Source organism: Rhamphochromis sp. 'chilingali' (assembly GCF_963969265.1).
Source record: "Rhamphochromis sp. 'chilingali' genome assembly, chromosome: 10".
In the NCBI taxonomy this organism is placed as follows: Eukaryota; Metazoa; Chordata; class Actinopteri; order Cichliformes; family Cichlidae; genus Rhamphochromis; species Rhamphochromis sp. 'chilingali'.
The window spans coordinates 13,394,784-13,461,404 of record NC_137937.1 but is presented as its reverse complement, the minus strand read 5'-3'; the positions used below and the strand labels follow the sequence as shown (position 1 = coordinate 13,461,404).

Below are 66,621 nucleotides of genomic sequence, written 5' to 3'. Positions count from 1 at the left end.
GTACTGATGTGGGGTAGAGGGTGAATGACATCCATATTTAGAAGGTCCTCATTGATTCTTCCTAACAGAGGCACAAAAGATTTGTTGTCTGTCCTGTCTTGAATAGCTGGACCTTAATGACAGTTCTGCATCATAAAACCGCCTGCTGACCTTAATCACCATTTGGAAATCTCTTGAAACTCTGAGCTAACAGTTTGCATTCGGTTTCTGCAGGTTGCATGAAAATCTCTGAGTCAGGTTATCAGGCGCTTTTGCATGGAAACACGCTGTTTCTATGCAAGGCCTGAATGTGTTTTCCCTTAAAAAAACACACACACACATGACTTGGATGATTTCTTAGCCAAAATGGCAGATGATGAAGGATGAGTGAGGAGTGTGCTATGAAGATTTAATTAAGTCTCACCATGGGATGTCTTAGTGTGACTCCAGAGGCAAGGACAGAGGAGTTTGTGTTTGCTCAGTGCAACTGTGAATAACATCTACACTATTCTTACTTTGACCTACATGTACTGAGAGGAGGATCTGAGAATATGCCCACATGAGTGCAGGTCTTTCATCACGTCTTATTTTTACCAGGAGGCTGCCAGAGGGGTCTCCTTATAGCGAACCTTATTTTAACTTTAAGCTGTCAATCTCTGCTGGAGATAATCTGGGATGTAAGAGGCATCCGCGTCGCATCTCTCTACCAAATGTACAGTCGACATAAAGCTGCGCTGCCAAATCCCGGCTGTGGTGCATTTGCAGATTGTTGCAGGGTTACAAGCACATTTTCACCTCAGTTTATCTTAAAATTATGACATAGATTTTGATCGTCTCTGTGGAAGACTCCCAACAGCACTTTTCTTCATTCCCTTTGAAATGAATTCAGTCTCTTTTGCTCCTACTCAGTGTGCGTTACCATGGATACTGCTCCCAAATGGTTTGGCTTGTACATGAATTTGTTTATAAGTGTTACTTGGAGTGGATTGTTCTTTTTCTGTGCAGCCAGGGTAAACATAGTTTCCTAATTAAGCACAGGACAAGTGCACGTAATTCCATTGTTATTACTGTATTCTCTTCTGTGGGACTAAACTAATAATTTGCTGTTTGCTTCAGGGAGTGATCAGGAAATTACTTAATTTTTGCAACTTCTGTAACGTGAAGCATGAGCTACCCGCCGACACCAAGTGCCTGCGGCAGTTCTTCTCTCTGCGATCTTCTGCATATGATTTAATCTGATTCACTTTGAATCAAAACTCTGTGGATTGTACAGCATCCTACTGATGCAAAGGAGCATCCAAACACCTCACATAGCTGCTTCTAAATCCTAATGGAGCATGCTGCCTGAGAGGCGAACACCCTGTATGGATTTGCACAACTGTAAATGATGTCTGGGGTAAGAAGGCTGAAGAGAGAGGGCTGAGTGGTTTAATTTCTTGAGGACATAATCTGGGTTTTGGAATTAAGGGAAGACTGGAAGCATCTCCCAGTGAAGCTTCAGATTTATCACTGCCACACTTCACTCTCTGAATATAAGTCCACTGAATTAAAATCAGCTAGGGATGCCCCTACAGAAGTAAACAATAAATGTGAGGTTTAAAAATAAAATATCAAGTAAATAATGCATATATGAAAATATTGTAAGTAACTGAGGGATTATTCTTTTTATGTTCTTTTGTACATATATGGTTACAGACGCTTGTTGCCTTCATGCACTTTTATTTGGAGTTTCATTTATTTTCTTAAAAAAAGACAACACACGATAGACAAAAATCCACATTTTTTTTGCTGGTAGGGTTATTACTGATATATATTTTGTAATTTAGATATTGGGAAAATATCTTTAACATAAACTCTTTGGACCACAGTGTGAAAATCTGATAACATGACTGCCCTAATGATGATATTTCTGAAGGAACTGAAGTACTCACCACATTCAGTCACAAACAGACCCAACAGGTCTAATTCTGGCTCTGTAAAATATTCAGCACTGCAGTGGATGGTTAATATCCCTAGCGACCCTGGTGATTTCCCTGGGGTTTCTTCTTTTAACATGGCTGCCTTACCATGTCAGTCTAATGTGTTTTTCTTGTTTTGTCAGACATATAATTACAGGCCAGAAAAGAAGCTCAGTTCCTTTCTATTAGCCTGCCACGGTCGGAGCTGGAATTTGTAAGTGATGGGGTCTGACTGTGTGTGTGCACCTCCACATCTCTTATGTAATTTCCTCCAATGGGAACATGGAGATGAGAACTAAAAGTTTTCAGAGTCACTTAATCTTCCATAGAGTTAACTAGAGAGAGCTGCAGAGCTGAAGGGTGTTTACCGTATTGAAACAACCTTCAAGTATTGAAGCTTGTTTAAGCAGTCGAAGCAGAGTGAAGCAGTGATCTGCGGTGATGTAAGCCTGACGGATCCCTGTCAGAGAAGTCTCTAATCAACAGAAAGCCACTTATTTCCTCTCTGTTAGAGTCTACAAGGTGCCTAAGACACCTGCTATCACCAAGCTGACAGACACTTATGCATGGTAACCAACAGCTGACACAAACTGATGCCAGTGTACTCTGAGAGAGAGAGAGAGAGAGAGAGTGACTCACACATACTCGGATAGATCCCACTCTCAGGAATGCTGGATGCCACAATGTGAGATCCACTGTATTCTGAATCATATCTCGTACACGTGGTATCTCACAGATGGAGTCCCAGTTAGATGTGTGTTTTGTAACCAGTGAGCAGGCAGGAAAAGAGATAATAATAAGAAGAAAAGTGGTCATACTCCAGTGTGCTCAAGCAGAAAGCTGCTTCTCCTGTAACAAAATGAGATCTGTCAGAGGTAAGTATTATTGCATTCTTCTGCCTGATCAGCACAGTTTGTCTGTAGTGATTTCTATCTGCTGTGAGAGTGCTTCAGTAAGCAGTTCTGCTGTGCCAGTCACATGCTTTGGGCTGGGGCTCAAAGCCAGCTGTCCCCATCATCAGTTCAGACAATGCAGAAGATGTGGCGACGTGAGACTTTGGGGCAGATGCGAGTAGCAGTGGGCGGGCTAAGAAAAGCGTAACTAATCCAATTCAATTCAATTTTATTTATACAGCGCCAAATCACAATAACAGTTGGCTCAAGACACTTTATATTGTTAGGTCAAACATTGAAACAACTCACTATGAACAAGCACTTTGAGGGGTCCCGAAAAGCGCTATATAAATGCAATCCATTATTATTATTATTATTACTTTGGCAACAGTGGGAAGGAAAAACTCCCTTTTAACAGGAAGAACACATAGGGGTGAGTGAAGAAGAAACACTCAGAGCATCATTGGGCAGGGATAGCTCAGTAGGTAAAGTGGTCGCCCCATGATCGGAAGGTCGGCGGTTCGAATCCACTTAACGGCTACCCTGAGGTACCCCTGAGCAAGGTACCGTCCCTACACACTGCTCCCCGGGCGCCTGCTTAGTGGGCTGCCCACTGAGTGAATGGGTCAAATGCAGAGGAAAAACAAGTAATTTCCCCATGGGGATCAATAAAGTATCCATTATTATTATTATTATCATGGGAAGCCACCAGCAGACTAAGATTTATTCGAGTGTAACTAAGTGAGGATTCAGGGTAGGGCTGCTCAATTAATCTAATTTTAATCACGATTACGATCTGGGCTTTCAACGATCATTAAAAATGACTGAGCCGATTATTAGCCCCTCCCTCATGCTTTACTCTCGCGCTGCTCCGTGTTCGAAATCCAGCGCACCTCTCTGCATTTCGAACACGTGTCACAACAATTAAGAGCAGCGGTCCCCAACCCCCGGGCCTTGGACCGGTACTGGTTCGTGAGTCGTTTGGTACCGGGCCGCGAGAGTTGAGGCTCAGGTGTGAAATGTATGATTTTCAGGGTTATTTTGTTATCGTTTTGATTGTTAACTCGGTTCTCCTTGGTCTTTTCATGTGTGTTATGAATAAATCTTCTTTTTTTTTCAGTACTGGTACTAGTTTTATTTTGTTGTATTTATCCGCGATACCTTAAAGGCCGGTCCGTGAAAATATTGTCGGGCATAAACCGGTCCGTGGCGCCAAAAAAGTTTGGAGACCGCTGATTAAGAGGACCCAAGGGAAGCTCGGAAAGCTAAGCAGAAGTTATTTGGAGAGGAGAGTGACTGCCATTGGTTGAAAAGAGAGGTAAAAAAAAAAAACTTCAGTGGTGCTGCACACTATTTTATATTACTTTTTAAAGTCATTATTCAATACATTGTTATTGTTAACCCTTTAAAGCCGGTCAGAGCAGCATGCTCTGTTTTGTGTAACTATTTTTAAATCCCTGTAGAACCTGAACCGCGTAAGCTAGCGCAATAATTTTTTTTGCATATGAAACCAGAGGAGTTGTACTTACATCTTATGCTATCAGCTTGTCCTCGGTCACGGTTTCCTTCCACATAAAGCTTTGCAAAAATTGCATAAAAAGCGCTTGCAGGAACAAAAACATAATATTCCAGAAACATGCTTTGCTGATCCGATCAGCTGTTCGTAACACTTCCCACAGTGAAACAGACGTCAGCACGAACTATCCGGTTGTTCAGTGATGACGCGACGAATCCTACTTCCGGGTCTAAGGTAGTCTGCGTTTAATATGGCTTTTGTGTTGTTAACATGTTTAATGTTATGTATTTTCTTCTATTTGATCTCAAAAAGCTCCTAAAAAAGTCAGTGATCACTGTTGACCTCCCTCGGCTTTTATTACCGCTAATCATTTATTTAAGCTCAGTTTTTAAAACCTTAGGATGTAACTACAGCCCAGCCCATGCAGCAGTATATGAATGACTAACCTCGTATTGTATGGATGGATTATCTCAGTTGTTCTCCTGGCTGAAGTTTGGTCCTTTTACAGCATCCTGCCATGCGATTACATTTGTTCCTGACCACCGAGAACACTCACGGTAACTTTTATCGAGTGGAAAAAAAGTTAGCTTGTTTATATTATGCTAACATAGCTGTGTCGCTAGCGGTCACGTAGCACATCATTATATACCAGCTAGCCCAACTTCAGTAACCCTACAAACGTCACTGCTGTTTAGTTTTCTGTCTTCATTTATGCTGGAAGTGATAACAGAGCTGTACGTTTTAATTTGTTTCCAAAACCCCGCAGTCAGGACATGCTATATTGTATTTAGATAGAAGCTAGCGAGCTAACTCCCTGCTAACTTCTAACGCCGTTAAATGTCATAAATTCCGTTTTCATGGATGCCTGGATGTTAAACTCAATTGTTACACCTAGTAGAGCAGAACGCTGATCGTTTTATTAAAGATGAAAGACTTTAGACAGTTTTTCAACTCTCAGTAATGCCACAGTGATCGTTTGATATATGGACCTGCAGCGGAGTTTAGACCCAGACACGGCTAGTGAGGTCAGACTGAACAACCGGATCGCATGTCCGCCATTTCCTGCCAGAAACCGGAAGTGACATCATTTTCGCGGAAAATGTAGTTTTTTACTTGTAGGCCTTATACCAGTGTTTTTACAAGTCATGTTTGACTTTTCTGAATAATTTCTGGGATGCTTAGAACTCGAATTGCACTGCTGGAAATAGGTTATTTTGATGCACATGCTGTTTTCTTTGCAAATTTGCATCATAGGCTTGTTTTTTCGTTTTTCCTGCAGTGTATATAAAAATTGCTGTATCTCCAAAATAAAACTATGAAGACACTCAAAATAAATTTCCTGTTGTTGTAAACTATTTTTTGAAACTTTTTTGTATTTAAAGTTTTGAGGGATAAACCTCTTAAATTTCTCCAAGTAGAAATATATGTAAAAAAAAACCCCAAAAAGGTTTTCAATTTTTTTGTAGTTTATTGCACTTTTTTGCAATTAATGTAGTTACTATGGACTCAATGCATACATATTATTAAAATATGGGCTATAACAGTTGTATAGCAACTTGAAATGCTCCCACAAATGGCACTACAACATGTAAAAAAATAATATAAGCTCTGGCGGACTTGGTTCTATAGTAGGTCTTAAAGGGTTAAATAAATATCGTCAAATAATCGAGATCTCAATTTCAGTGAAAATAATCGTGATTATCATTTTTGCCATAATCGAGCAGCCCTAATTCAGGGTCACCTGATCCATGGTGTGTTTCATGGTGTGATCAGTCCTTCTTAATGATTAACACCTTGAAAACCAAGGACATGGTTATTGATTTCAGGAAGTCATCCCCTCATCCTGCGCTTACAGTGGTAAATGGTGCAGCCATCGAAATGGTGGATAGTTACAAGTATTTGGGAGTTGTTCTTGATAAGACCCTGTCCTTTGAGTCACATCTTGCTGCTACAGTGAAAAAGGCCCAACAAAGACTATACTTTTTAAGGAGGTTGAGAGGTTTTAATGTTTCATCTGAAATGATGACTCTCTTTTATAAAAGTTTTATTGAATCTGTTTTAACTTTCTGTATCATTGCTTGGTACGGTAGTATGTCCATGGATAATAAGACCAGACTTAACAATCTGGTTAAAGTGGCGAGCAAGATTTCAGGGAGGTCTCAGGTCCAGCTTGTGGACTTTTATAACAGGCAGGTGCTGAGGAAGGCAACCTCTGTCCTGTTGTGTTCAGATCATCCTCTCTTTAACGATTTTCAACTGCTTCCATCAGGTCGTCGTTATAAAATGACTGCAGTGAAGACGAAGCGACACAAATTGTCGTTTGTACCTAGTGCTATTATCTTAATTAACAACACTAAATTGTAAGTGTTGTTGCCATTGCACATTGCACTTTTTTCGATGGAAAATCTAGGTTGTTTTATCAGGCTTATATTATATTATAGTATTTTTTTTAATGAGTGTACGTGATGTGTTGGTTGTATGTTTGTTGTTTGTTTTGACATACTGCGAATCAATTTCCCGTCAGGGACAATAAAGTTACCATTGACCATTGACCATTGACCAGCCCTCATTATACGATTTATCAAAAAGGAAAGTTTTAAGTCTAATATTAAAAGCAGAGCGGATGCCTGCAACAGCAAAGATCTAAAATCAATAGGGGACATTTGACTGAATCAAGGCATTGCCAAGAAACTTCAGATAATAAAGGAGAAACTAGGCTGCAATAATTTTTAATTAGAGGATTTGTGACTTTATAGAAATGCGGTTTTTCACATCCACAGGGTTGACATTTGCAGAATAAGGCCGGTCAAATGCTATTACCTGATGCCACCCTGTACCATACATTCTAACGGACTGAATACCTGAAAGCTGTCTGAAAATGTCACCTTGGGGTTTAAAAAATTACAGGGGACGTTTTTCCACTATTTTCCCTAAACAACAAGGCGATTAAGAAAGAAATAAAAAAGTCAGTTGTCCCAATTACAGGACTATTTTTTCTCTACCTCATGACCATCAATATGAGAGGAGCAACAGAAGTTACGTCAAGAACCACGGGAAATCCAAGTTGATCTTAAACTACGTCTGAAAACTGTACAAATGTAGCTGTCATCTCTGCTTTCCCTCCACGATGAGCATCAGTGACTGCAGAGCGCAGAAACCCCCGGAAATGCCCCTGCAAAGGCCTTTAAGGGACTCAGATACGCAGCGACACCGCGGTGCTGCTCCGAGGCTCGAACTGCCACATGCCCCCAGCCCCTCCCTTCCTCACAAAAACACGCACAACCACGCCCCCAGAGGCACGCGCACAAGCGCAGGCTCAGACACACCACCTCCTCCATCACTGGCAAACGCACATACACACAGAAGCATCGCGGGGTGAAGCGCACAACATGTGAAATGGGCATGAAGGACAGGTGTCGGGCTCCGGCAGGCGCACAGCAGGTGCAGCGGGGCTAACGCCGTACCCACACGGAGAGCAAGGCTGCCGCTTCGCCATGTCCACCGCATGCCATGTACTCACTGGCGAGACGGTAAGAAGGCCCGTCGTTTACTCTCGAAACATTTACCGCAACAAACTTGTTCGAACTCCCCCTCTTTAGCCTTCTCCGTGGGCTCCGTCCTGATTTGAACCCGTGGCTGCTTCAGTATTTATGTTTTATTTCTTTTTAATGATGTCATTCCGGACTCAAAGGCGTTAGGTCAGCCACAAAGGATGGAGGGCCGTCCGTGCCGCACCAAAATAAAAAGATTTGCCCGAGTGTATCAGAGCAAATGTTTGGTAAGGCTTCGAGGCTCAATGCGTCTTGCTTTGGGTTTGGGCGCGGGAGGTTTCAGGAAAATCTGCAGCACGATTGTGATAGAAAAGGAAAGAATGCAGTCTTTAAAGTTGCTTTTTGTTACTCTTTAATATGGCAAACAAATGGATTTGATCTCAGATTAATTCTGGACTGCATACAGAACATTTAGCTTTATATAAGAAACGTAAAGCCTAATACCATGCAGTACAGCCTTTGGCTCTATGAATAGGCTGTTATGTAAAATTACTGTTACATCCTTTAAAATCAAGTAGCACAGGTCGATCTGCTCACACGCATGTTTGCATCGATTATCAGTTGATGTTTTTTTCTCCTCAGGCTGAGATTTTGCTCTCAGTGTGCAACTGCAGGAGCATTTAATGGATTCTTTGCTGTGTGCCGTAGCCATGGAGACAGTATGTGGCATGTGGTTTTTCTACTTGTGCTAAAGTGGAGTCTCTCTATTAAGGAGAAAGCTTAGTCCGTGAAGACAGAGGAAGGAATTTGTGGATTCACTGAGTCAAGATGTCCTGTCCCATCCTGAAATTCCAAAACACAAATCTTCCCTCTTTCCTCCTGGATCAGTGCGATTTGGAAGCAATATTCTGGTTAACAGATGTGTCAGCGAGAGACCTAAAGTTACTGTCAACCTTCAAAATTATATGCAGCACAATTTCTTTTTAAATTTTCTTTTGCATCTCCTGTGCAGTTGAATGCTCTAGCATTACTTTGGGGATCAGTTTTGTAAGGCTGTTTTACCAATATCGGGAAACGACATAATTTGATGAGCACTGTTCATCCATATCCATTAAAGGATTAAAGCTGTGTCCTTGTTTGAGTCAAATTTGGGCATTGGAATGCTCACTAAATGTTAATAATAATGATAATAACAGTGCTATAATAATAAAACTAGAGCTCAACAAGGCCTTAGTTTTTGCAAGCCCCTCCTTAAAAGTATTTATTTAGATTTTTAAGGATAGAAAGATTGGAAGCTAGGTTCAACATTTTTTCCTATTTAGTGGCACTAAATAGGAAAAAATCATTTCTAGATTTATCATTAATAGGACATTGGTAATTTATTTGTAATAAATTAAAACAAGAGCTAGTCTGACAATCGCAGTTGTGTTACACTGACATTCAGCATTCAAGACAGTGGTCCCAGTCATGCCGGAAGAGATCGCGTGGTACTATCTAACCCGCTATGTAAAGAAGAACAAAGCTTTTCTCAACATTACAAAACATGTTTTACTGTTATAGTAGTCACACTAGGTGCAGTAGTTTTTACTACAAATGGCTTCATATGGTCAAACATAATGAAATATTTAACTAAACCCCTAAATGTCTGTGATTGGTTGTTGTTGTCTGTTAACCACTGGATTTTCCTGTCTGTAAATCTGAGAAACCCTATTTTAATTAGTATATATAACTATAGCTATTCCTGCATATTAAAAGTAGAAAAATATTCATATTTGTGCTTTACAATGTGACAATGAACGCAACAAACCATGAAAATCAGTGAATAGCGGTGTATGCGTTCGCTTGTGTGTGTCGGGGTTTGTTGTGAACAGACGTGATATTTAGGTGTGTTGTGGAGACATGACAGAGATGGCTGGTCAGGCCTCTCTCGTCATGATGAACAGATGGTAACTCAGGGTTGGCTTGTGGGTGAGTGCCAACAAGAAAGCCCGTGTGTGTGTGTGACACATAAAAACCCATTGTTGGAACATTTTGTCCATAATACTCTCCAGAGGCCTTAAAAAACCCCCCAAATAAACAAAAACAACAAAATGTTTTGGTTGTTCTTTAATCAGAGATTCGTCAAAGTTGTCTGTTATTTATTGGAAAATATTCAGAGCAGCTTTCTTTACATAGTTATGCTAACGTAATACTTGCTACAGAAAGGCGACATAAGCATGTACATTGCTGTATTTCATTTATATTTCAGTAATCTTAGTAATCAGTGAGCTTTAAGTTGTGGCTGTTGGCCTGAAATTTTCTAATTGGGTTAGTCTTTTAAGCTTATGTTACATTTATATCTACTCACCCTTACACATATTGGAAGTAGTTCCTTATAGGGCTGTGCGATATGACCAAAATCTCATATCCCAATATAAGACATCTATCGTCCGATAACGATATAAATCACAAAAATTAAAAATTTTCTGTAAACTCTGTGAATCTCGGGCAGCTCGACTTGCGTGAAGTGTTGCGGGGGAAAGCCTGTTCTAACGTTTGAGTCTAAGGTTTATTTTTTAGCACCTGACGGCTCTTTTTTTTTCTTCTCATCCGTAAACACTCTGCATACTCTTTCACGTGGTTCAGTTTATTTTGAAAAGTCTCAACAGGATCTTGAGCTTTATTGTGAAAGGTTTATGTGGAAAATAAACAAGCGGACACGTGATGGTGTTACCGTCGTTGTCGTAAAACAGGCGCTTGTCCGTCCGTAGTGTGGTTATATTAAAAATAAGAGAAAGAGAGAACTTTAAGAAATTAATATAGCCACTACAGTGACCATCAAAACCGTGAAAAAATATTGCCGTAAACAGTTTATTTTGCGACACCACGAAACAAACGATAGCGTAAAATGAAACGATAGACGTTTTTATATCGTCATCCGATATATATCGTTATATCGAACAGCCCTAATTCCTTAGATTTACTTGGAAAATATATAAACATTTTATGTATTTAAAATATCTAAAATGCAGTATAGTAAGAAACTCAGTTTGCTAATTTAGCATTTTGTCCTTTACAATTAACATTTCAAAGGACATTTAATCTGGATTATCTTAATTTGCACAAATAAAACACATAAACAGACTTACCTTTTAAAATTATTGTTTACTTCAACTCGTTTGAAAATGAAAAAAAAAACATGAAGGACAAAGGGAGGGAATTCCTAGATTTATTTAAAAATGTATGTGAAGATTTCATCAAGTAAAAATAAAACAGATTTTAAAGGAATTCTTCATTCTGGGAAAGGATTGTTTATTTCTCAGCTTAACAGACTGTCAAATAGACCAGACCACCACAGGGTTTATATTATAGATGTTATAGCTTCATTCATCTGTCAAACTGTAATTCAACATTAGTGCTGATAACACTCTCTCATCATCTGCAGTCTGATGAGGGGCTGTGAGGGCAACAGCAGCCGCCAGACTGAGCTGGAGGTAGAGTTCTTAGCCAGCAGAGGATATAAGCCATACCAAAGTCTTCTCCAGAGTTTCTGACTGAAGACGATTTGCACGCATGGAGCCACCCATATATTTAAACTAAGAAAATCCCTTTAAGGCTTAAACAAACCTCGAGGTCTGTTTGGTGTGATTAAATTGCTTGTATTATGAATGCAAGCCACTCATTCAGCAGGACCTTTTCGTTTAGTACCATGCTAGGAACCGCATCTGTCAGCTGTAGCTTGCATCTAAAGTTCATCTTTTTAATATTCATACAATGCCCTAAAAGAATGATATACAGTTAGATATACAGTAGTTCTTTTACCATGACTTGGACAACAACACCAAAACATTTTCTATGGTAATCTAAGGCAGTGTTTTCCAACTACTGTGCTGTGGCACATAGGTATGCCGTGAGAAATGATTAGGTGGAAGATGGTGGAACATTACCTGGTTCCACCTGATTAGTACTCTAAGCGATCGGCGTAACGTGCAGAACAATTACATTCTCTTCCAATAGAGGGCAGTACAACTACCCTCTCTAATAATAGTCATGCTGTGAGATGACACAGCGCGTAATATTAATAGATAAATATTTGGAAAGAAAAAGTAGTCTATCTGACCTGCGTCCTGGAGAAAATTCCAACCCAGATGAAAGCCCTAGCATGAGTAGTGCTGGGGACAAACCAAGCCAATTCCTCTATACCTGGTGCGCAGGGAAAAATGATCAATCTGCTTTTTGTGACCTTGTTGTTTGGTGTAGTGCCGCGTGATTTCTCTAATGTGAAAAATGTGCCGTGGCTCCAAAAGGTTGGGAAACACTGATCTAAGGACCTTGGACTGGACTTCTTTAAGTTTCTTAAAGATGTTTCACCTCTCCTCCAAGAAGCTTCTTCAGTTCTAAGATCAAATGGGCGTTAAGGCGGGAAGGGATCTCAAAATTGGATTGTATGTGCCAGACAGTTGCTGATAGGGGTTATGGTTCACTCAAAAAATGATTCTTTACATTCATAAACATGAAGGAATTTGAGTAAGATGCAACTGAAAGATATCAAAGAAGATGAAATAGTTTATGAAAGAATTCCATTTATGGAAAAATATTACCAAAGTTGAAATTGTGGCTTTTCCATTTTTAGAAAAGATATAACATCTGTAAGTTACAACAAGATTTCTATATAAAATATAAAATACTACACCAAGTAAAGGTTTATATAGCTAATATTAGAGACCTGAAATGTAACTATTAAAGGGTTAATTCTTATATGCATCGCCAACAACCAAACTATGATTACAGAGTTTGTGAAGTTTATATATATATATGTATAATTAAAATTACAAAAAAGAATAATCTCATCTTTCACATTGATCTGTGATATTTGGATAAATCAAGGTTTTGAAAAGCAAACTATATGCATTATAAACATATATATAATATAATATATATATAAGTTGAAACCCTTTGTGAGGTGTACTTGGGTTTATTCTGTGCCCAGTGTCATTTCTCACATCATCTGTAAAATCTGCCCTGAACTCATGCTCCTCAGCAGTTCTAATTTTGGCAGCATTATTAACATCAAGAGTCACGAGTTCATATCTACCCTTGATATGAGTAACGCAGAATTTTAGGAAGGTCAGCCCATTTCCAGTTAGTGGGCAGGATAACAAGGGGAAAGTGAGAATGCGCAATGTCTATTTTGGAAATAACAAAATGAGTGGGATGAAGGCAAATTAAAGTCTGAGGCAGATCTGAGTAGGTAGAAAAGTGACATCTTTGTAGTGCTCTCTAAACTGTTTGTTGTATTGACTATGCTTTAGTGTGTAAGAGGAACGACATAGATGGTTATATTTTAGTAAATTTATCCGTGGTCATCAGTGGATGTGGAAGCTGGATCGTAGTCTGGGAACCTAAAAATCGCGTGATGCTAATTATTCATGCTCTGGACTCCTCGTTTATATTTTTTCTTTAATCAAATGTCCCACTTTGGTTCTAAGACTAACAATATCATTGTTGCAGGTGGTCAGAGCCTGCTCTGCTTCTGTTATATATTGCCCCTGGGACTGGTGAAATGTATTTGCATAGTGCATATTCTGAGGGGTAATTCTGCTCTCAGAGACACTTGTTCAGTCTTAAAAAATAGGGCTTGTCCCTCAAAACTGCCTTCTTAATTAGCTGCAGCAGAAGGCAGCATGCTGCAAGCCTTTAATGGTAAAGTGGAGCCACTGTGGGGCAAGAAGGCATCACGTGCAGTAGGCCACAAGTGGGAGTGTAAGGCAGTTCACCTTCATTAGCCCTCAGTGAGATATTGGCATTTGATAACTACATTAACAGTATTAAATAAGAGCTTTGTAAACTACACTGCTGTTAGCTATGGGGTTGCTCCTCACTCCTGAAGCTCAGCATGTTGACCTTTACTTTTCCAACATGGTTTACACAGAAAGAGAGTGAAAATGTGCAAGTTGAGAATAAACAAACTTTCCGTTGTTAGAAGCTAGTGCATTACTTCCCAACTTCTCAGCTAGTTGAAGACCTACTATATCAAGCTAGCAGTTTGATGGTATGCCCTAGAATTATGATTATTCATTATTTTTGCATAGGTGGGAGCCTTTATTTACTTTTAGTCATATAGGCTCATTCTTTAGTCAAACACGTAGAGTACATAACATTTTAATGTCACCATAAAAGAAATAATAACAATTTAAAAAATACAACTCCACAATTAAAGCATTAAATAACCTAAATAATCTCCTCTTGTGACAAAGTTTGGAAGAATGGATCCAGATTTTGTGGACTGATTCTTCCTAACTTTGTGGCACCAATACAATATACTATACACTGTTTCTAGAACAGTACTGTAATATGTTGAAGACACTTAAAAAGTCTCAATTCATGAGTGGTCTGTTCACCACTCTTTAGAAAAATTCTCATCATTCTTGGCGTTGACACTGTCGGCACATTTGGTATAGCAGCAATGCTAACCGAAGTCAACCTTTGTTTTTCTAAATAGAGCCTGACTGAGGGATTTTTAAGACCAATTCTGATATTTGAGGATTTAAAAATCTGAAAGGAAATGTTTTTGTCCTTTCAGACCCACAAAACATCAACAGATTTCACTAGCATTTTTATGTGTAGTTATTTATAAGGTCTTACTAAGATAATATGACATTGCAGTTTAAAAATGACCTCGTTTTAATGTCACAGCAAGGCATGGATTAGTTGTTTACACTCTGCCCGACTCTGCTTGGATCAGCTGATTGTTGTTTTTGTGGTGTTCCAAACATGTTGCCATCAGGTAAGTTGCAGAGTGTCCTCTTGGAAGCAAATTATACAATATTAAAAGTCACAACATCTCTTCTTTAGTTTTTACATTTTCATTTATTTCCCATTATATGAGATCAGATGAGAAAAGGAAGCGGGTAGTGGGCAACTTTTGAGGTGGGCTGTAGGCTGTCCATCCAATCAGAAGTTAGAAACAGTTGTATTTTGTCATTGGCTAAAAAAGTTTGTTTTTTCTTTTTATAATGAACTTTTGATTGGTTTGGCAAAGCACACTTTTGGATGGGTTGAGACCAGCAACCGCCAACATGGGTGCGTAAGCCTTCCTATGGCAGAGAAAACAATAACGCTGATTATGCTCCATCTCTTTTCTTTCCCCAGGCTGTGTTGATCTTGAATCACACTGAATGGAGATCATTGAAGTTTCTTTAAGATGACTCGGACACATCCCCCTGATATACTGGCATCAACTCTGTATCAGGACATAAATCTAAATCCCATCACTGACCCCTCCATTTCTCTACACTCCAACCAGCAATGTGACTTGAAAATGATTGATAAATCAGAAATCATCAACAAAAGACACTGCCGTAGTTTTGACTTCATTGAGTCACTGGATGACCCACAGACCCTCTCTTCCTCGATGGAGTATCCTTACAAAAGGCCCGAGCATCAGACATTAAATAAAGATCTTGCGTGGAATGGATTGGATCAACCGGGACATCTTCGCTTTTCATCTCCAGATCTGTTTAACACCAGGCAGTTTCAGCAGCACAGCACCCAAGACAAAACCAGCAATCTTACGTGGTCAGATTCAAAAAAGAGATCCAGGTCTAAAAGTGCTCCCAGGATTAAGGCTACTCTCACTCCTGTACCCATTTCAGTGTCTCCCCCAGGGACCAGGAAGGGGAGGGATGCACCTCAGGCTGCATCAGATACCTTGAGGACTTCTGAAACAGTGCGAGATTCCTACTCATCAAACAGGCCTTTTTTGAATGAGGTGCATCCTATCAAACTGCAGCCTCATGCCCCCCTCTATGTATCAGACTGTTTTGAGGAGGACAAGTCAGATAAACCTGCTGTAACCCCTCATGTTAGGTGCCGTGTGGACATCAAGCCAGATGCTGCTGTACTGCAGCACACATCAAGGCAGGTTCCCAGTGTGCGTCCTGACCACCTTTGGCAGAGATACTCTCAGGCCAGTAGCAGCAGAGGTTTGTATGTGCCTCGACAGATGGTCTCCTCACCAACGCCTACTCCAAGTGAGTGCTATAGTGGAGATTTTAGACAGGGGTACCATTACACTACCAGTATGTCTCCTATCTCTTACCAGCATCTAGACATGCACAGAATGCCATCACCAACAGCACCATATCTGACTCAAGAACAAAGAGCTTACTCAAATCCTAACATACCAACCAAGTTTTTCTATACCGAGGATGCAGTCCGTTATCCAGTGCATCCCTACTCTAGAGCTTACTTTCAGGATGATCGGTCCAGTCTAACCAGTCATGGTAGTACAGTGACCAGTCAGTACGATCCAAGGACTCGATGGGTTCACACCCTTCCTGTCAGGTCGTATTACGCAGACAACTTTCCTAGAGAGCCTGCACATTCTGTATACGGCAGGCCTTACTCCACAAGTGAGGCAAGTTCATACTTTTCTCAAACTCCACTGTCTAGATCTTACTATGGTGAGGACAACCGCTTCAATCCGTATCATATGAATAACTCAAGGTTTGTTTACTCCAAACCATTTAGCTCTCCTATGGAGCAGTACTTTTCATCAAGGCCATACCATACAGAGGGTCGTCGACGCCCTCGAATGTCTCAGGCCTTTTCAGATGACTGGTATCGCTCAAGCATATCTGGTTACTCTAATCAGTCCTCTCAGCACACGCCACCAAGAGTAAGACAAGACTCCAGCATACCCCCGTGGTTTCCCAATAGCTGTACAGAGACAAGTCGCCTTGGAGCAGAAATCAAAAACCATTCAAAGTCTTGGGACAATATTCTCTATCCACGTCATGACAGAGACCAGTCAGTGCCACGTGGACGAAGTTATGAAAATTTGTTTTACCAAGCAAGGAACGGCACATCCTCTGATGTTACATCTCAACCTGTCATTCTTAACCTATCAAGTTCACCGAGACGCTACGCTGCCCTGTCACTGTCTGAAAACTCTCTAGAGAGGGGTTCAAGCAATCCGTGGAAGAATAGCAAGAGTGGACATTGGTTTGTAACTCCAGAGATCACCATAACTGACAATGACCTATGTGCAGGCAACAGCCGGCGACGTGATGTCCACTCTGTTAGCTGGGATACACTGGATGATGAAAAAACACCATCTCCCAGAGAAGCTCATCCGAAGCAGCCATCTAATGCAACAGACATTACCAAAGATAGGAAACATAACAACTTCTCCCTGCAGCAGAGCCTAGAGCAGCTGGATGAACTCTTAGCTGATTTGGTCGTTGACTACAAACCACCAACTAGCAGAAAGTCCAGTGAAGACCTTTTAGACCAGCTAAAACAGCTAATCACTGAAGATGATGAGAAAGACAGGGGTTTGTCTGGGCACGAGAACTTAGGATGTCTGAACACCCAGCTCCCCTCCTCCAAATCCAGCCCCGACACCATCAAAGACCCCGATAGTGGGTGTGATGCTTTACAAAGAAGTGCAGAAGAGTGCTCTCCAGACCACAGCACTGATGAAGATGACACTATGGTGTGTGCTAATAAGAAATGCAGCCGGATTGAGAATATGTTCAACGCCTGCCTGTATTTCAAGTCTTGTCACAGTTGCTACACCTTCTACTGCTCACGAAATTGTCGCCGGGACGACTGGGAGATCCACAAAGAGACGTGCCTGTATGGTCGTGTCAGTAGTGTGTGTCGACACACTCTTAAGTTTTGCAGAGAGAATACAGAGATCCACAAAGCCTTCTCACGAGTTGCTAAAGCTGGCTATCTCTCCAGAGGCAGAGGCGTCCTCTTTCTGGGTTTTGCTAATCCAGAGACAGCTGACAACTTCCTGCAAGTTGGGCTTGAGAGCCTCCTCATGTCTCCCACATACTTATCTCTCAGAGAGCTGGATGGCTTCAAGGACAACCTAGGAGAGTACTGCAAGGAACTGCAGCAAGCAGGTCATGAGTATGACCCCAATGAATGTTTCCTTTTGAATGTATCCATCGCTGTTGGTGAACTAGTGCCTAACAGACCTTCGCCAAGGGTCCAAACACCAACAGTTCGAAAATATGCAAAGGTGTCCTTAGCCTCCTCAAGCCCTGACAAAAAGGTACTCAAGAAGGATAGCGAAATGGAAACGCTCATCCTCACTCCCCCTCCGGGCACACCAGACATTGACAAGGAGGGGGAGGAGGGAAGGAAAGCTCGAGAGGTCTGCTTTGTCAATATCCAGCGTGAGCTCAGGACCAGAGGAGTTTTCCTTCGCCATGAGTACCCCAAAATCTATAATCAGCTGTGTGAGTTTGTGGAAAGCAACAAAAGGTTTACTCCTACTACTATATACCCAATAGATAAGAGAACAGGGAAACAGTTTATGTGCATGATCATGGCAGCATCCGAGCCAAGAACATTAGACTGGGTGGGCACCCCCCATCTCTTGGATGATATCATATAGCATAGCACTAATTAGTAACGATAATGATGTCAGCTAAATGTATATACTGGAAATAAATTGTGTGATTTAGCAAACTAAATATTGATTTGGAAATAGATGTATATACAGTATGTGACCAGCCGCTCTCTCTCTCTCGCTCTCTCTCTCTATCATCTATCTATCTCTCACTTCTGTCTGTTGCCACAGATACACAAAACTCACACGCATAAACACACACACTTGTGACATGTTGTTTTTGGCTTGTTTTGATCCCGTTGCCCACAGAACAGTTAAACAGTTAATAGCCTGCATGTAGACTAGGCAAGCTCTCCAGTTATCCAGGTGTTTAAGATGTGAACATGTATGATTGTGCAGTCTCTGCAGACAATTTATGAAGCACACAGTATTTATTAAGTGCACATTTCATTGCCTACACATAATAGTGTGCAAAGCCAGGTTTCATATTGTAACAGTCATCCACTATTAATTTCTCCAACAAATGCTAAGTCATATATTTATATCTTGTTACAGTGGTTGTAAGATTACAACTGTTGTTTATTAGTATTTAAGTATTATTTCCTTGATATGCTGTAGATGTGTGGGTTTTTAAAAAAAATTATATTAGTCATTGTTTCATAGATAAAGGAGTACAATCAGACCGCCGGTTGTTTTCCCACTCCATTCACGATTTAGTTGGAACTTATTTCATCTTGTGAAAAGACTTGATGTCATTCTTGTATAAATTGCTTTGTTTGAAAGTGGCCTTCAGTCGAAAACAAAAAAAATGCATTTGACACAAAGCAATGTATAGGGTTAGCTATTTCTAAAGGGTTTAGAGCTGTAGAATTAGGTTGTTTAAACTACCAGTGTAAATGAATAATTATTTTTGCTCAAAGCATGTTATTTATATTTAAGGTATTTTAATATTGATATTGCTTATGATTAAATTTATTATGTTAACAAGATACCATTTGATGCATAGAAATGTAAGAGGTATATATATTGAATATTAGATCATTTGAACATCATGAACTTGAGACCTTATTGTAACTAATACCACAGTATGTTCCTAATTAAATCATATGCAATAAAAGAGCAACCTTAACATCTATATTGTAAAATCCTATTTTATTATAAACACTTAATAATTCCTTTGAGCCAAGAGCTGCAAAGACTATTTGCACTTACACAAATTACGAGATAAGAATGTTCCTAACAGCGCTGCAGCACTGACCCCAGATGATAAGCCTGCTTCCAATGCCATTGTTGACTAATCTAAGGTTGCCCTTTTACTTGATTATATCTTTGTGCAAGACCTTCCTCAAGTTTCTATTTTGTGATGTTTATAACACACGTATATATAAATATATATATGAATCTATAATAAATGGAAGTAAATGAGTGACCTCATGGCTTTGAATTTTTCTTCATGGGATACTTTATATAAAGGCACAAGATTAAATAAATACAGTTCTCGTCATGTTGTCTCCTTTTTATATTATTAGAGCTCCACCTTGTGGAGCAATGCATGTATTGGTCGAAATACAAAGTTGGTATTGGCAACTTATAAAAAGTAAAATATATCACATTTGACCTCTGACCTCTTTCAAGGTCAAGTAAGGTCAAACTTTCATAAAATGACTTTAAATTTAAAAGGTGATGCTCTCACCTTTGTCACGTGACATCTAAGTCAGCTTTGGTGCTGATAAACTAATACTTAATACACATACATGACATACAGTACAAAAGGCAGTGTAGGAAACTCATCACTCTTTTGTCCAGTGGTGGCTCACACATGGAATATGAGCAAGTATGAAATTGAATACCATTTAAAGGCCTCGGGTATCATTAATTACAATGGTTATGCACATGTCAACCAGATAAACTTTAAGTATGGGTAAAAATTCTATATGCATACATTCATTCACATCATTAGGTACAATAGTGACCTATTAATTACTAGGTTGTACCCCCTTTTGCCTTAATAAGTCATGGCATAGACTGAACGAGGTGCTGGAAACATTCCCCAGAGATTTTGTTTTGTTTTATTAAAATAAAATTTCACTTATTTTTTGGGAAAGTGTACATTCTGATCTAAACATCTCGACAGTGACATCTGCAGGTCTTGGGGGAAATGGCAATGTGAAGGAGTGTCGATGGTAGAGAGCAAGACATCAGGAGTTCATCCTCCAGGTGGGATCTCTCATATTAATTGAATGCATTTCAGTTTATTTCATGCTAACGCTTGTGGTAGCAGCCCTGAAGTTCTGTTAAACTAGGAGATAATGGATTTGAGAGGGCAGATTCAGGGGAGCACTACAGGGGAAGGGACTGACAGTTCAGCTGCAGGCTCCACTGACTTAGCATTATAAAATAATAATAAAAAAACAGCAACAAGTAAACCACTACTGATACATCATTCATAAAAGGACATTCGGTGTGTGTATAAAAAAACAAAAATATTAGGATTCAATGGTACTGATGCTGTGGGGAGTAAAACATACTTCACGAGGTTCTGAACAACTGATGGTACATGTCCAGTTAAGTTGGAGGTATAAATCCTTAACATTACTATTTTAAATAGCCTCTGTGACATATGAGTTACAGCTCTTTGGGTAGCTTTTGGTTACCTGTAGTTGTTTGATTCACAACTTGTTTTGGAAAATGCACGTTCAGAACTATGAACTTGTGTTTTGAGAAATTATGGAGAAACGACTATGTTTCAGCTCTGATTAGATGACAACATCATATTTTTCTAGTGTTCATATCATGTCCCATACACAGCTTTACGGCAGTGTTAATGGTACATCAAGTTTTGCTTTCACAAATAAAATAAAGCAAAACATCAGTTGCGTGTTAAATACACATTTGAAAAAGGATCCGAACAGATTTAATCCAAAGTATTTTCCGTATTCTGCATAAAAAAAACCTTATTACAGAGATGAACATATTATGTAAATATGATAATAACCATGCTTCCATATAACTATATATAAACAATTTAAATGTCACTTGGTTATCCATAAAGAGACACATAATATGTGCATAAAAAATAAATATTTGGGATATAATGTGTGCCTATTTAAATACAAATCCTCCTGTGTTATAGTCAGGACCAGCCCATTTTTAGGTTATAAAATGCATAAAAGTACCTTTTAAATTTGTTTATTGTATCAAGGCTTTTTGACTTTGTCAGAATTTCTATTTAAACAAAGTAAAACAATAAAACTAAATTATATAATGAAATGCGCTGGTGAAAATTATGACTTTTTTATTGTTGGGGTTGGTTTAGACCCAGTTATGATATAACATTATAAAACAGTAGTGCTAAAGCTAAAGTCATAAACACACTGTGAGCTCACTAACTCAGTTAGAAGCTACTCTCTTTAACGCTTTGTCTCCTTCCCTAAATAAACAACCCCTTTTATTCTTACTGCTTCACTGAAAAGGTCATCCAAACTGAGATCTACATGTAAGACCGACTCATTTTGGTGACTTCAAGTTTGCATCATGCAGAAAGAATTCTACAATAAGCCAAGCTCTTTATGAGAAGAAGAAGGATATAATTATCAATCAGAGGACACGGATACAACTGATGAATCTGGTGAGGAGGTCACAGTTGCTGAAGCTGCTCCTGCTGAAACAAACAAATCCAAAAGTGGTGATATCTCTTGGATGGGCGAGGCTCATTTCACTGAAATTCAACCCAGGCCCAGACATAACAGTATGAATGTTTTGCCCCTTTCCATGGGAAATGCTCCTTCTGGCAATACATGCCCAGCAATTCAGGCAAATACGACATAATGGGATGTGATGCAAAAACCAGCTATGCATCGAATTGAAGACGACAGGAAGATTTAAAGAAGCAAACCTGCGAGTGGCATCCCTGAGAAAAAACAAGGAAAACATCAAGTCCTCGATATGTTTTCTGGACTGCAACCTCGCAGCTGCTGTGAGGAAGGACCTGTGATACCGCTTATAATATTATAATATTTTTTTATAATATTAAAACTAATATATATATATATATATATATATATATATATATATATATATATATATATATATATATATATATATATATATATATATATATATGTGTGTGTGTGTGTTTGTGTGTGTGTGTGTGTGTGTTCCATTACCTGTCAACGATAGTAAGGTAACATAACACCCTTTTATTTTAAAAAATTTTTTAGAATGGAAACGAGATATGCTGTAAAAAGAAAGGGCCTGGGAGCTACAAGAAAAATATTAAAACCAGTCTTTTCATGGATAAGGAAGCCTAACAAGGTAACTAACAATCAAACTGCATGGTAAACCATTGTTTTGAGGATATTCTTTGGTTGATTTAGGACACGGGTCAAAACCGATCAGTTAACATAAGAGATAGTAACGGAAAGGTACCACAAGAGGAAGGTTTAAACCTCCTTAATTTCCAGGAAACCTGATGTTTAAACATGTTTTCTATTTTAGCGTGAAATGTCCCTTTAACGACCCAAATGCTTCCTTTTGCGCATGCGCGTTGCGCAGGTCTCCTCGTGATGACAGTAAATGACAGCAGCGTTCGCTAATGAAGAAGGCAGTGTGAGACCGCTAACCGCCAACAAACACTTGACTGACTCGAGAAATCTTATGATCAGCTGTGTTTAGAGGAGGTGGGAACAATTAGTACGGACTAATTACGTTTGGTAAGTGACTGATTTTATGGTAACGCGTATTGTTGTTCACATTTGGTCCACTCAGGAGCTTGCAGCCTAAAGCTAAGCTAACGTAGCTATCGGGCTAGCTCATCATTAGCTTGACCTGCTCGCAAACGTTAGCCCAGTTTAACTTGGTTAACATTAGCAGGCTACTACAAAATTAGCCAGTTCACAGGGCTACTTTCTTTCCGCGTCCCACAAATCAGTGCATTCGCAAGTTCGTCTTTACTGGAAGCAGTGTGACACCTGGGTGCCCCTTGTTCCACTTTCCTTCATAGCTTTTAGCTGGCAAATACCGGTCATATGGTTTAATTGATATGATTCCCGGGTCGTCTTGTGGTGATCTACTACAAGTTAATGGAGCAGACGTTTACGGGCATTAACATTACCCATCTCGATCTGCTGGCTGCTTGGCCAAATCTCAGGAGTGGAAACAGCATCAAATCAAGGACACTATAAACACACAAATGCACGGCAGTTAGAAAATGTACATGTTTTATTCAGATTTTGTGTTAGATATGCTTTCACCCACTCACTGAGAAAAGTGGGTGCGGTGTCTAAAGTAACGTAAAAACATAGGTACAAACATGATGTTTGTAACGTTAAGGCTTGTTAGGCCTTAGGATATCAGAAGCATGTTGTCATTGAACACGACTATTCAAATAAGCGGTACATGTTTCTGGCAATAAGTAATTATCGCTCGGTTTTGTCCGTTATCATTATAGTAATTACTGGTAGATTACAAAAAATGAAGCCGGTTAACTCAAATTTAATTCAGCCTGTTCGTTGCCAATTGCAAAATGTGAAACGTTGCTCCTTGTCGTGTGTTATGTCTTTAAAAAAAAGTTGTAATTTTTTCCCCCCCAAGGTTAAGCTTAATGACAAAAATCACAACACAAACATACACGTATTTGTTGTACAGTACAGTGCAGTAAAGTCTTAGCACCTGTAAAATAACTAGAGCTACAGTTTCCACGTCCTTAGTTATCTAAGCCCATAACTCCCATATTGCTCATCACGTCATGCTTTTTTGTTTATAGCCTCAGTAGTCACTTTCAGTTTAAGTCTTTACTAAAAATTGAATGTGATTCAGATCTGACTGAGGCTCAGCAAACAGGACTTTATTCCTCTGTATTTGTGACTACAAAGTGCCTGACCAAGGTTCAAGTTTTTCAGTCTGAAACCTCAGCTACAGTCCATTCAAATTTGTTGCTCAAAATGCTCAATAGTAAAGCAAGCAGGCAGCAGTGGGGAGTCATTGTTAGTTAATCCAGATAATAATAATAATAATAATAATAATAATAATGATAATAATCATTATTATTATTATTATAAATTTGTTGTAATACAATGATCTGCAGCCACCCCTCAGGTGATGTTTACTTTTATTCTTGCTCCGTTTCATTTCGTGTTTCATCAGTTCTTGTCCTGATGCATTAATAAAGTGTGTGCTGGTTAAATTGGCCAAACCTGCAGCGAACGGTTAGTTTTTACTCCTTCAGAAAGGATTGAGGTTCAGGAAAAATGCTGAGAAAGGTCACCCGTAAGCCTCACATATTTTCTGTACACTATCTGCCTGCTGAGCAGTGTAAGAAATTCTGAGAAAGGGAAGTGTGAAGAGGATGTTTGCTCGGGACCGCAGATACCTTTTGTGGAAAGTGAAATCCTTTAAATCTATAAATAAAAAAAACACTCAGTTCTGTTGGTTTGTGTGTGCGCTCATGTAGTGGGTGGAGTGGGCTGTGATCCAAACACCTTTACTCCGATGCTGAGATATTTACTAGAAGTAGGAAGCGCAGAATAAGTCCCAGAACATTGTCCACGCTAACGGTGGTGTCTTGATACAGCCCCTTTTAAGACAATAATTTATCAATAATATCTGTGTAACCGAATGAGAAAAATAAATCTGGAGAAAAAAGCAAGAACAATGAGAGATTTATTTATTTATTGTATTGTGGTGTGGCATTGTATTATTATTGTTATCAAGATGGAGTTTTGCTAATGAGTCATTTCAGTTAGCTCCTTGGTTTGCTTTTTGCTCCCTGTCTTCTATTTTCCCCTATGAGTATTTTCTTCACCACAACCTACTTAACTTCTGCTCACATTATCCTCCTTCATTTAATAAGCACCATCAGAAGTTTTTTTTTCCCCTAGACTTGCCCTGGCATTGATAATAAATTAAGGCGTTTAGAGATGTTATGAGTGAACACTCGGTCCTCTCGTGACTCATGTTAACAGATTTCAGTGGCTGTCCTGCCACGACTTTTATTCTCACATGCAGCTTACAGAGTTGAAGATTAAGCCTTCCCTCAGTGTCTGTTGTTTGGTTTCTCTTCTGCTTTAGAGTTCCTCTGTGCTCTCCATGACTGACTCACCAGGTAGCTCTACTCTGTGGATTGTATTGACGCTCGCATGCACATGAGGCTGTGGCAAATGGCAGTAAACCTCTCTGCTAGACACTTAAAAGCCTAGTTGCTTTTTCACTTCTGTCCAAATATGTGAGGAATGTGCTTATTCAAGAAGATGAGCGGCTCAGTGGAAGTGCGCCATAAGTGTGCTTGTAAGCCAATCCCATATGGAAAAGAAATAATAAAAACATATATGATTTACTCATGAAAGTGGCCACTTTCATGAGTAAATCATATATGTTTTTAGTAAGTATACAAAACATACAAGTTTCATTATATAATTTTTCAAGGGATCTTATATGTGTTTTCACTCTTGTATGCTTTTCATACAAGTTTCATACAAGACAGATAAAAACTTTATAAGATTTATATATATCTTTTCCATATGGGAATTACCTGTCAGTGACTTACGTTCAGATCTGAAATGACTTTTGAACTGAGAGAAAATGACTTTTTTGTCTTTATTATTCTGATCTGTTAATTTACAAAGGTCCAAAATCTAGAGCAGTTTACAGTACAATAAAGACCCAACCAGGGATTTGTTGTTCCAATGTATTAGTATCATCAGTAGTGGAACGGGAAAATTCAACATCACAAAATGGATAAGCCTTTCTGTAACCACTGGACTATGGTAAAGTTTGGAAATGATTGGCACCTTTTTTACTAATCATTGGTTAATCATTTTGGTCATTTCCAAAGCTTAACGGCTGACTGATGTGGGTTTTTCTGTTGTTGTTGTTTTTTTTAGCCTTTATGTTGATAAGCACAACATCTGAAGCCTTAGTTCACACTGATCATTAATATTTGACATTTTATAAATAACACAATTTGTTAATTAATAGAGAAAATAGAGAGATGATTGAAAGTAGAGATTGGTACTGACAGTGACTACTCCTTGGTCTTCTTCTTCCTGCTTAATGTGCAGACTCAGGCTGGCAGACTTGGGGTGAAACCCTCCATGCATTGTAAGGAGCTTGTGTTGATGTCAGTAGCTTCAAGGGCTGGGCGATATGGCCTATATCCATATCACGGTATAATTAGAAGCATGTGTGGTAACGATATATATCGCGATATATTCTTTTCTTCTGTATAACGTATTTTACACACTATAAGGCACACTTAAAATCCTTTAATTTTTCTCAAAAATCAACAGTGTGCCTTATGTATGAATTCTGGTTGTGCTTACTGACCTGAAACCGATTTTATGTGATACACGGCACGCAGAAATCTGTCAAAAAATGTTTTAGTACGACTTTGGTAAGCTATGAAGGCGCACCGCTTGATGGATTGCCGGAACATTACGGCTGCTTGCGAAGTAATCTGGGTCCAAAACTCCGTCTTCTTCAGGTCCCAAAGTCAAACGAACACTGTGGCATTAGGGCTGTTCGATATTAGAGCAGGGTGATATGACCAAAAATATTTATCACAATATACATTTGAAAATTTGCGATAACGATATAACTGACGATATAATTGACACTAGACAAAATGCTTTACAACTCCACAACTTTATTAGTGCAAAAAACCCTATCAATGTATTTTCACTTAAACAAGCAGCTGTTTTTTTATGTACATTAAAGTTATATAAAAATGTAATAGTGCAAATTCCTTGCTGACAATTTAACCAAAAGGCATTTCCAGTGGAAATTGGCCGACATATCCTCAGCATAACCATGTATAATATCCACAAAACTTAAAAAGAGGTTATACACACACAATATGGTAATATTATGTTGAAGCACAGTACGTATCACTCCGTGTGGCGCCTGCCTACGATAGCCGTAATGCTCCGACAATCCATCAAGCTGTGCAGCTTCGTAGCTTAGCAAAGTCGTACTAAAACATGTGACAGATTTTTTTAGTGCCGTGTACGACATAAAATCGTTTCGAGGTCAAAAGGCACACGGGATTATAAGGGGCACTGTCGATTTTCAGAAAAATCAAAGGATTGATTTTAAGTATGCCGTATTTTCCAAACAACACGATAATAACGACGGCCCGCTAGCATGCGCTACCAAAAATAGTGCTTTGTTGTATATCTGACGGACAAAAGCTAAACCAGTTCCACACCACTGGAGTTGCAGCATTTTTACAAACCAATTCTGGTTCATCCGTTTCATTTAATGATCCACTTTCGCTCTTCTCATTCTGCGTCGCCGCCATGTGCGTATGTAAACAAAGGCACTGCGCATGCGCATTTTACCCATATTCTATCGCGATATTTCATTTTCCTATCGTTGCCCAAAATTACACCGGTATTACCGTGAACGGTATGATATAGCCCAGCCCTATTCGATATAACGATATATATCGGATGACGATATAAAAACGTCTATCGTTTCATTTAAAATAAACTGTTTACGGCAATATTTTTTTCATCGTTTTGATGGACACTGTAGTGGCTATATTAATTTCTTAAAGTTCTCTATTTCTCTTATATTTAATATAACCACACTACGGACGGACAAGCGCCTGTTTTTATGCGTTATGGTTAGCAACAACGATGGTAACACCATCGCGTGTCCGCTTGTTTATGTTCCACATAAACCTTTCACAATAAAGCTCAAGATCCTGTTGAGACTTTTCAAAATAAACTGAATCACGTGAAAGAGCAGATTATTTATGGATGAGAAGTAAAAAAGAGCCGCCAGGTGCTAAAAAATAGACCTTAGACTCAAACGTTAGAACAGGCTTTTCCCCGCAGCACCCTGTGTAATAAATACTCATAAAGAAAACTGAGGCTGTTACAACTTATGTCTAAAAATGTATCGTTTCATGCATCGGTTAAAACACTCGACTCCAGCTACATGACACGCAGCTGGAAACACTTCATGCAAGTCGAGCTGCCCGAGATTCACAGAATTTACAGAACTTGTTACATTTTTGTGATTTATATCGCTATCAGGACGATAGAATTCTTTTTTCGGGAAATGAGATTTTGGTCAAATCGCACAGCCCTATGTGGCATCACTGAGAGTTAAAAGCTGTCTAAATTCTTTCATCTTTAATAAAATGATGAGCGTTGCTGCTCTACCAGGTGTAAAAATTAAGTTTAACATCCAGGCATCCATGAAAACAGAATTTATTAAATTCAACGGAGTTAGAAGTTAGCAGGAAGTTAGCTCGCTAGTTTCCACTTAATGTTTTGACTTGCTATATCAAAAATTAAAACGTACAGCTCTGCTATCACTTCCAACATAAATGAAGACAGAAAACTAAACAGCAGTGACTTTTGTAGGGTTACTGAAGTTGGGCTAGCTGGTATATAATGATGTCCTACGTGATCGCTAGCAAAACAGTTACGTTAGCATAACATTAGCACAGTGAAGCTGAAGGATGAACGCTAACTTTTTTCCACTCGATAAAAGTTAACGTGAAGGTTTCTGGTGGTTAGGGACAAATGCAATTGCATGGCAGGATGCTATAAAGGGACCAAACTTCAGTCAGGAGAACAACTGAGATAATCCATCCACAATACGAGGTTGGTCATTAATATACTGCAACAACATGGGAATAGAGCAGCTGCGAGAGAATTCAGCATTAATGAATCAATGGTACGGAAGTGGAGGAAACGCAGTTTTTGGTTTTCCCCATATTTCAAAAGTGCTTCGTCTTTTTGCTATTACTGTCGCCCGGCATAATTTGCAGATGATGTTGTTTGCAGCCGCTGTAATGCTTTCGACCAAAACAGGTGCAGCTTGATGACACCATCAACATGCTCTATTGCGGTAGAGCGGTATAGTCAAAATCTCTACCGTTGGCCAAATTTATATCGTTTCTACCGTATACCGTTTATACTGCCCACCCCTAGTAGCTTCTATCTCCTCCTTTGGCCAGCTTATCATCACAGTGGGGTATCTGATCACAGGCATGTTGATTGCCCAGATCTTGTTCTTCACATTCAGCTGACTCCTCAGGAATTGCCAAGCTAAGATCCTGTAGGACTTTTATATACAGACAAACTGGTGATGGCTAACTAACAAGACATAGGAGTGGTGGACAAACAGAGGAAAACACCCCTAGTGACAGATGTATCTATACCGAGTGATAGCGACATCAGGAGGAAGGAACACGAGAAGCTGGAGAAGTACCAAGGGCTGAGAGAAGAGCTTGGGAAGCTGTGGAGGGGGAAGGCAACAGTAGTCGCTATGGTAATTGGAGCACTCAGGGCAGTGACCTCCACACTGGGGGAGTGTCATCCCTGGAACAACATCTGAGATCTCTGTCCAAAGAGCACAGTCCTAGGCATCTGTTAGAGGGCCCGAGCTTGAAGGGATAGAGATCGCCTGCAGGGCGAGTGGGGAATTTATTTTATTTTATTTTTTTAGATGTGTAAAGCTGGTTTCAAAACAAACAACAACATCACATCTAGGTTATGCAGACACGCGTTGTTGACATTATGTCTACGTTACATGTATATTGTTTGTAACTACATTATGCTAAACAATTTTTAGTACAGTGACGCGCTGGGGTGACTGGAATCTAATGGCATGCATGTCTGTAAATAAGTGTTCATCAAGCAGTTATAATAATAGAGCTTACAATTGATTACTACTTCTTATACACAAAATATGTTGCTTGCAAAGAATAATAATAATAAATGTCTTTATTCTAGTGCTGTCAGTGTTAATCTCATTAAAATGACGTCATAACCGCATTAACGCAGCAAATCTCCGTTAGCGAGTTAACGTGGATCGCCCTGTGCGTGGGGCTGCACGTTAGCGCGGGTAGCTTGTTAATGCATTAGAGCGGGTAGCTCGTTAATGCGTTATTGCCGTGCAGCCCCACGCACGGGGCGATCTACGTTAACGCGCTAACGGAGATTTGCCGCGTTAATGCGGTTATGACGTTAACGTCATTTTAACGACGCTGACACCACTACTTTATTCATTTCTTTGGTGTTTCTGATCAGCCATTTTTACCATTTGACTATATATAGTCACATAATGTTATAATGCTGCTTTTAATGAAAAATGTAAACATAAAAATGATGAATAGTGAAGTAAAAGAATCGCTGTTTGTTCTTTGCCATGGGAATTCAATGTAAAGCCAATCATTATGTCTGCATAACCAATTTGATTTGCTTGGTGTATCAGCTCTAATGTTGTAGTTGTCTGTTATCTTCCGAGCAGTGACGCTGCCCTGCAGTCGTTCCTGCTTTTAAGGCAGTTTTTTCCATTAGTCTTATTCTTCTTCTCCTCCCAGTGCCTAAACTCCTTATTTTAATCGTTTTTTTAAATGTTTGCAACCACACACAAAGAGGCTTTTGTGGATAGAATTAAGGAAGAAATCATTCAAATTTCACGCATTCTGCTTGGATTATGTGTTTTGGCTGTGTATGAGTGGCAAAGGAAGAATGATTTGCATTTTCTGCTCTGTAGCGCGTCCCAGAGCTTGTGACAAAGCCTGCTTTTGCAGTTGTCACTGGGCCAGTCTTCAAAACACACTGAATGCAAATGATCATTTTCCTTGTATGATGTAACCATCATGAACAATGTAGTATGTGGTGTGATCTTAATTTTCTGGGAATCTGCCCATGAGGGGAAAAAAGAAACAGAGTTAAAATTTTCTCCTTCAAGGTCAACCCCTTGTGCATCTTTGGACCACTTTTAGGACTGTTGAAAGTTCTGTTAGGGCTACCTGTACTGTGTACTCTGCAATTATTTAACCAAGGATCTGAAAACACACAGAGGTCAAACATAAACTTATTTCAAAATAACCCAAATTTGAGTGGAGGTTCATCACTGGTGTTGTGAACTGGGTCTCTGGTCATAGCCATTGTGTACTGGCACACTGTGCATTGAAATTTGGACCTCAATACTCTTTTTTTTTTTTTTTTTTTTTTTTTCCCGCCTGTCCCATTATATTTTATTTTCAGATGTTACAGACGGGACAGACATGACTGAGGGATAGGAAAGGGAGAAAGAAAGAGGAAGGAAAGGAAAAACAGAAGGGGAGAGGGACAGTGAGAAAGGGGGGGAGAAAAAAAAATCTCCTGGATCACCTGTTGAGAGAAGAATAGAAAACAAGCAAAAAAAGACAAAAAAAAAAACAAAGCAACATACTAAACACAACACCATCGCATTAATCTAGCTAAGTGTAAACAGCAGTAAATACTAAATATTCAATGTTGTTGTGCAGCACGCAGGACAGATGTGCTTCGAAGTAGCAGCCAAGAAAGGTGTAATTTGGGTCTACGAGCAGTGAACACCCGTGTGCATACCTGTGTGGATCAGCGCGCTTGTATTCCAAAGGTTTCTCCATGTAACGATCTGCTAGGGAGTGTGGGGGGGCCACAGCCCCGTCCTCCAGGGTGTGAAGCAGGTATGGAGGAGATCAAAACTCCAGACATCCAGAGGCCCCCAGAACACAAGAGACCATGGAAGACCAACAGAGGGGCAGCCGCGCCACTGTTCCAGTAAGAGCTGAGGAGAGTCCCAGATGAGGGTTCACTCAGCAGCCGCGGAGCAGAAGCCAGGGGGAGTTGCAGTGACGCGCCCATGAGCTCCGCCGGCAGCCAGCTGTGCCTGAGTGACCGAGCCCCAGGCCGAGAGGCCGGGGGCACCCCACCCCCGAAGGGGCCCGAGCGAGCCCCAGGCTCCAGGCCCCGATAAGCAGCCGCCAAGGAGGACTGAAATTTGGACCTCAATACTCAATACAAGAAGAGGATCCTAAAGTGGAGGGCAGCCAAATTTAAAGTGTTGTTTTTCTTCTTCTCGGGGGCCGATTCCCAGAACTTTTTGATCATACCCCATATTAAGCCAATTCTTTAGAGAGAAAATGATCTGCTATAGAACAATTGCAAACCATTAGAATACTACTCTCTACATATACTTCATTTCATACATATACTTGACCCTTCAACAGCACGGTTGCCTGTGGTAGAACGTTACAATAACTGCCCAAAAAGTGACTAAAAGACAGTTTCTCCATTTTGTTTGTTTAAAAAAACAAAACAAACATTAAAAAAAAGGAAAAGGTAAATCCTTTCAGTTTCAGCACTTTATAGTTTTTCCAGGAATTTAATCCTTCACTTTCACAAAGTTGAGACTTACAGGAAACTGAATAAAATGTAACATGTGTGGCAAACAGTATTTAATAAAACCAATAGCATCATTTTATTGTCCCTGCCTGGTGAGTTCTCACTTCCTCCTACCAATGTGCCCTTGTGACACAACTGTGACTGAAATATCAGAAACTTCTGTGTGTGAAATCGGTGCAGTTCCCCTGATAGAAACCTTTCTCTTGTTGATGTCACGGTTGATAAAAGTTTTTTTTTTTTTTTTTATTTTTTAAAAATGTCTATTTAGTTTTAGTTCCACATACTATACCGATTTACGTTGTTTCCATTGGATCTTGTCTCTTTCATGCTCCAGTCATTTGCCTCTCTGCCTGAGTGAGCCGTTGAAGATGGTGAAGCCAGATATCCACACTCTGGCCCACCACCTGAAGCAGGAGCGGCTGTATGTGGCGTCAGAGAAGCAGCTGATCCAGAGGCTCAACAGTGATGTGCTGAAGACAGCTGAGAGGCTGTACCGCGCTGCATGGATTGCAAAGCAGCAGCGCATCAACCTCGATCGTCTCATTCTCACTAGGTTAGATCTACTGTCACGATTCACTGTATTGTTGGCGAATAAGAGAAAAGTCCCGAATATTTTGTATTTTTAACCTATACGCAGAGAGCAATGTAAAAATTACAATTTATTTGGGGGAGAGTTAAGGAAAGTTGGGCATTTCCAAGATTTGACTTGGTTTGCAGAAAGACATTTTAGCCAGATTGGTAAGTAAAACGGAGCTAGATGCAAACATTTTAGTGCAATTCTAAACTTTTAGTTGAGTTTGGTCTTTTTAGGGAGGAAAAAATGGAAAGATTAAAACTGCTGTTGGTGGAAGGAATTCTATAAAATGTGGTAATGACACAACTCTGTTCCACAGTGCTGAGGCCTCTCCGGCTGAATGCTGCCAACATGCCAAAATGTTGGAAGATACACAGTTTATTGATGGCTACAAGACTCTGGGCTTTCATGAAACAATCTATGGAGAGTTCTTGGCCAGGTTGAGGGATAATCCCCGGCTGGTTGCGTCCTGCTTGGTGGCAGGAGAGAGGCTGATCCAGGAGCACACTCAAGGTGCCATATATACAGTCTTCACCTCACTTTATGGCAACTGTATCATGCAGGAGGATGAGAGCTACTTACTACAGGTCAGTGATCCCACCTGCTTCTGCTGTTACACATTAGTAACAGTTTCATAGGTTTTCAGTGAGATAAGAGGTTTTCGTCTGGTTCATCCATCTTTCTTTCCAACTACCAGGTGTTGCGGTACTTGATAGAGTTTGAGCTGAAGGAGAGTGACAACCCTCGTCGTTTACTCCGACGGGGAACCTGTGCCTTCAGCATACTGTTCAAGCTCTTCTCCGAGGGCCTTTATTCCGCCAAGCTCTTCCTCACTGCCACCCTACACGAACCTATTATGCAGCTTCTGGTTGAAGATGAGGACCACCTGGAAACCGACCCAGCCAAAGTGACGGAGCGCCTCACTCCGGCCCAGCAAGAGCGCTACGGAGAGAAAGGCTCTGAGGGCTACAAGCAGAGGGTGCAGGCAGCTGTCGAAGCGAACGAAGCCAAGCTGGTCGCTCTGGTCAACAAGTTTATCGGTTACTTGAAGCAGAACACCTACTGCTTTCCTCACAGCCTGCGCTGGATCGTGTCCCAGATGTACAAGACTTTGTCATGCGTAGAGCGTCTTGAGGTGGGAGAGGTGCGCACCATGTGTACAGATCTGCTGCTGACCTGCTTCATTTGTCCAGCTATAGTTAACCCAGAGCAGTATGGCATTATCTCAGACGCACCGATCAATGAAGTGGCTCGCTTCAATTTAATGCAGGCAAGTGGCGCAGCACGTTTTCTCTTTGTAATGTCATATACACGGCCATTCTGTTGTGGATGGGTTTACAATGTTTTTGTTTTGCCATACAGGTGGGGCAACTTTTGCAGCAGTTGGCAATGGCCGACGATGATGCAGACCCAAGGCGGAAAAGCAGTTTGTCCAAGTTTGATAAGGTAGGTCTGTTTCTGTAAACAGAGTAATGTGTTTTTTGTTTGGGTTTTTGGGGTTAAAAAATGAGGGGCCTTATGTACTAAGATGTGTTTTCTGGGTCTCTGTTTGGCAGAGTTGTGTTGCTGCTTTTCTGGATGTGGTGATTGGCGGAAGAGCAGTTGAAACCCCACCCATGTCCTCAATGAATCTTCTAGAAGGCCTCAGTAGGACTGCAGTCTATGTTACTCATAATCAGCTGCTTTCTCTGGTAGGCTGTTTTACAGTTACAGTATATGTCCCTGTTATGTGTTTTGACAAAAAAAAAGTACTTGCAGGTTAATCGTTGGTATGTTATCAAATTTCGAAAATTTAGCTACTCTATTGAGCCACTCGAAGGTACTTGAAAGCCAATAGCAGGATGAGATGGCTCTAATTAATGTATTAGAGAAATTGTTCTAAGTATCCTACATATAGCTCTGTCTGACTTGATGGGATATGCATTAATACATGGATTTTTATTCAAGATCATAAAACAGATCAAATTCCTTTTAGTATGAAAGCTAGGTGCGGTCATTTACTCCAATCACTGCAAAAATAACTTTGTAGATGAACTGAAGCCGTGTGTAACTCCACACTGGGAACCAGTTTAGGTTTCCAAAGAACTTTGACAAATCCAAATTCGCCTTTAAGATCAATCGGATGATCTTGGAAAATGCTACATTCTACTTCCTGCTTACACTTCAGGTTCTAAGGACTGTGAGGACTTCATTTTTGATAGATATAATGTGCTCTGATCTTGATCGGAGGCTTATAAATAAATACAATCTATCTAAACTATTCATACACAAACATTGGTTCTTTGAGCAAAGCTGAGCAATTACTCAAAGCTGGAAACGGAGTAGCTTATATTAGTAACTTTTAAATTCTAAAGTAAATTTCCCTGCAGAAATCTAAATCAAGCTTTAGTGGTATCAAGAAGCTTAGTGCCAGTTTTTAAGTTTCTCTGTTTATTAGATAATTTGTCTTTCTGTGAGTTAATGAAGCTCTTAACATGCTTTTGTGGGCTTTTCCAACTTTGTGCATCATTGCTTCCTTGAATGTCTTATGAAAAACCTTATCTGGAGAAGTGCATTCTTAGTCCAAAATCAGATTTTATATGCCTGTACTTAAATATATACTGAGGGGCACCTCTCTGCACTTCTAATTTTGTCTGTTTAATTGGGACAGCTGGCTCAAAGTAGCTTCTGAAGAAGTCATTAGTGCAGAATTTAAGTAACGTATTCCAGTCTGCACTTCCAGTTATTACTCAGTACGTTCCACGAACACATGAAAACGGTGTAGTCCTTTTCCATGGCCTGTAATTGTGGCTAAGGATCAAACCATGTCTTACATATTACCTATAAAGAAGTCCTGGTAACTCGAGACTGTTTTCCTTGCAACTCTAGGTGGAGTTTGTTCGAGGCTTGATGGCAGGGGACCACCTTAGAGAGGAGGAGCACATGGCATTGGAGACCCTGCTGGCCAATGTGCCTCAGTCTCGGACTGTTAAGAGCAACAGCCTGGAGCTCACTCCATCCAACACCCCTCAGCTCTCTCCAGCTACTACTCCTGCCAACAAGAAGAACAGACTTCCTATAGGTAGCTTTCTCCACAGCACCTGTCCTTCTGTGACTCTGGTTATTAAGACTGTATGCACTGGTGTACATGATCTTAAAAAACTTTTGGCTTGATAAAACATCACAATTTGATACAAGGACTAGAAGATATAAGTCTAGAGTTTGTCTAATGAGGGGCAAAGTAAACAATTAGAGTTGAACGGTGATAGCTAGTGAAAGCCTGTATTTTATGAGAAGCTAATGAGCTACTTCTTAGCTTGTTATAAAGATAATTAGTATGGCCTGGATTGAGGCTCTATTAGAGAAATGACAACCAATTAAATTACCAAATATAAATGAACAAATTTTAATTGGAATGGATGGAAAAGATGCATAGATTTTCAAGACAAATGATTCTGTAGCAACTCGCCTTAATTAGAAATGAATCACTTGTGCATTTATTTACTCAATCTTGACTACTTGGACTACTTTGAATTCTCAGATACTTTGTATTCTGTCTCCAACTCCCTACCTTGTCCTTTTCCTTTCCTCCTGTGCTGCCAATGAATGACCAGGACAACACTTAGCTGCTATAACATCCTGGGACCCCACAACCACCACCCTGTCTGCACACATTCCATTAGTAACCCCTTTTGGTGGGTAGCCTGTCAGTCGTGTTAGTGGACGAGAACCTAACCCTCATATCTGTGGCTTCTCTCAGCTTTATGTTAGATGACACTCATAAGACGTTGGTTCACGCTCCAAGCTGCACAGAAACCACGCTGCCGCACAACTTGTTACCTAGCACTGCTGTTGTCGTTGTGCTCTCAACATGCCTGCTTTGCCCTTCACAGTGCTTTGGCTGATTATTAGAGCTAAGATGTTATTCCACTCATTTTGTTTTATACGTTTTTTATTTTTGTTTTCTTCCCCCCCTGTTTCTTTGCTTCCTTAATCAGCGGAATATGGCTATTCATTACCAGGTAGAGTGGGGGAAAATCTATCTTTCACCTTTTTCCCTTCTGGTTTATACCTCAGCTGGACTAAGCTAAAGAAGAAACTATTACAGTTAAGGATGGTCATGGTGACGAATTTCATAGTCGGCTAAATAACAAATAAAATTAGGCTAACCAACCAGTATAACTTAGAAACACTCAGATATCAAGTTAAATTTGAAGACCGTTTAATGGACAGTGCCAAAAAGTGTCTAAGAAAGACATTTGAGTTTAATCACATTCTTCAACAATGACTCAAGTGTGGTACCTCACATCACGTATTATCATGCATTATTCTATAATTTGTGAAAAAAGGTTAAAATCTAAAATACCAAGAATAAATCATCTATTTATTTTCTTCCTCTTATCCGGGTGGTGAGAACCTCTATGACGATGTCAGGATTGCAGCTCCCCCTGGTGGAAGATGGCTGCATAACATTTAGGCCACAATGTATTGAGCATCAGTTGAACTGTTAACAATTAAACGACTAGTATGTCTGGTACTGACTCATGATAATAGTAATGATTAGCTATCTAGTCACGCACACCCTTAATTACAATGTCTTCTTATAATCTCATACTTTGATGCCATAGTTGGTTTCTCACACAGGTGAAATTAATTGTATTAATTCGGGCTTAGCTTGATTATATTGGCTCCTTGAAACTTTTGCCAGCATTTGTTTCTCCTGTTTCAATTTGATTTTGCTTTTATGGGAGAATTATTGATAAAAACACTTGTTTTGCAAAGACAAATGCAATCCAGGGTGAATGCCATATGGCCTAATATCTTTCATTTGTGTGTAATGTTGTTTGGAAAATTCCATTGAGATGGAATATCAGGTGTCAATAGTTACTGTAGAATCTTAAATCTATTTTAAGGCCTGTGCTCGTTTCCAGTGCATGAACTAAAGAATATATGCATGACGTTATAGTTACTAAAAACTAAAAAGCAGGTAAAATATGTTAGACCCTTCGTTTTCTTTTTACGTGTGTATATCAAGTGCTACTCTGTGCTACAGTGCATTCGGCCTGCTATTTTTAAACCGTGAAAAGCAGGTAATTTGGTATTTGAATATACATAGTGCACTGTGTTTCAGTGTTGGTAATTTTAAATTAAAACAGTGAGTTTGTTAGTTTTGGAGATTGTTGCATGTTAATAAGCTGATGGTTGGACGATTTTTTTCCAACTGGACAATATGAGTCTAACAACTTGGGTGGATGTGTGTGAGCAGAGTAGCTCTAATTTAATAAACAAAAAGGCGGCGGCGAACCTATTATACCAGCTTGTGAAACGTGGCCTTTGGGGCAGGTTGTAGACTCTGCTGTACTTGTAGAGACCATAAAAACCAGATCTTCATGACTCTCAAAGTCATGCTGATGAGAATGAATGTCGGTATCTGCATATAAAAGATTTACATAACCATCATGACTTCAACCATCAGTTTGCAAAGACCTGTCTTGGAGGCTGAAGCTTTTAAGAACGATGAACGATAACACCGAGAAACACTGCATGCTTATGTGATCTCGACATGCCAGTTTCAAGTTAGCCACATCACAAAGCATGGCTTTCTTCATCCTTCTTACCAAAATTTTGAACTATAGTAAGACATAAAAATAGCCACAGAGTCTATGAACTAAAGTCATGGATCAACAACGGGACGTGAACGATGCCACATTAATTACAAAATACTGCCGCCACTCTGTTATGAACCTGTGGCAGAATGAGAAATGGTACAAATATAAAATAGCTTTCAACTCTAAAGTAATGTGAAACAGCAAATTATGGGCTCAATGGTGCAATTCTTTAACTTGCACTATCGGCAGATACGACCTCCTTAATTTATTTACACCCTTGCACATAATCGGACACACCATTTATTAACATGTGAGCCATCAGCAAAAGATACACTCTCAGGAAGTTCTTGAAATGTTTTTCTTCGACATGTCTGAATAAGATTGTTGTGTAACAAGTTTGTGCCACACTCTCTTAGCAGTAGAGCTGTCGACATAATTAAACAGTACCACAGTATTTTTTTATTTTTATTTTTTTGGAGTGGCATGATGAGCTAAGCCTTCATATAAAACTCACATCTGTCCGTATCTTAACATCTTAATCAGTAAACTGCTGAATATATTAAAGTAATATTTCTGATTTGTAAAGGATAACTTCATACATAATCAGCACTAACCTTGTTTTTTGTAGCAAATTACTGTCACACGTGAGATAAACTAATCTTATATGTCACATGGGTGTGTAGCTACCTGCAGATGACTATGACGCTGAGCTCAGCTTACATAGAACTCTGAGTCTGCTTTCCAGCTCCTGTCTGCTGCTGTTCATTTTCACACATGCTCTTTGGTTGATGTTGTTTTTGTTTAAAAACAGATTCCTTATTTGTGACTATAAAAGGGGAAAAAAAGGTAAAAATAACACAGTTCCCTTTCCTGTTTCCTTCAACCCACCAACCAGCATCTGCTCGAAGCCGGAGCCGTTCCAACATAGCCCAGGAGGGGGAGGCAGAGGCCAGCTCCCAAGAGTCCCTACAGGAGCTGGTACCAGAGGAGGTGCTGGTAATTTCATTGGGAACTGGTCCTCAGACTGTCCCTGGGATGATGTCAGAGAATGAGGTAATGTGACTTGATGCAATAAATTCAGTTGAATATATTTTTTTTCCTGTCAGTAAAGGGAAGTATGGTTACCTAGAGAATGTTTCTTCCAGTTTCCTGTTACTTTTGTGTTCTTGCAGTGTTACGCAAGATACCACAGATCTCACAGAAAACAAACTCCCTTATCTAAATATGACCTTCTGCTTTTACTCAGAATACCTCTAGGAAAAAAGAGCAGTATTAGCCCAAGTTTACAGCTGATCTTAAGTAATATTGTTGCATATGCTACCCTCTAGGTTTTGAATCAGATGGCTGATGGGGCCCAGGTGGATGGCCATGCTGATGACACTAAGCTGCATGGAAAACCAGACAAAACATTGCGCTTCTCTCTGTGCAGTGACAACTTGGAAGGAATCTCAGAGGGTCAGTCTGGAATGCCATGACGTGACATATGTTGTAGCTATGTTTTCCTTCTAAATTTTAAAATATGAAGGATTTCTGAAAGAGATTTTCATGAGAGTTTCATGTTTAGATTTGGAGAAAAGCACTTTTCCCCAGGTTAAAAAAATGTATACTGTAGCAAAACAACATAAGTGGTCTGGGCTAAAATATGCTGTACTTTAGTTTACTGAACTGCTGACTGAGTGACCTGTTGACCTTGCATGTCTTCACTTTCTAAAATGTATGTATTTATTCTTAACTTTAGGCCCTTCAAATCGTTCTAATTCTGTGTCATCTCTGGACCTGGAGGGAGAGTCTGTTTCTGAGCTGGGAGCTGGCCCGTCAGGGAGCAACGGGGTAGAGGCCCTGCAGCTTTTGGAGCATGAACAGGGTATGCATGTGTGTTTCTGAATGTATAGTTTAGTTGTAGAGGTTTAGAGGATTTTAGATACAGCAGTCCTCTATAAACAGACAAAGCGTCTGACAGCACCTTATCTTTATTTCAGCCACGACACAGGACAACCTCGATGACAAACTACGCAAATTTGAAATCAGAGACATGATGGGTCTGACAGATGACCGGGACATCTCCGAGACGGTCAGCGAAACCTGGAGCACCGACGTGCTCGGCAGTGACTTTGACCCCAATATGGACGAAGATCGGCTACAAGAAATAGCAGGTGGGTCGACGATTTGGGTCGCGTATTTGTAGACATTCATTGATCAGTAGGCAAATGAACGGGCGTACAGATCCCATGCGATCACTGCATATTTTATCAGAACCAGTCATGAATTGCTTACCACAGGGACTTTGTTTACGAAGTTGATTTGGGTGAAATAGCATCAAATAGAAAAAATCTTTTAGTCAGTTCAGTTTCTGCAAAGATATTGCTCATTTTAGTCTGTAAGAGCCATAAATAATTATTTTGTTAGTCAAATATACTGAAGGGTGGAAATATAGGTCCCCAGTGAGAACTGTTTTTAAACTAAAGGAAAGGAATTTGATCTTTTTGTGTTTCAGATTTACAGATTTATGGAAACGGCTAAATAATAGTTGGTGTTGATAATCCTTTATCCTGAATCTATATTAAAATATAGGATATTGATATAGAGCATGATATTCTTTCACTGTACTGCAACCAACTCATGGATTTTATTGATTGTGCTGTTATCCTTCTTTGCCTGGCAGGGAGAAGGAAGTAAAAAATAAATGAAGATGAAGTTAATACAAAAACAGTGGTTGATAAGTACATGTGTTATTATAGTATGCTAATACGTAGGATGATTCAGTTTCTGCACTTTGTTGAGCCAAAAGTGTGACAGAGAAAGATGGGTTGGGAAAAAAAAATCAGGTTAATGTAATTTTAAACCAGCTGTGGAGATAATATTTGAGTCTTCTTCCTATTCAGCCCCTCATCTTCCTGTCTTCTTTCTCTCGGTCTTTTCTGTTCACATCCTTCCCCTGCCCATTTCTCTCGCTCTCTTTCTCTCTGTCTCTGACATTCACTCAGTCCCTGCAGTCTTATTGACCTTGGTTCCTTCTCATTTGCATCCACCATTTTTCATTCTTCGGAATATGGCGTTGGGGGACTTTTCCATCATTAAGTGAATTTACAGCGATTTCCTTATGTGTTTTCTCCAAGGGATTGGGTTATGAGATGCACATTAAATATCCATTAATACCTCATTATCCCACTGATAAGATTACCATGATAATGAGGCAGAAATTCTAATTGTTTCACTTCTTGTTGTGCCACTCATTTAATCATCCACCTGAAAGACAAGTACTCTGCGCCCCTACCTTGAAGACTGTAAACACGGACAGCGGGGTAGAGCTCTCCCACTGCCAATGAGAGCCCTGCCCCCGCCAACAGCAGCACACACTGTTGCCTGGGTGCTGGCACGCATGTAAGCTCATGCCACGCGTGTGCCACGAAGTGGAAGCATTTCGTACCAGGGGCACAGCTACCACAGGTTGACTTTCTGGTCATGAGCCTTGGACGCCCACTCCCACTCACACCTGCTAGCTCTTTTCCCTCGCCTCTGCATTCTTCCGCCTTGTTAAGCCACGGCTTCTCAAGCGGAGATGGAGGGGGAAGCTGTGCTGAGGAGTTTGCAGGAGTGTAGACAAAGCAGTAATTTGGTTGTGAATAATGCTAGGCTTAATCAACTGCTCAAAGTCATGGCCCCAGAGGCCAGGGCTGGGTGAGATATTACTATTAACCCCTGACCTTTGGCAGAGTGGTGCAGGTGCCTGTGGGTCCCAGCATGGAATGCATGTGACCTCTCTGTGTGCAAAGCTCACTGCTTCTGAACCCCCTTCTGCGAGTGAGTGGTTTATCTAGTATTTTTGCTTATCTCTGGCCTTTTTGCTGTTGTTTGAAAGTCAGACCTGAAGATTTGTTTATTTATTTTTATTGAATGTTTACACATCAAATCAGTACATTAACGACGGAGAGAAATTTGCCTCAAAAGCGCTGCAGATGCATACGATATGATCCACAAGGATAAAGCGATCTGAATACATACTGATCATTTCCACACAATTTATTAAGTTCCGTTCACGAATCTGATAATTTTACCTTTATAAGCATTTTTGTGCGTACACATGTCTAAAACTACACACAACTTCTCTCTCGCTCGCTCACATAACCTTTAATACATGTGGACGAATTGCCTCGTACGCACAGATCACGTCACATCGCATGCCGACGTGGGGTTTTGAGACAAATTTAACGCGACCATTTTCGCACAATTCCACAAATGTAAGCTGCGTTCAGTTCCAGTGTAAAACTGGGACATCTGGGCTTTAAGTTACACACAAATCACTGCACACATTTGCAAATCTCAGTATATGCTTGTGGATCATATTGTATCATATCGATCATATCCTCTGCAACCCTTTTGAGGCAAATTTCTCTCCATAACGAACTGTCATGGAGTGAATATAGATACAATTATTTCATGAACTCGTCGACTTAATAGCACTGACAAGTAAGTCATTCATCATGCCAAATACACTTTCCCACTCCCGAAGGGGTTAACTCTTTGTCTTTTTCTCTTTCTCTGTTCTCAGGGGCAGCTGCGGAAAATATGCTCGGCAGCTTGCTGTGTCTTCCTGGCACGGGTTCAGTTCTGCTGGACCCCTATGGTTCCACCATCTCAGAGACCACAAGCGAGGCCTGGAGTGTAGAGGTCCTGCCTAGTGACTCAGGTGGGGGAAGCCAGGGTTTATTCTGCTGTTCCAGTGTCCTTTTGTTTTCACACTCATCCTCATTGGGTATTGTCTTATAGGTCTCAGGTGTGCGTTTGCATTCACATGTGTGCTTATTTATGCATGCAGTATATTTATGTTTCTTCCATATAGTAAGGAAGGGTGGGGGGAAGGGACACCAGGTGTGGTTGCACTGCATTCATACCAAAAAATGTGCACGTGCATCTGTCATCATATTTGTATGCACTTGCTTGTCTTTCAGGGCAGATCTGCCAGTGCCAGTAAAAGGCAGCTTAGGGTTTCCTTAGAGGGACCACCAGGTGTGTTTGCACCTGTGGTTGAGCAGTGGGGAGGGAAGCGCAAGGACAGCAGCTGTCCTCAGTCAGCTTACATGGTGTCAGTTCTTTATCTGGCTCCGACTTGCACGATACTGCTCTGAAACTGGTTTGTGCATTTTTGTTGTGTGTTTGTGTGTCACTAATCAGTCAAAGCATCATTAACATTGTTACGGTGTCTTTGCAAGGCAAATGCATTATTACGAGTTGCAGATTATATTTAGTCCGTTCTTGCAAATTGAACATTTAGACCAAACCTTTTGTTAATGGGAGATTACGTGCTTGAGTCCCTCTATTGAAAACCAGCGTTTTGTGAAAATCAGTCGAGAGCTTTATTAACAGTGTTTCTTCAAAAAGCTTGGGCCTTATGTTAATTGAAGTAGTACACCATTTCAATATGTGCTGTGCAGAAATGACATGCATGAGTGCCTTGATTGCTTTTTTTTTTTTTTTTTTTTTTTTGGTTACGTTTGCCGCCCCTGTTGTTCTCTGTAATGGCGTGATCGGAGGCGTGCTTCAAGTAGAGCGCTTGTTTCATGGCTAGGCAGCAGAAAACTACACTCCGAAGAGCACTTCAACAACACATTATTACTAACGAGCATGCAAATGAGTACCGCTAGTAGTGTGGAGCCTCAGGGTTCGACCCAACTGCTCCGTTGGGTAGCCACAGAATTGGCTATACTAGCTTTATTGTTTGGATTGGCAGTTATAAGACATGATCATGTATGCTTTATTTGTTTTTTTTTTGTTGTTGTTTTCTTTTTCCATGTGTACAAAAGAAGGTAGTGCAAAATACTATCATCACAGCAATCTTCCTTGAGTAAGTTCAGATTCTTGTGGCCATTTTCATAAGAGAGATTTTTTCCCTGTTTTTTCATGTGCAGAAGCCGCAGACCTGAAGCAGGAGGAGCGTCTGCAGGAGCTGGAGAGCTGCTCTGGGGTCGGCAGCACCTCAGATGACACAGAGGTCAGAGAAGTCAGCTCGAGACCCAGCACACCGGGCCTCAGTGTCGTCTCAGGTATAAACACCTTGTCTTAAATCTACTTTATTGGCTTCTGTTTACTATGAAAGATCTCATTCTGTTTTTGCCTCATTTTGTTATGTTTCTCTACTGGAATGTCGTTGCTAAATTCAGGTTAGATAAAACCATTCACACTCTCCTTGCTGGTGTGGAAAGAGTGGTCATGTTGTTAGGAGGGTCCTTACCAGCATAGTGGGGTCCAAGTGAATTTTTCTGTATGACGCAGAGGTTAATGTTCATTGCCTTGTCCATGGGCTCAGGTGCACGTGTTATGTTGACGTGCATGAAGTAGTATCCTAGATTAAGAAGCCAGCGGTGACGTTCCTGGTTCAGCTCACAGGAAAACGTCCCACGGGATCCAGCCGATGGATAGTATGCGTCTGATGATCACTCTTATCTGTGTCTTTCCCATAACCCACGGGGAGCTTACGCTACCAATTTAGAGGTCCCAGTGGGTTCCCGGCTGAGAGAGACCATACAGCATAGTCTAAAGAGAAAAATATCCTCTTTTGTTTTAGAACCATTGCACTTGCAGTTTTGCCCAAAACCTTGTTTCATAGGTGATATTGAGTTGTTTTTGTCCTAAATGTCAAAACACCTGTTTTGTGTGGGGGGTGCCACAGGTATCAGTGCAACGTCAGAAGATATCCCCAACAAGATTGAGGATCTGAGGTCAGAGTGCAGCTCGGACTTTGGAGGGAAGGACTCTGTGACCAGTCCAGATGGGGAGGAGTCAGGCCACGGTAGGAGTGTGTCACATCCCCACTAGGATGGCCAAACCATCAGTCTAGAGTCTGTCTGGTCACCATCTATCCCTGTCACTTTTACAGCTGTCACCAAAGTAAATCACAGTTTTGCTCCCTAAAACCATAAATATGACTTGAGGTTATATCGAAGGGTTGCATGCTCTTTGCTGGGGGGCCGACTTTGGAGACCACGGTACAGAATAAACCAGCACTTCATAATATACTGGCCCAACCAATACAACCCGCTCTGTAGCTTTGCAACATGTGAAAGTGCAGAGAGGAGCGCCCTAATATTTTCACCTTATCACATCAGGAACATTTTGTTGCAGGTCATTTAGGATATGTTGAGTGGAGATAAAACTAACAATTCCATCCGAGCCAGAGGCTGGGTCACGGCCTGTAGCCTGCCATACCACACTGAAGTAAGATGGCAGTAGACTGCTGACATATTGCTCCAATTTCACTTACTTTTTTGAAATATGGAGGCATTGGACGTACTGGGCTGGCCCACTTGAGATTAAATTGGCCTATTTAAAAAATGAATATTGGTGTGCATTGTAATTTCAGCGGCTCTGTAATGAATAGTCTTCTATATCTTTGTTGTTTTTTTTCTTTTCAGGAGCACACCATCTGACATCTCCACCATCACAGGTTGATTCCTTGCTGGCCATGTTTGATCCCCTTTCCACCGCCGAAGGTAATTTGCACTCCCAGAATGCTCTACAGCCAATGAGAGCTAAAAATGAGTATCATTAAATCCCTGCTATAATGTCATGGAATCGCAGAACAGCTTGAGCTGTGCAAAATTTACTCCAACCCCCAATTACTGGACATATTACTGTAAGTGCAAGTGAAATATCTCTTCATTGGCATCATTTAGAATCTCAAATTATTCTCAGCAGTCTTTGTTCTGGCTTCTGTGCATTTTGTTTGTAGTGCAGGTGGAAATGTTTGAGAGAAGTGTGTGTGTGTGCGTGTGTGTGTCTGTGGGGCAAGGTGAAGGGATGACAGGTTGAGAGACCTCACCCCAGGCTCTTTGGCACTGTCCCCTTGTCCCACTGTGCTCATGGCACGAGGCTGCCATTGGAAGCTTTTCAGGAGAGCGTCTACCCTTGGAACAGGTGGCCTACACCTAGGGCTCATCTCCCACCTACATCTCTCTTTAGCAGTCCCCCCACATTTTTGTTTCTCGTGAATGTTATGTTTAGGGACTGCTCTTTAGAAGCAGGTGAGCTTTTATGGTACAGAGCAGCAATTTTTGCCCTCATAAATTGATTTGAGTTTTATTAGTATATTTAGGGCTATAAATAAAGATCCACAAATGCACTTGGAGGGAAAGAAAAGAGTGCAGTAAGCTGTTAAGTGGGTAACTTAAAGCTCAAAGAAAATATAATCAAAACTAGGGCTTCTTGAATATTTTCTCAGTGCTTTTTTTTTTTCCTCCCTTGCCTTATTACCTCAGGCTCCTCCACGGGAACAATAGTGAGGCCAAAAGTGCACTATGCCAGGCCCCCTCACCCCCCTCCCGATCCTCCCATCCCTGAAGCCAGTGCCCTGGGGCAGGAGACTCGCCACTCTCTTTTCACACCCCACTGCTTGGCCCAGTCCGAGCTGGAACACACCAAGCAGCGCCACTCGTTCCCTGACAGGCTGGTCCGCAGCCGCAGCTCTGACATCGTGTGCCCAGGTCGCCGGCCCACGAGTGACCCCGGCCTTAACCGGCGGGTAGCAGTCGAAGAGCGCGACCCTGCCGGGGCTTTCGCCTTGGGTCCATCCTCATCCCCCAGCAAGGACTCCCTGAAAGGAGAGGTAACGAGCTGTTGTGTAGTTGGGCTGCTTTCATAGTCGGCTTTCAATAAACCACCTGCTAATGTTTGATTATAATGTGCTAATTTACATTTAAAGGTTGAGGACAGAAAAGACAGCGACGATGAGAAATCTGATCGCAACAGGCCGTGGTGGAAGAAACGTTTTGTGCCAGCCATTCCCAAAGGTAAGGAAACGGGTTACTTGCAAGTCTTTCCCTGTGCCGAGAAATGAACTTGTGATCAGTGTGATTGCAGTGTGCCTTTTATATGTTTTGTGGTTGGGGGGGGGGGGGAAGAAAACATTCTCTTAATCACAACGGACAGGAAATATCACACTTTAAAGAGCAGAGCAAAAGGCAATTTATAAAGTGAGAAAGAGACTGATGATCCATGTTGTCCACTCCATTGCTGATGTTCCAGTTGGAAAATGATGTTTCTTGTTGTTTGAAGTTGCTCTAGAGACGTGTCCAGTCCTTTTTCTCTCAGGTCTCACTAGCTGCAGATTTATATAGACTTTTCAAAGCTAATCAGTCATCAGAGGAGCTTTAGCTGTGTAGATTGTATGGCTGTAGCCCTCCCAGCAGTGCTGTCAGCCAGCGGCTAATGGTCATTAGATAGACCTCTCTGTCATCAGCGCTGATAGATGACACATCTCTTGTTGGAGTTCTACTCAACAACCATCTCTCATACATCTGTCTGGGAAATAATGAGCTGTGCCTTCACAGAATTAGTGCTTATTACTCTTTAAGATAATGGTACTTCTAAAGTAAACATTGGATTGATATTCATAAAATGCAGGACTGGAAAAAGTCAAGGGCTTTGACGTCTAAACCGCCACCTCTGTAAACGCCATTGTGTTTGTCCTGCTGCTCTGCATGGTGATTCAGTCGTCCCGCAGAGCAGCAGCCTGTGCTTGAAAGGCCAACCCTGTCTGTTGTGTTCCTCACAGTGCTGTATTGGACGGCTGAGAGTGAAGTCCCAGGTAACGCTTCCATGCTGTCATCATCGAGCTAGCTTTACTGCTGGAGCCAGCGGCTGCGTGCCTTGCTGCTTTGTGCTGCCTTAGAACTGTAGAGCTGTGATGTGACACGGTGTAGCCTGAGTTCCCACAGTCGCGTTTCTCATCGACACCCGATTTTCTGTGTTTCGCTATGTTTTTTTTTTTATTCATTCATTCACTCATTTTTTACTCCCTGGCGAAAACAGAATATGAATGTAGATATTTCACCCAAGTTCTCCTGTGTGTGTGTCATCAAATTTTAGCATCTGTAACTCTGCTGTGTTGGTGCCTTTATGTCAATAGAATAAGCGTCAGTAGGGTTATGCACATCCATATACACTACCTCTTTTATAATTAGTTACAGTATGTCTTTGGGATATTCTGCTTTAAGCCAAAGGTCGAATTACCATCAAAATGTTTGCTTTTTCTTTTTAAAAGCATTCACTGGTCTAATACTTTGTAGATGCCATGCATTACACACTAAGATTTTTCATCTCCCATACAAAAACACCAAAGACTTAACAAAAGTGGCTGTCAACAGGCGATTTGTGACCAGGTGAATGGATTGCCACTCTGTTTTAGTTAATCACACGTTTCTGCCCCACAGCTCCAATTGCAGCATTTAGGAAAAGGGACAAACAAGAGAAAGATGAAGTTGTCCACAATATCCCGCAAGGTCAGTCATGGTTTGTTTTCAGTCTTGATTGCTAAGCAGAGATCCACCACTGTGAGTTTAATTTGAATTCAAGCTTCTTTTTTCCTCTTTCACCCTCACAGATGACCCGTTGCTCAGATCGAGCACTCAAGCCCAGGCAGCTGAGGACATCCTGGACAAATACAGGAACATTAAAAGGACCAGCCCGAGTGATGGAGCCACAGCCGGAGCCTCCTATGATGGTGCAGGAGGTCAGAGCAGAGAAAAAAAATCAAAACACCATGCATGCACGAGAGGTAGACCTGCAGGAGACATAATACATTAATATATATTTATGCTTTCTTTACTTTAACAGATCTTTGTGTTGAGGACAATGTGCATGACGCTCAGAGAGAAGACACTTTGCAGAACATTTCTGCAGATGATCTCCCAGACTCAGCCAGCCAGACGGCACAACAGCACGAAACAAAGTTCTCTTTCAGGTCATAATCCAGCACATAGCCAAGCTCTTTTTACACTGACACTTAAATTTTCTTGATGCAGATGATTCATAGATAGGGCTCAATTGATTTTTTTTTTTTCCCCCCACAGTGATGCAAAGAAGAAGTTGAGGTTGGCTTTGTGTTCTGCAGACTCAGTGGCTCTGCCTATCATGGCTCCTGCAACTACTCGAAATGGGCTGCCTGATCACATGGATCCTGAAGGTAAAGGTGCTTGAACACCCAATAGTTAATCTATCTGGTTTCATTTCATTTGATTTTTATTTTACTAAACTGAACATGCTGCCATGCTGGATTTGTATGAATATTTCTACTGAGTACTTAAAAAAACAAACAAACGGATTATGAGGTGGAATTCATTTAAAACTTGTTTAACAAGAAATTAGAGTGTACTAATTTAGAGCAGCACCAAAAGTTTCTACAGTGTAGGTATCTTTGTCACACACTTCCATTGGGAGCGAGGCACATGCCCTTAATGTTGGCAACCATCCATCCTGCTCAGATTGTCCTTAAGCAAGACACCAAATCTGTGCCAACTTCACCTTCTGAAGGTTTGGGGCAAGGTTGAAATATGGGGGATGTTGAAAAGTTCAGTGAAATATGGTCATACGCGTGTGGCCATATAAAATAATCTCAGTTTAATCGAAAATAGGCAAGTGTTCTAACACGTCACTAAGTAAATGCAAGGAAAGGATGTTCTACCAAAACCTGATATCAAATGTTTAATACATTTATAAACTTTAATGTTACTCGTTCTTTGGGGCTTTCATTGACATTATATCTCACTGTTGTCCAATGCACACTGCTGTCTCTTGTTTTCAGAAAACGAGATTGTCTGCTTCTTGAAGATCCAGTTAGCAGAAGCCATCAACCTTCAGGATAAGAACCTGATGGCCCAGATCCAGGAGACCACTCGGTGCGTCAGCCGCTTTGACGCGCGCACCTGCAGGAAGCTGCTCGCTGCCATTGCAGAAGATTACAGGTAAATCTGGAGGGTTTGGAAAGTCACCCTTATTTGTGTGTTTTAATTAGTTTTTTTTTTTTTTTTTTTTTTTTTATGTAATGAAACGCAGAGCTACAGTGAAAATGATAAAATGCCTGTGTTTCTCTTTGTTTCCTATAGAAAGCGGGCACCGTACATAGCCTATCTAACCAGGTGTCGTCAGGGCCTGCAGACCTCTCAGGCCCATTTGGAGAGGCTCCTCCAGAGGGTGCTAAGAGACAAGGAGGTGGCAAACCGCTACTTCACCACAGTCTGTGTTCGACTTCTCCTCGAGCATATGGAGTCTAAGATGCTCGATTTCATTAAAGGTATTTCAATGTTTTCACATTTAGTTGAACTGAATTCTTTCTTTGCTTAGTCCTCCACATTAGAGATTCCTGCTAGTGTGACATTACTAAATACTTTACCATTGTTGTTAGTAGAATATTTTAATTTTTTTCCAAGTATTTGAAGTGCCTGCAGTCTGTCCACAAACTCGAGCGCAGCACGACGGTTACAGATACTAATGTCATTTATTGAAGATGCGAGGCTTAAATCACTTTCTCTCTCCAGCGTTCCAGGGGTGCACAGCAGCCGACGACAAGACAGCAGCAGTGGAGGATTTTCTGCGCTACTTGTACGGCGCCATGGCCCGTGATGCCATTTGGCAGTATGCAAGCGAGGACCAGCTGCAGGATGCCCAGATGGCTATCGAACGCAGTGTTATGAACCGCATCTTTAAACTGGCCTTCTACCCCAATCAGGATGGAGATATTCTCAGAGACCAGTGAGTAGCACACTGCCAAGCAAAGTGCTTCACTAGGCAGTATTGGATTTCTTTTCTTTTTTTTCTTTTTTTTTTAACTGTTAGGAGGATTTAAAACTGAAACTCTAGAGATAGCAGAACTTTTATATCTTGGCCTTTATACAAGTTCACTAAAGGGCTTTTGGCTCGGTGTAAAAATGCCCTGTAAGGATCCTGTGACTAATTTCAAAATTTAAGTAAATATCCCCCATTTACTTGTATGAACATTGCATGTATAAACAGATTGCATTCATATATGTTGGTGGAATCCATGAAAGCAAGTTTTGTAGGTCAACTCCGTTGTATTACGTGACTACATTTAATTCAAGTCTGGCTTTCTGTTTCGATTTACCTTATTAGTATCCTGCTTTTGCTCATCTGTCAAAGCACTTTGTAAACAGTTGTTGCTGTGAAAGTAAGTTGATGTGTGTTATTGTTGGACAGATTGCGTTCTCTCACTGTTGTCTTAAACCCAGGTGTCTTTCTCTCTCTCTCCCCCCCCCCTCCACACACACACAGGCTTTTCCATGAACATATCCAGCGACTCTCAAAAGTTGTGACAGCAAATCATAAAGCTCTTCAGATCCCAGAGGTATAAATATATATCTATTTTTTAACATATTCTCAGTTACCAAAGAAGGGAGATACTTTAGAGGTACTGGTACTTTAAAAGCTGATGATTTTGAAAAACTTCCTGGTTGTAGGTTTACCTGAAGGAAGCTCCCTGGCCTTCTGCACAGTCCGAGATTAAGAGCATCAATGCATACAAGACGCCACGAGATAAAGTCCAGTGTATACTGCGGATGTGTTCCACCATCATGAATCTCCTCAGTCTGGCCAACGAGGATTCTGTCCCTGGAGCAGACGACTTTGTTCCCGTGCTCGTCTTCGTCCTTATTAGGGTGAGTCTGTTCTTTATTCTTCCCTTTTTATTACCACAATGTAATTTCTTCAACTTTAATTGTAAGAATTTAGATGACTTGTTGACTTTTAAAATTAAAAAATCACCATCATAAAAACTTCTCATAAAAATGAATGCTGTGGCAAAACACCATAACGCCGCTGCTAAGCTGTGTATATTTTTATATGTAAATATGTAAAAAAAATAAATATATATATATATATATATATATATATATATATATATATATAAAAATAAATATGATGCTGCATGAGCTTCGTTGAGTGGCTAATGCGAGCCCATCCCCACGTCTCCTCCCCTCCAGGCAAACCCGCCCTGCCTGCTGTCCACTGTTCAGTACATCAATAATTTCTACGCCAGCCGGCTGAGTGGGGAGGAGTGCTATTGGTGGATGCAGTTCACCGCGGCGGTGGAATTCATTAAGACCATCGACGATCGCAAGTGAAGCAGAACAGCCACCTGTATGGGCAGACTGCGGGGGAAGGAGCCGGGAGACTGGGAGACTTCCCAACCAACTGCTCCCTCTGCACAGCTTATAAAACCTGGCCCTCAGCCTGCTCTGTATTTGTATAGCTTGTACATAGCCAGAGACGTTGAGAGATTACAAAATATATATTACTGTACGTATGTGAACAAATCCAGGGTTTGAGCCGTAGTGGGGAAAAAAACAAACAAACAAAAAAAAGGCCTATGGGAAAAATTGGTAACATATTAACTTTGAACCTGATTTGAATTTTTCCTTTTATCTTCTTGTCTTTTCAGTCAGGTTTCCTTTTGGGGTCTGTATTAGGCATTTTATATATACATAATTACAATATGACATTAAATCAACATTATCCTGTATAAAGGGACCAGACTTCCTTGATGTGATCAATTTTTTTTTTTCCCCCTCCCCGGGGTGAAAGGGAAAGGCTTCCAATTAAATTACAGTATAATGTTCACTAAACCCATTGTGACACAGGAATTTACAGTAAATGATAGTTACCGGTGGGATTTAGTGACTCATAAACACTGAGATCAGTTCACAATTAACCGTACTACTCCCAAGGTTACAGTATCAAAAAAACTAATAGGGCAGCTTATATCATGAACTGTTTACCCCAATGTGCATCGATTTGGACGTAAGGGCCCACATATTTATATGAGATAAAATGTATTTATTTCTGTCATTCTGTTTAATGCTTTGTTAATCTAGTTTTTAACAATGAAAATGCATATCATGCCAATTCAAGATGTCAGAGGCAAGCGATGTTACTGTAGACTTGCTAAAAAATAATGCTTGAGTTCGGAAAGGCACCTTAGCAGTGAGTAGCCCTTAGGTGAGGATGCTGGGTGATTAACAAAGACAGGGTGAGCTCATGCACAGAGCTTTGGTGGCATTTTTTAAAAAAAAAAAAAAAAAGGAAAATAGTGCCTTTGATGTGGGGCACGCTGTACAGGTAGTTACTTTTTTTTCTCTAATATATAACCCAACATAAGAACAATCCCCACCCTTAAGTGCATACGTGCACACAAAAACCAAGACACACACACACTACTCCAACGGGCCAACCATGTCTCATTGAGACATTTTTGTCCAGCCCTCACTGCTGGCATCATAACATTACCGACTGTTGCGTCTCGGTCCCTTTAACGATATCCCCATTTCGGAATTCTAGATCCTACCTCAAAGTTGAAACCAATGAGCCTGATATCTGTCTGTACACAGTAACTGTCCTGCATTGGTTGACACCAGAGTACTGGATCTTTTTTTTTTTTTTTTTTTTTGTGTGCAGTAGTTGGAAATGGTTGCAAACAGGGAAAGGAATGAAGGAAAAGTTGGATATTGACCTGCTGTGATGCTTGTTGTGGTCGCGTCACCCTTAATTAAGACAAGCCTTTGTTAGTGAACAAAGACATTTTAGTTTCTAATCTTATACCTGAGATGCCACATGTGTCCACATGGGCAGACTAGTGAACAATTGGATATTGGCTCTCTACCTCCTCATTAGTTCAACAAAGGGACTCCTGTTTATGTGCACTTATCCCCCCCTCTTTTTCTTTTTCTTTTCCCAATTTGGTGTGCTGTGATATCCCAGTGTCATTGTATCTTTCCAATTATAGAACAAGCATGTCTTTAATTCTCAAGAAATGACTAAAACTCCTTTTCTCTTGAAATCCTCTGCTTCATTTTTGTATACAGGCGTGCTACATGTATTATAGTTTTAAATAACCTGTTAGTTTTCACGGGAAATGACCTGACAGCACAATACACAGTAGTATAGAAGAGTAAATAATCAACACTATTGTTACTGACTTGCAGTTTATACTGAAGTGGTTGGTGTAGTACGTGAGTGTTTCCTTTTCTTTTCCTCTCTTTTCTTTATTTGTCTAGTGAGCGTGTGAGACGCCTGTGCGATTGGTTGACCCTCTGCCGCCTCTTGCATGAAGTCATTGAATGGTCTGTACACTGTCAATCATTGTAAACTGTTAGAATAGGATCAGTATTTGCCACAGGCCAGTAATTGAACCTGCAAGAGGATGCAAAGTTTCTGTGCCCGTGATACTTGCATATCTGAACTCAGTGGTTTATTTTGCACAAAACGGATGTATTTTCCTGGAAAATTTGAGAGGGAACGGTGCATTTTTTTGGGGGGGGAGGGGGCTTGTAGTCATCTAAAGTAACCATATTTAGATTTTAAAAAATGAGTCGCAAAGATGAGCACCATGCTGTTACTTTCAAACTGGTTAACAGTTTATGGGTAACATCACAAATGCTTAAAAAAAACATATGTATATATACATATATCCCTGTGTGTGTGTGTGTGTGTGTATATATATTCGTCTACAGTAGCATATGCAAAGGATTTGTATGTGTATCTACACTTCCTTGCAGAGTCTGTGTAATCAATTTGATGAGAAAACCATGCACTGGAAAATCAAGTTGCAGGTTGCATCTATACTAATGAGGTTTATGTGATGTCACTGTAATTGGAAATACATACTGCACACAGCTGATGAAATTATTTGGACCTGGCTAATGTTTCAGATAGCCAATCGTAGCAGCTACGAATTCCCCCACCACTCACTCCCAACTGAAGTGCTGATCTAAACACAAAAAACGCGTATGATTGTGTTGGACAAATTTGTAATTTTAGCCTTGATTGTATGCAAGCCACTCTGGGCAGTGGTGTGAAGTGAGAAGGCTAAAGGAGTTCATCCATTCTTCAAAGCTTTACTGTTCTGTTCCCTGTACGATTGAGCTGAAAGGCTGAGCAGAGGAGAGAAAAAATAAGAAAGGTTTTACATCTTGCATCTAATTTTAAATTTTATTGTAAGCTTGCACAATTATGACATGCGGAGAAAGCCGGTTTGTCTTTACTGTGATTAATGCATTATGTAATTCTTTAAAACCAATAAAAGAAGCGGAAGTTTTCTTTCTTCCCCCTCCCCCCTTGTTTTTAACATTTTAAAATTTAAAATTTTGTGCTTCCCTGTTCTTCTCTGGCTCCATGAGAACGGGAGTGTCTCACACACACGCTGTACATGCACAATAGTGTATCGTTATTCTCTGGTTCCTTGGACAGTTGTAGGTATATCTGGCTGACGGTTCACACAATAGAAATGAAGGTAAGTAAATTTATGCATGGAATATAATTGTTAGTGGGGGCAGTGGAGCAGCATCATCCAATCTAACAGCCACAAATAGCAACCTCTCAGCAAACATTTCATTACTGCTGACAAGTGTTTCGGTGGATTGTAATTGGAGATATCCCCTCATCTAAAAGCCCTCCTTACTTCACCGATTGCCTCCTCTAGTACACTTTTTTTTTTCTCCCTCTTTCCCATCATAAACTTCTTCGTGGGGTGCTTTGTGTCCCCTGATGATATCTTGCAAATGTTAATTTAAATTCAAATTTTAGTGTGTGAAGTTAATTAGTTGCATAAGCCAGTGGCTAGATAGGCCAGATTTAGCGATGGGATCTTACGACTATGTGGCACTTGGCTGATTTGAGATACAAGGAGGCTTTGTTTTGTATTAAAATTCTGTGTTGTTATTGGCTCATGCTTCTGGGGGTTAACGACACCAAGATATGCGGGTCCAACAAACATGAGGTGTGATATCCCTTCCAGTTTAAGCACAGTATCAGATCAGTGGTGATCATTTCTACAGGTGATTGCAGATATATGTTGAACAAGAGGGTTTTCTTTATTTTTTACGTTTAGACATATCATTTTGTTTCTTGAAGGCATAGATTGGGTTGAAATTCCATGCAGGAGGATGGGGGGATGCTTTCACTCACTGATACTTCCCTGATGTAGGGGGACAGTGATGAAGGGCCTTCCACCATCAAACAGTGGTCTCAGGAAATCGCACAAATTCCAGTGCAGGTTAAACATGCACATGTGTGTGAAAAGTTGAAAACCAAGATGAAGCATGATAAAAGATGTTGATGAAAAGCGTGAGAACATAAGGTCTAAACACAAATGTGGGTTTTACAGGGAACAGCACAGTGTTGGCTGAAGAGCGAAATCAGCTGCTCAATTTGCAACTTACAGATGCCTAAAGGGGGTGGTGACAATAAAATATACAACAAGAAGAATGAAGCTGTACCTTTACAAAAACACAGTACCTGGAACTTTGCTGATTTGACTTTTATTCCAGTAAAGCATTGCTTAAAGCACGGATCCAGGCTGTGTTTATTTACATCAACTCCCGAGACCGTTGGCATCAAAGTGCACGAGGACCAGTAAACAGCAGCACTGTTATCCTGGCTGGTTACATGATACTGACAGTGCAAATCCACGTTTTACCCAAAGTGTCCTGCAGATGGCAGGCGCACCATTCACGACGACGGTCTGCAGATCTGATCTGAGAGCGGCTCAGACAAAGAACACCACGGGGCACGACGGCCTGACATTTAAAACCAGTGGGAACTGCTGTCTGGAACTGGATCTGTTTTGTTTATTATGTATCCTTTCCATATTTAAAATTATTATTATTATTTTCTAATAATTGACGGATGGCTCAACCTATATTATTAATATTAGTAGTAGTGATAGTAGTATTCCTTTTATAAATACTACTGTTGCTGTTGTCGAATTACAAGGTACACACTAAATATAACGCAAAAAAGAAAAAAAAACAAAACAAAAAAAGCCAATTTTCTTCATTACTTAGCTCACGGAAAAGGTTACGCGTGATTCCTCGTGGCATTATCCAGATTTGGAAAGTACCTTTAAAGACACGCGCGCCCTCTTTTCACCCCTCACGTGCATACAAGCGCGTACATACATATCTGCTTGAGCTTACCTGCTGGTAGTGGCGGGAAATCTTCGCTAATGACTAAACAAACAGAACAAGGCAGAAACACGTCAATTAAATTACGCTTGTGTGTGTGTGTGTGGGGGGGGTGCCTAAATGAACAAAATGTCAAATACACATATCAAAACTTAAATGAAATAGCCGCAAGGATGCGGGCAGAAGAGAAGATTAAAACTCAAAGGGATACCAAGTCTCCAGCGCCCTGAGGTGGTGAAACTGAAGGAGATACAAATAGCAAAAGTGAACACCATTCTCTTTAATAATTTCAGCCTCAACTACAGAGACAAAGGCGCTGAAAAGGAGATTTGTGTCTAATAGCTCTGGTCCATTATGAGGTTGCTGTAGTCAGTATTAAACTGTGCGTATACACCAAAATGCAAAGACCGGCAATAATGTTAGATTTAGCATCATTTCAAGAGATTTGTGGGCTGTTGTATTTTGCACTTATTGTACCATTGTTTTCCCAATCTGTCTTATAACAGGGATAACTTACATTCTCCATGTTTTCTTTTTCTACTCACCATAAAGGCAATCAAATTAGCTAAAGTGTCAGTTTACAACAGCACCTCTTAGACTTCCTTATATTTTCCTTATATGATTGGAACAAAAAAAAAAAGAACAATTTTCACAGGCTGGGCTAATCACCTCTGAGAGAAAGAGTGGGCGTTGACATCAAACTGAACCGTGGAAATGGAACAGGAATTAGATGCACTTAGCCATCACATGTTAATGGCAGCAATCAACAGCCAATTACCCAGCGTACTTGAGTACGTTGACAAGTGCAGGTGTACCCTACAACTAACACAGGTCTCTTTCGCGCATTTCCATAAAATCGACAGTAAACTCCCTCTCTGATTGAGCTCGCATGTTTCACTGAGGTTGCAATTAAGCGACATTGTTAGGGAAGTGTCAAGTGTGGATCATGAGGAAAAAAATACCTCAAGGGCAATAATAGCCTAACGTGCATTAGATCTGGATGCATGTAAATCCATAAAGCTGGTATTTGTTTGTATTAAAAGTGTCCTTGTTGCTTTGAGGGAGGGTTAGGCTGCTCCTGCTGATTTGAACACTTTCTGAATCAGTGCTCAGAAATGTGTTGGCAGGCAGCATTTGTACAACTGGACAGTGCAGTGGTGTCACTGCCTGGCATGGCCCTCAAACTGAACATGATCTCGGCTGAAGATCTGCTGCTGATGCTGATCATCTCTGTCATTGGGGTGGATTTCAGGGCTCAGCTATGGCTGCTGCCCTGACAAGCCTTGGAAGACACATGCGCACACACACATGCATGAGCTCTACACACACTGTGAGGCCAGCGTCCCGGCATGACCTACTTTGATTATTCTGTCCTTAAGCAACAGGTGATGGGCTTCCCCGGATGTCATCTGTGTCGTTGGCCTCTGTTCAGAGACAGCATTCAGGACCCAGGGAGAGCTGGCTGGCAACATGCCCGATCTACAAGTGAGCTGTCCTATCACTGACATCAAGTAAGCCGAAGATGTCATGTCTTCATCTTGTGAGAGTTCAATCCCCCTTTCAGGATGGATCAAGCTCTCTGTCGCTGGAGAGAGGGCTGTGCAGATAAGTGTAGTCATACTTCCTCCCGGGAATGTCTAGCAAATAACCTGTGGGGTACAGGCATGCTTAATAAAGGCTGCTTTATTGGTGATCACGAAGCAATACATTTCCCCAACTTGCTTGTGTCCTAGGGGGCGACACTAGAAACAAAAAATTAAAAAAACACATTTTTTATCATTTACGAATATCGACAGAAAAAATGCATGTTATATGAGCCCCGCATGACTTGATATTCAGGCTAAAGTCCATCTGGTAGATATCACTGTAAGTTGTAGCAGTGCTCAGCTCTGATATCAGCAGCTGGTAGAGAGACTCCAGCTCAGATTGTGCAAAGCTTAATATGATGTAGGAAGAAAAAAAAAAAAGGAACACGTAAAGATGAATCAGCATTATAAAACCATATTTTGGAAAGAACACTTTAACAAACAACAACAACAACAACAAAGAATAATTTGGCCCAGTGGTATTATTTGAATAATGAAGGGTGACATAGTAATAGCACACCCCTCACGTGAAGCAAACATGTTTCACTGCATTCAATATATTACAATGACCACTGACAGTCCATTAGCTGTTGAGAACAACCTGTTCATTCCCTTCTCCTTCTATCTCTTTTGTTTGCCCTCAAGCTGCTTGACTTGTTCTACTTGACTCCTGAACCATTTTAATATCAGGCTGCCATGGGTTTCCTTCCTGTAAGCCAGTGTCTTCATATTTCTGTTTCAGCCCTACCAGACTGAGAGATAAAAACCTCGCTGGTATACTCTCCTAGTGTGTATTAAAAGCGGCAGTGACCCTGTTAACGGCCCTTTTAAAAAACAGGGATGAGAGCGCGCAGGAGGAGCACAAATGTTGACTACGATATTTGTGTAAATATCAAGCAACACCTCTGCACATGTGAGGTCTTAGGATAAAGATGTTTTTTTTTTTTGCAAACTGCCAAATAAATAAATAAATAAATAATAAAACATATTTTTTTAAAGTACAGTGTTGGCAAAAATCAAAGAGATCAATATAACTCAGAATGCCGGTTCAGTTTTGTTTAGGGCTTAATGCAATAGCTAGTTAACAGTTCATATTAATCACTTTTGAAATGACATCAATAAAGCAGTCCAATGGAAAAATGGCAATTAAGCCTTTATTGGCCCAACGTGATCGGTGTTGTCAGAGGTCATGTGCAGCCATCGCTGGCACTGTGTGTGTGTGTGGACGCACAAGTTTGTGTGCTGGCGCGCGTTAAATAATGCCCAACTTTTCCCCACATGACAAACAGCCTCCATAAAGGATGCAGCCTGTCTCACTGCAGCAAAGCGCTTACGTGCCGTCTCTCTGTCACCGGCACTTCATTGCTTACTCGCAGAGGAGTCCACAATGCTATATATTAATTAAGGATTTCAGAAACAATAATGGTGACAATAAAGACAGTCCTCCCTCTTTGTCCTCCGTATTCTGCCGTCAGACGACATTAGGAGGCATGTGAGAGGAGCTAGGGGAGGAGGAGGGGATGGCGCGATAGAGCCCCCTTCTCTCCGGAATGTAATCTCCCCGATGTTACATGGTGCAGCCTAAACTGATAAATTGCAGATTAAATGGCGGCCACACTCCACTTCACCCTGCAGCCTGCACCACACCCCCTTAGTTCCTCACATTTTTGCTATTCACTGCCTTCTTGGCCTGTCAATTCTGCCTAATCGTGAGAGGCACTAAAACACCAGGTCTTGACAGAGCTAGATCAAGAATGATGAACATCTCTCAATGGCAAAAGACTCGTGCTCCTAACTCTACTAGAAGGCTCGCATCACTTATGCAGAAATCAGCGGCGTGCCAGCATCCAGGAATTATGCCTGCTGACAGGAGATGCATGAGGTACGCATTGTGCGGCTGGAGCAGCCTTGACAAGTTATAGTTAACTGCAGCAATGGCGACCCCGAACACAAAGGATACAGCGGCTTATTAATGGTGGAGCATCCATGTCAATAATCCCTGCTTTTGGGTTGTGTCCAGAGTCATGCATCTTGCCACTACAAGTGGCACGCGCGGTTAGTTTTTAAGGCATATAAACACACATACTGACACACACAGACACATACAAAGCACACGTGGCCTCGGCGTCTGTGACCGGAAAGCTTTCTTTTCCTTAATGAATGGCACAGCAGTAGGGAAAAAAAAGAAAGGTGAATTTAAATATCAATGTATATGTCTGTGTTAAATTATTTATCTGTTTCCTCAACAACCAAGCCCGGGGAGATGCACCGCCTCCCTCCTCCTGACCTAATCCATGAGCGTGAATACAAAGAAATAAGTCATTAAATTCCTAACTGCATGTTGCTGATGTCGTCTATGGAAATATTTGTAATGTATATTCTAATTTTTCCGAATAAATTAGGCAGTGTTGCATTTCCATGTAAATTTATTCAAGGCGCAAGGAAGAGGAGTGTGGGGGGTGCGCTAAGATCTGCTAGATTATGCATAATTGTGGTATTGTAGCCCTTATTTCTACATCTAGCTCCGTATTGCGTGGTCATTAAATTCTAAAATAATGGCAACCTCACAGCTTCTCTGTCCTAATTGCCCCCTTCCATACAGTTGCCTCTTCAAGACAATATGATGAAGTGTGCTGTGGGATGTGTTAATAAGATGGCATTTCTAAACTGAGCAGGACAATACTTTTGCAGTTGACTCGCCGCGTATTGAGTGGAACGACTTCGCTCGCTCACTCACCTTCGCGTTTGTTTTGCCTTTTGACTTTCTGATGAGTCAAAGGAGGCAAACGGCTGAGCCCGTCCTGACTTGTCAGGATGAAAGTGGGGATTTTGGCCTGTCTCCGCTCATCTCTATATGTGCAGAAATCAAAGCGGGGAAAAGCCTCATTAATAAAAAGACACATCTCTAATCCACTCGGTGGTTGGAAGGAAATTTCTTTTAATGAAATGCAACATGTTACCTAATTGCACGGCTGAACCATGTGCACAGTATACATTTCAAAGGGGAAAAAATATGCACAAATTTCAAAAGTAGAATCTCTCGACTGAGACTGGATATGATTGAGAGAAGGGGAAGGAGAGATCAATCTTTGTGATGATGTGTGAAAAGGGCAAGCTCTTCGCCCAGCATGTACTTTTCCTCATTACCTTTCATTTAGCAAGAGAGCATCTTGATGCTAAATAAACAACTCAAACAGAGTCTGCTGTTAGTTTTCTGCAGCCGCTATGGAACCCGCGTGTCCTCGTCTGTGCATATTTGCAAGCCCGCATTTCACACTGTAAGCTTTAGTTGCATGCTTGCATGATAGAAGGTTATTATAACGTGCTTAAAGTGTCCCCCAGTGGACATTTTATCCATGCAGAGACTTGGAGGACTCATCAGCAGCAGTTCTCTGGGCCTGCGCCCCTTTACGCACACAGGCAACACCCCCCGGAGTGTTTCCCACGTAGCATAACCCACCTAAACATCCTGTCCGCTCGTTCCTCCTCTGACGTTCAGCTGTGCTTCATCTCCACATCCTTAAAAGCAGAAATTAATGACAAGCACAAAGCTGCTCATTTATAATTGCTTCATTATACTGCTGTGCTCTCCTGACAATAATGGTGTTGCTGGTGTTTTTCTAATTATATGGCTTTTTTTTTTTTTTTGCTTGTTATCAAGGACTTCAGGTAATTGTGGAGAAAATAATGACTGCCTGCCTGCCTGCTTCCTCTGTCTCTCATGGATTGCACATCACAAAAAAATCCTCAGTGCTACCAAGAACCTTATCAAGGAGACCGTTGGGTTGCCTTTTAAAAGCCGACTCCATTTACACTGCTAGTCATCAGCGGCCCAGCGTCTCGAGCGTCTCTAATGAGCAACTTGTACTGTGTTTAACTGAAGGTTTATGACAGTCTACAATTAGCTTCTAGACTCAAATCACAGGATTTCTCGTTTCTTATTTGTTTTCTGTGCTGGCTTCACTGAAACTTCTCTTACCACTCGAAGTGGCCGGGAGAGGAAAAATAATCTAATATGAGGCTAATAATACGAAAAAAAAGCACAACCCATTCTATGACCATATGTGTCTCTTATGAAAAGTCCCAAATATGATTTACATCAGTGATGATAACATCACTAATAATGCTGTCTGTGTAGTGTGATTTCATTCAACTGTGGGGCCCATTAATGATTTGCATTTAATACCCGGTGCGCTCTGCTGTTCCTTTTCTGTGCAACATTGCCGGATATGGATGATGACATTATAATAATTAAAGAACATTATGGACAGAGGGCGCTTCGCTATTTGCTACCATGCGTAATGGCGGCCAAGGCTGTTATTTCTATTTGAAGAGTGCATCCATGTGTGAAATAATAATACTCCCTCCAGGAATACTTTTGTCATATTTTATTCGTCAATATAAAAAAAAAAAGAAAAAGAAGAAGAAAAAAAGACGGAGCAGAAAAACATAATAAAAAATGAACGCTCGCTCTTCATTTCCATCCTTCTTCCTTTTGTTTTTAATTCTGCTGTTGCAGCATCCAGCACACCATTGCTGTCTGAAAACCTCAGAGGCGGACTTAATTAGTTGCTAAGAGAAAGCTGCCAGTGGTGGGGAGCTAAGAGAGTGGGGCAGATTTTTTAGTTTGCTCTGAACTTTGCTAATTATCAGGTAGGATGTAATTTTCTCCATTCCCAAGAGGCGCCCAGCAGAGAGCTGCGCCAACTAAAATGGAGAGAAACAAGGCTAAACCTGGGAAAAGTATGAAATATTGACTGTTCTCAACTAATCCTTTTGTTTCTATTTCTTTTTCCAGTTCACCAGGATTTTTTTTTCTTAACTTCTTCCCCTGCCACTTCTGGACGTGTGATTATAGCCTGATGCGGTGACACATCGCGGACACTTACCTGAGAGGGTGTGGGAGAAAACGTTTGCACAGAATAGTGATCACGGACAGGTGGAAACAGGATGTAGTGTGGCTCAGAATGTGGGGGGGAGCGAAGCGAGCGCGTGGCGTATATCATTTATATCCAGCAATGTCGGAGCACTGACAGGGACTGTGTTTAGCAGGTTCCTATCCCACATGCATCACATTATGATTCTGAAGTGCCTCAGACGAAAGAGGAGGTTGAATTGCCGTTGACCTGAGTGAGCTAAAATGACATAGATTCAGAAAAATAGAGCACTGAGCTACGCGGGGAAACAAGATGGATGTCTAGTGGCAGCACATCTGCACGGGCTCCCTCTCTCCCTCTCGCCGCGTTGCTGAGCCCAAACTTTTGACACGTCTGAGGCGGCGTGGATGAGCACTTAACGGGCTCGCGTACATGCAATTTAAAACTAAGAAATTTGTCATTTTCTCAATTTGCGAACACATTTCTTCCAACTTCGCCATGGCTCGGGAAAGATCCTTTAACTGCACGCCAACTTGACACCGGCGTTCAGGACTGTTTGGAGAGCTGTGTTCTAAATTGTCAACGGGAAGTTTTCCGAGCAACTTTTTGCAAGCATTCCGGTTTAAATCTTGGCAGACCCTTCTGTGTGTGTGTGTGTGTGTATCACCATGGTTGCGGCGTCTAATATGCACGCCCCAGTGCATTGAGAAAAGAGAGCACTTCTTCCTCACTTGGTTTAATTGTCCCTCAGAGACCTGAGGAATTGGAATCTAAGTGGAATACCAGTCTCTTTCTCCAAGCCTCACCCCACCACCACCCCCACACCCTCTTTCTCTTCCTCTCTCCAGAGTTGGAGCGGGGCCCTCGGAGACTCTTGATTTGGCCCCTGTCTTTATTTCATCACAGGCATCTTCTCAGCACAGCCCTCGTTCTCGGTGCTCGAGCGCCTCAGCGTTAGGCTTTATTAACCCCCTAAGCAAGAAGTACCTAAGGGAGGTCAGACGCTGGTCGTTAAAAATCTATTGTGACTTGTCTGAAAAATGAATAAATGAGCACATTATTTCCCGCCCGTTCCACCGGCCCGGTGCACTGTTTGTCTAATCAGTTGCGGGAGCAGGAAAAGTCAACCAGGGTTGACATGCACATTTTATTTAAGTTTTTGTCTGTCAGAGGAGTTTAAATGTGTAATGAACAAAGGAGTGGTGATTTGAAATATAATCCCATTACACTGATGAAATTACAAAGACGGTGAGGGTTCACAAATCATGCTCATTGTTTTCTATCATGAGCGATGCCCCTGTTGAGGTTGTGGCGCGAGGAGGAAGGGCAGGCTATGAATGAATAGTGACAGCACTGTAAGGGGACTGCGAGTGCAGCAGCGGCCTGGCCTCGGTGCACCTCCCTGTGCACGGAGATGCTAAAGTGTTTTCTTGCCTCTGCCTCGGCTCAGGATGAAACAGAAATGCGAAATTGGAATGAGAGAGTGCTGCGTTTCCTGTCACGAGTAGACTGAGAGGAAATTCTTGGATTCTTTTACTAAAAAGCTGGTTAACAAAATTAGTCATGTGGCTTTAAGCCAGCAGAAACAACCGGGGGATTTTAAGACATCTAGTAGTATTTTGTTTTTAAATATTTGATTCGGAAAACATTTCTGATGCCTCAGTGACCACAGCACATGGCTGTTATCAAGATTTGTTTACTACTTTGAGTATAGTATGGACTGCATCTACAAATCATGACTGAACCCTTCATTTCTCTTTTCAAGTCGAGCTTGCAAGATGTTGTCTCAAGGATTAATATAGCCATGCGTGCATAGGCTGCAAGAGCACTTTGATGTCTGCCTTTGATAAGGAGGGTGCTGAGGCCCGTGGCGTAGGAAAAGTTGCATCTAACTCTAGGAGAAAAAATATATTGCAGAAACTTCTGTTTTAGTTTCCTACAGCTTTAATTGGAAGCCTCATATGACCCTTAAACAACATCATCTGAAGCTAATAAGACTTAAAAAGTACATCTGGCTGTAAAATGCTTACCATTTTTAACACTAATGAACTGAGGCGTGCAGTAGAGATAGCCAAACTGCAGGGAGATGTACAGTATATTCTGGAGAATTCCCCTGCTGCACGGGAGCTCATAAAACACATCTGAAGACAGGAACTTGTATCTGGTTATTCGTGTTTAATTGGAGGCGCTGAGTGATGCAAACTAGGTTTTAATGCCCTCCCCTGCTGCCTGACTACAAGTAGCATCAGTGTTGCCACCACTCCTTTTTCCCCCATTTATCCTTGCAGAAATGACCAAACGCACCGTTAACAACGGTTACAGCACAGTGTCGCAAACTCCCCTGCAAATGTGGCGCAACATGCAGATATTATGAGCTAAATGTGTCTAAATGCCACAGTTTTGTTTCTACCGGCACGTATGGAAGAGCAGGAGCGTTGTGACAATGCTGCCAAAGATGTGACCCTCAAGGACGCCTGCTTGTTTCGGATAATTTCTTTTTGCTTTCTAATAACTGCTTATTTATGATGTGACATCTAAATCCTGACCCGATCAAGCTGACAATTACTTAATCCAAAACACAGGAAGCGGGATGCTCAGCTAAGTCTTTAGACAGCAGAGACTCTTTGATATTAATTTTCTTTACCCGTCACATGGCGTCTGGCGAGCTTCGTCGGATGTCCGGTTTTTGTTTGGCACACTGCTCTGTCTCGTACGGTTATGCTCTCTTCAAGGCTTTGATCTTCTGCATGTACAATATAATAGCTCATCCTGTAAACATGGGAACAGATTGAATAAAGAATACTTTACTTTCCCTTGGCCCTGGAAAACAGTTCTGTCATGTGCTGTCCACGCTCATCTCAGCTCCAGGCTGGCTGTGGTGCTTTTATTCAATG

General features: G+C 41.0%; 2 protein-coding genes across 2 annotated transcripts; both read left to right on the top strand.

Moving 5' to 3' along the window:
- The first annotated feature begins 7,663 nt into the window (after window positions 1-7,663).
- On the top strand, window positions 7,664-19,610 carry unm_hu7912 (un-named hu7912). The gene is made up of 2 exons (XM_080894537.1): window positions 7,664-7,876; window positions 14,969-19,610. The coding sequence occupies exon 2, from the start codon at window positions 15,021-15,023 to the stop codon at window positions 18,228-18,230; it is 3,210 nt and encodes a 1,069-aa protein (XP_080750663.1). The 5' UTR covers window positions 7,664-7,876; window positions 14,969-15,020; the 3' UTR covers window positions 18,231-19,610.
- Window positions 19,611-22,750: 3,140 nt separating this feature from the next.
- Window positions 22,751-52,683, top strand: gapvd1 (GTPase activating protein and VPS9 domains 1). Its single transcript, XM_080895007.1, has 27 exons — window positions 22,751-22,897; window positions 32,694-32,912; window positions 33,253-33,520; window positions 33,631-34,203; window positions 34,296-34,379; window positions 34,490-34,624; window positions 35,802-35,994; window positions 39,417-39,574; window positions 39,850-39,976; window positions 40,260-40,385; window positions 40,501-40,674; window positions 43,071-43,208; window positions 44,428-44,562; window positions 45,189-45,308; window positions 45,931-46,008; window positions 46,774-47,120; window positions 47,217-47,304; window positions 48,727-48,795; window positions 48,897-49,025; window positions 49,130-49,256; window positions 49,366-49,478; window positions 50,097-50,256; window positions 50,398-50,585; window positions 50,830-51,043; window positions 51,581-51,653; window positions 51,766-51,963; window positions 52,288-52,683. Exons 2-27 carry the CDS (start codon window positions 32,728-32,730, stop codon window positions 52,426-52,428), a joined length of 4,341 nt encoding a protein of 1,446 aa, XP_080751133.1. The 5' UTR covers window positions 22,751-22,897; window positions 32,694-32,727; the 3' UTR covers window positions 52,429-52,683.
- Window positions 52,684-66,621: the final 13,938 nt, after the last annotated feature.

Coding starts and splice junctions, on each gene's coding strand:
- unm_hu7912 (XM_080894537.1), top strand. CDS start 15,021: ATGACTCGGACACATCCCCCTGATATACTGGCATCAACTCTGTATCAG.
- gapvd1 (XM_080895007.1), top strand. CDS start 32,728: ATGGTGAAGCCAGATATCCACACTCTGGCCCACCACCTGAAGCAGGAG. Junction 39,575..39,849: donor GGATGATGTCAGAGAATGAG/GTAATGTGACTT, acceptor GCTACCCTCTAG/GTTTTGAATCAGATGGCTGA. Junction 44,563..45,188: donor GGGCCTCAGTGTCGTCTCAG/GTATAAACACCT, acceptor GGGGTGCCACAG/GTATCAGTGCAACGTCAGAA.